We start from the raw sequence: 72,089 nt of genomic DNA, 5'->3' as shown, positions 1-72,089 counted from the left end.
CATGTCACTCCAGAAATTATCTGTGTTATCGTTTTACCTACTCGGGACGAGCAGAACTAAGCTTGGGGATGCTGATACGTCTCCGACGTATCGATAATTTCTTATGTTCCATGCCACATTATTGATGTTATCTACATGTTTTATGCACACTTTATGTCATATTCGTGCATTTTATGGAACTAACCTATTAACAAGATGCCGAAGTGCCAGTTGCTGTTTTCTGCTGTTTTTGGTTTCAGAAATCCTAGTAAGGAAATATTCTCGGAATTGGACGAAATCAAAGCCCAGGGGCCTATTTTTCCACGGAGCTTCCAGAAGACCGAAGAACACACGAAGTGGGGCCACGAGGTGGCGACACCACGTGGCGGCGCGGCCCAGGGGGGCCCGCGCCGCCCTATGGTGTGGCCCCCTCGTCTGGCCCCCGACTCTGCCCTTCCGCCTACAAATAGCCTCCGTGACGAAACCCCCAGTACCGAGAACCACGATACGGAAAACCTTCCAGAGACGCCGCCGCCGCCGATCCCATCTCGGGGGATCCAGGAGATCGCCTCCGGCACCCTGCCGGAGAGGGGAATCATCTCCCGGAGGACTCTACGCCGCCATGGTCGCCTCCGGTGTGATGTGTGAGTAGTCTACCCCTGGACTATGGGTCCATAGCAGTAGCTAGATGGTTGTCTTCTCCCCATTGTGCTATCATTGTCGGATCTTGTGAGCTGCCTAACATGATCAAGATCATCTATCTGTAATTCTATATGTTGCGTTTGTTGGGATCCGATGAATAGAGAATACTTGTTATGTTGATTATCAAAGTTATGCTTATGTGTTGTTTATGATCTTGCATGCTCTCCGTTACTAGTAGATGCTCGGCCAAGTAGATGCTTGTAACTCCAAGAGGAGTACTTATGCTCGATAGTGGGTTCATGCCTGCATTGACACAGGACGATGTGAGAAAGTTCTAAGGTTGTGTTGTCTTTGTTGCCACTAGGGATAAAACATTGATGCTATGTCTAAGGATGTAGTTGTTGATTACATTACGCACCATACTTAATGCAATTGTCTGTTGCTTGCAACTTAATACTGGAGGGGGTTCGGATGATAACCTGAAGGTGGACTTTTTAGGCATAGATGCAGTTGGATGGCGGTCTATGTACTTTGTCGTAATGCCCAATTAAATCTCACTATACTCATCATGATATGTATGTGCATTGTCATGCTCTCTTTATTTGTCAATTGCCCAATCGTAATTTGTTCACCCAACATGCTGTTCGTCTTATGGGAGAGACACCTCTAGTGAACTGTGGACCCCGGTCCAATTCTCTTTACTGAAATACAATCTACTGCAATACTTGTTCTACTGTTTTCTGCAAACAATCATCTTCCACACAATACGGTTAACTCTTTGTTACAGCAAGCCGGTGAGATTGACAACCTCACTGTTTCGTTGGGGCAAAGTACTTTGGTTGTGTTGTGCAGGTTCCACGTTGGCGCCGGAATCCCTGGTGTTGCGCCGCACTACATCTCGCCGCCATCAACCTTCAACGTGCTTCTTGGCTCCTCCTGGTTCGATAAACCTTGGTTTCTTTCTGAGGGAAAACTTGCTGCTGTGCGCATCATACCTTCCTCTTGGGGTTGCCCAACGAACGTGTGAAATACACGCCATCAACCGTGCTACTACTATTTGTGTTAGTGCGCCAAAAACAAAATGTTATTTTCTAAGTGCCAAATTAATCTAGGGCGTTGGTTGTGAACCGGTGAACAAAAAAGAGATAGCCCAAAAGAGGAACACACCAAGGTACAAAAACTAGCATATATGCATGTTTCTATGTACATATATATGACCCTGGGTTTGTAGATAAAAAACATTCATATATGCGCTTACTATTAATATACATAAGTTTATGCTGATTCTCTTGGTTTAGGTATATATATGGTTAGGCATCACTACTAATTCAGAAAAAACAAAAAAGTAACCCTTCAAGTGAAGTCATTTTAAGTGACCTAACAACTAAAATTCATATATAAGATTTGTATAGGAAATATGTAGGATTTAGATCACATGTGAATTTTCCCCACACTAGTTGTTTGATTCATAGGAACATATCCTATAGGAATCTTGCAGTGCAAATCCTATAAGAATAAAACATTAGGTCATACCTCATGGAAAATTTCCTTTGGCACAATCAAACACAACTCATCTTCCTATATGATTCAACTAGCCATTAAATCTCAATCCTATGTTTTTCATATTTCTATGGTTTTCCCATCCTATGAATCAAAGGAGCCTTAGGGCTTATATCTTTTTTTAGAAAGGCAAACTATGTTAAGATTGGCCAAGTTTTACGAAAAACCTTTAACATACAAAATACAAAGTTGAGTCATTTCGTTTGAATCGGAGGGAGTACATTTGACGTTATGGTACTATTTGACAGCTGCTTGGCACTGTATTTTTTCGAACCAAACTTCCCCCTTCATGAAGCTTTTATTTTAGCTTCAGTGACTTGATACATCCATATATCTAGACAAAGTTGAGTCAATTCATTTGAATCAGAGGGAGTACATTTGATTATATGGGTATTGTTTGACAACTGCTTGGCACTGTCTTCTTTTTCGAACCAAACTGCCCCCTTCACGAAGCTTTTATTTTGGGATAGAGCTTCACTGACTTGATACTTCCAAGTCTCACAGTGACTTGGTGCCACCATCCACCATCCATCTCAGATCCAATGTATGCGATCGACTTAGAATTTAAACTAAATAATTATTATAATTGCTCAGAAATATTTCAAGAACTTCCAGTTAATCGTGCATATTTCGATTTATATTTTGGTGAAGTTTCATTCGATTTGAATCAAAGGTTTGTGAGCAAATATATACTCCCTCCGGTTCATATTAATTGACTCTAATATGGATGTACTAGACACATTTTAGTTCTAGATACATCCATATTGAAGTCAATTAATATGAATCAGAGGGAGTATTTAGTTTAAACTAGTGCTCGTATACGTAAAAAGCTCTTTAATCACAAACTAATCATCCGAGTGGGATGAAATATTCACAGATTTTAGAACAAGGCATCTACATTTTACTGGATTTTTTTCATAATTTTTGTTTTTAGGTTCGAAATAAGAGATAGTTTGGAACGTTGGATCTCAAATGGTTGGTAGATGGTGGCACCAAGTCACAATGAGATTTGGAGACTTCAAGTCACTGCAGCTCTGTCCTTTTATTTTGACAAACTGCAGAGCCGCTGGTGCATCTATGGTTGCGTACGGCCGACGCCGTTTCTTAGCAAGGAAGTTCTTCCTATAAGTAGTAGTATCCATACTCCACTCCAAGGCATGTATAAAAAAAAGAACCCATCCCGTTCTCATTTTCCCGATCACTCTTCTCTGAAGATGGAGGAGGCCCTCTTCTTGTGCCCCCTCTGCCTGCTGCCCTTCAAACCCCCCATATCCAAGGTCGCTCCCTTCCGATTTCATTCTTAGGTTCACCTGTGAGAAATGTCAATGACAACTGATGCCACGTACGTTGTTCCGTGCAGTGCAAGGGCGGTCATATGGGCTGTCGGCGCTGCGTCGGCGAGCTTGCGCCGAACCCGTGCAAGAAGTGCGAGCAGCCAGCGAGGTTGCCGCCGTCGAATCGATCTGGGGCAAGATTGCCGCCGTCGAATCGATCTGGGGCAATGGTCAAGTGCGTCGGCTGCCAGAGCTTGGTCGCCTCCACGGAGTCCTACAAACACTATATCGCGTGCCCGCATGGTCCGTGCTGCTGCACAGAGGCCATCAATACCGGCTGCAGCTTCACCGGCCCGCCGCGGGAGCTCCTGGTACACCTCCAAGCATCCCACTCCATCCCAGTGTTTACGTTCCAGTATGGCATACCCGCCTGGTGCATAGTTCGTGTTCCGGTACAACCGCGGGGACACCTGTTCATCGGCAGTGGGGAAGAAGACGGTAGCGTGTTCGCCATCACCGTTGGCGCGCTCGGCCCGACCACCATTGTGTCCTGTGTGTGCATCAGGTCGGCCGCGTGCTTGTTTCCGATGTACAAGGCGCAGCTGCTGGTGATTGGTCCGCCGGCGCCGGCGACGGCTGGGACCAGTGACCTCTCGACGGACACCTTGATGGCGGTAATCGAGCCGACGAGCTCCCCGACGCCTAGCTCGATCATGTTGCAGCAGCTCACTTCTTTCCTGGCGGTGCCGCCCCGTTACGCGGGCGAATGGAGGGCAGCGTGTGTTGCCTATCTGCGTTTGCATCAACAAGAAGGTTATACAATAATCTTCGTTTAGTCATACTGCAATGTAGTTACTCGAAGATCGGAGGGAGTAGTTTAGTTCGAAGTAGGGTTCGTTCGGATGTATTTTGGACTTGTATAGTAGTACTACTACTCCAGAACTATTAGCTAGCTAGTTGGAGTGCTAGAATGCAGCTCGGAGTATTATAGTATTTTGGCAGTACTACTAGTATATGTATGTGACTGCAAATTCAAACTAAAATGGAGTATTTCTTGCTAATGTTGTTCTTTTGGAGTCATCATTTTTTTCTGAACGTGTTAACTATGCTATTGTCTAAGGATTCGTTTAGATTTCTTTGGTTGAATTCATATTTCGTCTCTTCCTAATTTGGCAAAACTGCACTGTCATGGGCATTCTTACAAGGTCGCTGAAGTTTCGAAGTTTCTTAATGTATATTGCGTAGGGTGTACCCCCTTAACATGGATCTGTTTGCATTTTTGGGTTGTATTTTTTTTGGCAATTTTCAGGACCATAAAATAGCACGCCTTCAGTTGAAATTTGAATTAGTGGCCGATACTAGCATGGAGTAGCCACGGAGTCGTAGTTGATGGCGAGAAGGTTGATGCCTTGCTAGGTTGGTGTACGTTGCAAAAAGAACAAGGTTGGTGTGTATTTGTTTTATTTGTTCACCATAATACTGACATGGCCATCGATTTGATTAGACAACACAAGCCTGGGATGTTTCACTTATTTATTGTAGGAAGCACGATTAATGTTCTGTAATGATGGGGCTACTCCTATAGTCCGTCCGCTCCTACTCGGGTGTCGGGTCACGGTCACACTCTCCTCTTTTTTGAACACATTCACACTCTCCTCGAAGCTGCAGAGGCGGGAGTAGCGTCTCGGTTCACCTCCGTCGTCTATCCCCACTCCGCCCAGCTTCCATAGCACGCGCTGCGTCTCCGCCATGGCGCTTTCGCATCCTATCCAGCGATTGCCCGCTTGAGAGCCTCTGTTCTCCAACTCAAACCCCCACCTGCCGCCATTGATCGCCATCTCTCTCCCAAAGTTCGAATCAATAGATCTCCCAAGAAAATACCAACCCCATTGTACCACCTGCCTCATTGCGATGGCGAAATCGAGCAGGGTCTGTGGATCTGGGCTGTTTCACAAGGTGTTTACGGAAGGCCCCCTTGAAGTGCTCATCAGCCAGTGCGACGCCATCACCGCCGCGTCCCTAGTCGGTTCCTCCAAAAGTATTCTTCAGTCAGCCAAATACAGTGCCACTCTGCCTGCTTCTCAGCCGTTTGGCCTTCCGTGTGTTCTCTGTTGTGACCCGACGGATAAACCATGGGTGTTCAAGGAGGATTTGCCGGTGCACAGCAAGTGCAAACTACTGCCGCTGGACAGGTTCTCCTATGATGGCCTAATGCCACACGGTAAGGATGAGGAGCGGGCAGGCGCCAATGGAGATTGGATCGCCATGGTTGGCCCCGAAGGCAAGTGGAACCTCCTCAATGTCTACACTCATCGCAAGATTAAGCTTCCATCTTTGAGGAAGAAGCTGGAAACCACACGCAATCCACTTATATTCGAGTATCAGCGTTCTGCTATTCAACTGCAGAAGATAGCTATTTGCCAAGTTCCTACAGCTGCTAGGGGGTATAAAGATTTCTCCCTTGTCGCAATCTTCGACTTTGCAATTGCCTACCTCCATGGCGAATATCCTCGTACATGGATATTTCTTGAAAACCAGTTTCAGTACGGCGCCATATACTGCGATGCAATTATACATAACGGACTTGTGTTCGCCGTTACTGAGCTTGGAAATGTTTATGCATGGGATCCTAATCAATTTGGTAACATTTCCTCCCTATCTTTTTTATATACGTAACTTATATCACCTCTTATTTGTTGAACTATCTTGGCATCTTTTGGCTTAAAGGAATTCCATAGGTGCACACCATAACCCTCTTGTGGTATGGACATATTTAGAATTTAACATCTATAGGAATTTTAGTATGGTCTAATGTGCATGTTGTTCCGTAGGAAAAAGGCCCCCTAGTAATTAAGTTTCTTTATTATTACTCCCTAGAAAATTTAAGGTAGAGTAGAAATAGAATCAATAAAGCTGCCATGCAATATTGATAAAGACTTTCATTTGTTTATATTCCCCCGGTTCTAGAGAATAAGGAGTACTATATTCAAACCATCTAAAATTTGGACCAATATTTTGGGGAACATGTTTTTAATCCATATGAAGTTTTACCAAGATGTTCGAAATATATTTCAAACCATCTTATGTTCGACCATTATTTTTTAAAGTACTAGTATTGGCATCCCAATATCAAATCAATATCACTAGTAGATAAATCATGAAATATATTTTCATGTGACGTGCTCTTTCCTTTTTCAAGGTCCTATAGTGCTCCCTGCTCCATTCATTCCGCGGACGGCTGGATTTGATGGCTATGATGATTTTGACTCTAATAGTCGTACGTGGTGGCTGGCAAGATCTCAAGATCGTTCTAGACTTCTCCTGGTCTATGCACGTGGCGTAATGGATTTTGACGCTGACGGTGCTCCAATGTATTATTATGATAGTACCCCTTCTGTCCATTGCGGTCGCTACTGTTCACAGCTATTCGGGTATACCTGCATTGTATTCTCGAATGACACTAGTCGGTTACTTCCAGCCAACCCGTGGGAAAGGGTTACTAATCTTGGAGACTATTCTATGTTCCTTGGGTTGAACTATCCGATTTTCATGCCGATGGGTGGTGCAACATTTCCCCAGGATATTTGACAAGAAGAAACTGCATCTACACCACGCCTCAGACCATTGGCTCTCAGTTTGACACATCACATCAAGAAATTTTCCGCTTCAGTCTAAATGGCGAAGACCACCAAAGCATCTCTTTCTCAAGCAGCGGTCCAGGGGCCAACTGGCATACGGGGTTTTGGTTCATCCCAAGCTACACCAACGCGCTGGACTGGAACAAAGACAATCAGAGTTAGGGATATTTATGTAATAGTAGGATCATACTACTAGCTAGCTCAGTTGGTCTTGACTCCTATTTAACTATTTATAGCTAATGGACTTAGGTGATTAACTGATGCTATTTGCATGAACCGAGGTGCTTCTTTTAATTTGATCAAATACTGTCTATGTACATGCATGGTTGTTTGGCTGTTTCAGTGTCCCTAGAGGCATACATATATACTGTTATTTAGCAATCTTTATTATAGTACAAAGGTCTTAACCTCATGGTTCACAGAAAGTATAAACGTAGATCAACCATCTAAACATAGAAGACATTCTAGTGTATGATTCTTACATATACACATCAACATCCTATCAGAAAATCTTAATGTGAATTGTACTGGCTGTACAAACCCGTGCATCATTCTCTAGCCGGTTGCACCCAAAAACCAAATCGTGGTACTTCATAGTTGACTGTATGTAGGACAATATACAGATCCAATGTGAAGCCATGGGTATCACTCGCATGATGTAACCATATTTCACATGGTTGGAGGTACTCCATATGGCATTTAAAATCATTCCTTGTCCTTCATATGGCCCTAAAAATAGTACAGTTGGATTTGTGGGTTTTAATTTTTTATTAACACACTCAATTGATTGCCCAAACATTGATTAATAATATTATTAAGGGGTGTGATGTTGAAAGCCATAAGAACAATGTGCCAAACAATCTTTGCTAGCGGACGGTAAATGTATACCCATCAGAAATAATCAGCAGACGTGCATGTTTCTTTGGTCAGAATAACTGCTGCACCATCTTAAAAGTAAATGGCATGACCATTTATTTGATTTGATAGCGTGCAGCTAGATGGCGTACATTACTATCTCTACTTCCTTGGATCGCCCAAATCTGGAGTACTAAAAGCAAATCCTGGTGATTCATTTGACAAGATAACACAGATGCGTCCAAATTTCTCCGCCCATATTATTATAGTAATATACGAAATCTGGAGTGCGTTGCCTCGTTGCCTTCCAAGAGAAGCTGCATTCCTTGCCAAAAAAGAGAGAGAGGCTGTATTTATAACTACCTCACCGGCCGCCACTAGTACAAACCATCACTCCCTCTCCACCTCCACCTCTATCTCTTCCCTAGTAGCTCCACCTCCATATCGACGACGGACCACAATCGCGCGGCTTCGACTTCCTCTTCGACGGCGGCGGCGACAGAGGCGTGAGGCACCTTCTCCGTGGCGCATCACTCATCCTCGTCCCGCGGCAACAATGGCTGTATGTGAAATCACCATACCCTTGTGTATGGTAGAGATGATGATGTGCGGATAAAATTTTATTGGAGGTTGCTCATCCTTGTTTGAATATTTGGTGTAGATTCACATCTAGGGCAGGGTGTCAAGCGGGGTGGGTAGCGGGCTAGCTAGTTTCAGTGCGAGTGCTTTAAATCTACTCTAATCTCAACCACTATTTACTCTAATTTTCTGCTTTGCGGGACGATTCGCGGACGCCGCTTGCAACCCTAATCTAGGGTATTGATCCTAGTTTAGTAGACTACTAGGATTTACATGCCAATTTGTTTTTAGACTAGATCCGGATATTTGTCAATACTACTACGTACTTCTTCCGTTCGTATTTAATTGACTCTAGTTGAAAGCATCGACAGTTCATTTTCTTCTCTCCCTCGCGTCGACTAATTAAAACCGAACAGAGGGAGTATTAGGAATCCATGTGCATCCGTACTACCAGTAAGGTATTGCGTTGTTGCAGAGGCTCAGTGTAATCAATATCTTTCGATATTAATATACTCACTTTATCAGAAAATAAATTAGTAATCCATGTTCAAACTTGCTAGTTTGATCGACGTTTGATGATGATTTGTGAGGCCATGTATGGGCCTAGTTTGTTTTGCCTGGTGGTCAGTAGGCTGATGATTTATTTTTTTGCTTGGTCGATCTGTGGTCGTTCCATGGCCACTGCTGATTAAGCATTACTAGAATCAACAATTTTTTGCTTGTCTGGTGATTGGAAGTGTATGCGCTAGCACCATCGCACGATGATTAGTCTTAATGGAGATGCAGATGTCGATCAAGAGGGAGAAACATATCTTGATCATGCATTTCTCACGAGATTACTTGGTGATTGGAAGTAGAATCCACAATTTGTTGTGCAAACTTCTCAACATATGCATATATTCAATGAATTGGCTTTATGTGATCAATAGTACTTCTTATTGCAGATGGATGGAGGGGAAAGAGCGAAAAAACCGATACTTAGTGAGATGACTTCTCATTCTGTGACTTCTGATATCCCAGATAACAAGGTAAATATATAGAACGACGATTCGTAGGTGATAAAAGCAGAATCCACAATTTGCCGTGCAAACTTCTCAACATATGCATATATTTGATTAATTAGTTTTATGTGATCAATAGTATTACTTATTCCAGATGGACGTAGGGGAAGGAACGAAAAAGCGGATGCTATGTGAAATGACTTCTAAATCTGTGTGTTCTGATATCCCATATGACAAGGTAAACATATGGACCGACGCTTGTCTTGCCGCTGCCCCGGTTAGATGGCTAGATGCTCTGGTCTAATTTCTGTTCATGTGCTTATTATTGCAGAAACATAGAGTTGAAGAAAACTCTATATTGTCTGATGACAAAGGTGAAATGGCATGCCAGTCTTTTAAACCTCCGACGCCACCTTGTTTACTGTCTATGGAGACTGATGCAGCTGGACCTGGTACTGATGAGCCTATACCTGGCATCATCGTGCCACATGAAGAAGGTTGTGGATTGGGTTTACCCCCTGCTGTAGAAACTGGTGGTGCAGCTGGAGCTGCTAGTGTAGAGCCTCTAGTGAACGGTGTCGTGCCACGGGAATTCTCTGAACTGGAGCAAAACGGTTTACCTATTGTCAAGACCGATTTAACTGGTGCTGATGCCGGAGTTGCTACCGATGATCCCGCACCCGAAGGAGGTTTTGTATTGGTAGAACCCGTCATGACTATGCCCACAGATCGATCGGTGGTGGACCTGGAGCTGGTAGGGTAGAGCCTCTAGCGAAAGGTGTCGTGCCACGAGAATCCTCTGAAGTGGATATTGGTGGTTTACCCTCTGTAGAGACTAGTGGTCTACCTGGAGCTGGTATTGTAGAGATTTCAGCAAACGGTGCTGTCCCACCCGACTCCTATGAACTGGAGCATGTACCTGATGTGCCTTCTGTAGAACCTGACGCACTTTGGTAAGTAGTGGTGATGATTCCGCTGAATCTGATCAAGAAGGATCTGCATCTCTAGGACAAGATGTCAGCTGTCATTCACCTGAACCTGAGCTGAAGTCAGCAACGGTAGCTTATATAGCACGGACTGTCCTTCAAGCTCTAAAGATCCAGTTGGGTGGTTCACAGGACCAGCTACTCCAAGCCATTGTCACTACAAAAGACCAGCCAGCATGCTTCGTCATCTCCTGCATACTGTTTGACAAGCTGAAGCACTGCAACTGGCGCATTGTTCAATCCCATCAGCATGGAGAGAGGAGCTATGTTTATGTCAAGATGATTCATGCTGATTTGGTAAGGTTCCATGATAAGATGTATGGGTGGGGTGAGGCAAGAGCCACATTTTGCAGCATTCACACAGTCTTCGCTCTTGAGCCAGACCCCATGGATGCTTACCCAGTGGTGCAGCTGTCCTGACTTGATATATGTTTTATGATCAGTATGCTGCTGTCGTGGAACTGTGATGTGGAGCTACCTTTCTTATGGTTTCTAGGCTTTTGGTTTCAACATGTATTATGGAGCTTACCTTAGGACTTTCGCATGCGTTTGGCTGTTGACCTGTAATGTTTGTGGTTGGTTGTCTAATCTACTTGGCACAATCACATTGCAAAGGCAAATGTTCCTTTTCTCTTTAATTGTTATTATGACTTATGTGTTATAACCAGGCAAGAATATGCAATCTTGGTTCTCTGACCGATATATATGTACACACAACTTTTGTTCACATAATAACACTTACACGGGAAAAGAGTAGCTTTCTCTGTTGGACAAACACCAAACCACAAAAGGGTAACAACACAATATCCAAACTAGGTACGGCACCTGTTGAGCATACATGACTTTTGGCGTAAAATCACGTTAACCAACACTAGCATCATCTTGTTCTTTGCAAGGTGCTATGCTTATCAGTCTAATCCCAATACACCACCTACTTCAGGTGGCACGATGATGTCAAGTGCAGGCTCACCAGTACCAACTCTCTTGCATCAGTCTCCATTGAATGTACGCCACTGCTGCAGTAGACACCATTAGCAATGCAAGCTGAAGGTGTTCTTATCCTCATATCAGGATCACATAATACAGGTGTCAAGCTTCATGCACTAGCCAACACAATAAAAAGTCCGAACTAGGATAGCTAGGAAAAAAACATGAAAATCTTTTTTTCGAATCCCACGCTGAACATCTTTTTTTTAACTAATTAGGTAAGCTCCTGCTGACAAACATATTACAAGAACTCCAAAGAAGTGGCTCTATATTTTGGCGCTGTGGGCTGAATGGCTGATGCTGCGCATGGAGCCGGCAATAGCTTCACCGGAAGCTGCAAACTGTGGCGGCCAAATGCAGGGCTGAAACAGCGTATTTTCAGAGGCGCTATAAATGCAGCGCCAAAAACAGAATATAATGAAAAATAGAGTGCAGTAAAACAGAAGATCAAACAAAGACTAGAAATAGACATAAAATAGGATAAAATTAGCTTGATAGATACTCCGTAGTTCATATTTTTACAAAGTAGTGCGATAAAACTAAACTAAAACTCGACATCTGACGAGTCCGGTGTCGTGCCCGACACCGGATCCGACGAGAAGAGGTCAATCCAACGGGGGTCATCCTCGCCAATGGTGGTCGGCCCGGCGAGCTGCGCTTCGATGAAGGCCCGCTTCGTCGCCTTCTCCGCCCTCCGTCGTGCGCGGTCCTCCTTCTTCGCTGCCCGCCTCGTCGCCTTCTCCGCCCTCCGTCTGCGGAAGTGCTCGTTCTCGGCGGCAACGTCCTCGGGGAAGCGGGCCGCCCACTCGCGCGCCGCGCTCGTCCCACTCGGCGATGCGCAAACGGCGCTCCGTCTCGCGGCGGCGGTGCTGTTCCTCCTGTCTAACGATGTACGGCGGCGGCGCGAGATCCTCGGCCTGCTGGCGCGTCCACACGTCATGGAAATTCATCGACGATCGCGGGCGCCCGAGCCGCCACGCCATGGCGTCGTACGCGTGCGCGGCCTCGTGCGCGGTCTCGTAGGTTCCGAGGTCGATGCGCTCACCGCCGTCACGTATCTCCGCGTAATACATACCTTTGGGGCGCGCGCGGACGCCGCGGTACCCCGTGCCCGAGACGCGGCAGTACCGCGAGCTCGACGCGAGACGAGGCATGGCGGCGGCGGCGGAAGCGGAGCCGCGGCGGCGATATTAGGCGCAGATGGGCAAATTTCAGCAACCCGTGTCCATCTTTTTTTTTGGCAGGATTACGCCATGTACCACCTTCCAATTAGAAAATAGTACTGTTCAGCCTTCCCCTGTTGGGCCCAATATTTCACTTTGGGTTGCCAACGGCCATCTACATGGTAATTGCTCTCGGCCTACTTGCTCCGGCTGTCGAAGCCCAATAACTACAAATGGGCCTTTCTGTTCATGCAATTTCGGCCCTTTTCTAATGAAACACAGATCCTATGAATGGCAAAAGAAAAAAAACGCGGAGATTCTACATAAAAGTTGTTTTTATTTATTTTGAATTATTGGGTTCCAATTTTTGAAACTGCTCATGCCCAATATGAAAATCCTTGTTCGCTCCATACCCACATGGATAACGGTATTTTTAATAATTCATAAAGTGGATTTGAAATTTAAAACATATCCTAATAATTCCATGATTTAATCTATCAACTTGCAAGATCTTGGAGAGAAAAAGCTTGTATTAGTCTGCAGAATCCACACCGTTTCAAAGGCGGCAGTTGATCAAAAGAAAAAAAGGAAGTAGCCAGAAATTAGGGGTCAAAAATAACTCCAAGAAATGAAACTTTTATTGTTCGTAGAGGATGACATGCGGGACCCATGAGCCAGCAGCTTACTCAACGTTTGAAAGGCGGCATGAGATCGGAAGAAAAAGGCAAGTGACCAAATATCAGGAGCCAAAAATAATCCAAGAAATGAAACTTATTGTACATAGATGATGACATGCGGGTCCCATTTTGCAGCAGCGGTTTCAGCATTTCAAATGCGGTTTGAGATCAAAAGAAAAAGAAAGTAGCCAGAAATTAGGGGGTAAAAAAACTCCAAAAAAAGAAAGTTGATTGTACATAGAGGATGACATGCGGGTCCCATGAGTCAGCAGCTTACTCAACGTTTCCAAGGCGGCAGGGGATCAAAAGAAAAAGGAAATAGCCAAAAATCAGAGGTGAAAAAAAACCAAGAAAAGAAATTTTATAGTACATAGAGGATGACATGCGGGTCCCATGAGCCAGCAGGTTCCTCAACGTTTTCAAAGGCCGGTGGGGATCAAAAGAAAAAGGCAAATAGCCAGAAATTAGGGGTAAACAATAAATCCAACAAAGGAAAGGTTTATTGTTCATAGATGCTGACATGTGGGACCCATGAGCCAGCAGCGTCAAGGCAAGTGACCAAAAATCAGGGGTAAAAAAAATCCAAGAAAAGGAACTTTATTGTACATAGAGGATGACATGTGGGTCCCATGAGCCAGCACCTTACTCAACGTTTCAGAGGCGGCTTGAGATCGAAAGAAAAAGGAAAGTGACCGAATATCAGGAGCTAAAAATAATCCAAGAAAGGAAACTTTTATTGTACATAGAGGTTGACATATGGGTCCCACTAATACAAGCTCTTTCGCTCGAAGATCTTGCAAGTTGATTGTACATAGAGGATGACATGCGGGCCCCATGTGTCAGCAGCTTACTCAATGTTTCCAAGGCGGCAAGGATCAAAAGAAAAAGGAAATAGCCAAAATCGTAGGGTGAAAAATAAATCCAACAAAGGAGAGGTTTATTGTCCATGGAGGCTGACATCTGGGACCCACGAGCCGCCAGCCGTCCTCTACGTTTAGAAGGCGACTGGGGATCGAAAGAAAAAAGGCAAATAGCCAGAAATTAGGGGTACAAAATAACTCCAAGAAAGGAAGTGTTTATTGTTCATAGAGGCTGACATGTGGGACCCATGAGCCAGCAAAGTCTTCAACGTTTCAAAGGAGTCTGGTTATCAATAGAAAAAGCCAAATAGCCAGAAATTAGTGTAACAAAATAACTCCAAGAAATGAACTGTTTATTGTTCATAGAGGATGACATGCGGGATCCATTTAGCAAGAAATGGGTCTCAACGTTTCCAAGGCGGCAGTTGATCAAAACAAAAAGGAAATAGCCATAAACTCGGGGTCAAAAATAACTCCAAGAAAGGACAGGATTATTGTACATAGAGGATGACATGCGGGACCCATGAGCCAGCAGCTTACTCAACGTTTCAAAGGCGGCATGAGATCGAAAGAAAAAGGCAAGTGACAAAATATCAGGAGACAAAGATAATCCAAGAAAAGAAAACTTTATTGTACATAGAGGATGACATGCGGGTCCCATTTAGCAGCGGTGTCAACGTTTCAAATGCGGCTTGAGATCAAAAGAAAAAGAAAGTAGCCAGATATTAGGGGGTAAAAATACTCCAAGAAAGGAAAGTTTTATCGATGAGCCAGCAGAGTCCTCAACGTTTCAAAGGCGGCAGGGGATCAAAAGAAAAAGGAAATAGCCGAAAATCAGAGGGTGAAAAAAAAAACCAAGAAAATGAACTTTTATAGTACATAGAGGATGACATGCGGGTCCCATGAGCCAGCAGGTTTTTCAACGTTTCAAACGTGGCATGAGATCGAAAGAAAAAGGCAAGTGACCAAAAATCAGGATACAAAAATAATACAAGAAAAGAAACTTGATTGTACATAGAGTATGACATGCGGGTCCCATTTAGCAAATGGTATCACCGTTTGAGAGGCGGCAGGGGATCGAAAGAAAAAGGCAAGTGACCAAATATGAGGTGCCAAAAAAATCGAAGAAAAGAAAGTTTTATTGTACATAGAGGATGACATGCGGGTCCCATGAGCCAGCAGGTTTTTCAATGTTTCAAACGTGGCATGAGATCGAAAGAAAAAGGCAAGTGACCAAATATCAGGAGCCAAAAATAATTCAAGAAAAGAAACTTGATTGTACATAGAGTATGACATGCGGGTCCCATTTAGCGACAGCGGTATCTCCGTTTGAGAGGCTGCACGGGATCGAAAGAAAAAGGCAAGTGACCAAATATCAGAGCCAAAAATAATCTAAGAAATGAACTTTTATAGTACATAGAGGATGACATGCGGGTCCCATTTTGCAGCAGCGGTCTCAACGTTTCCAAGGCGGCACAGGACCAAAAGAAAAATGAAGTAGCCAGAAATCAGGGGGTGAAAAAATTCCAAAAAAAGAACGATTTCAATTGGGCTGCATGTGGACATCTGGGCATTCGAACTATCCTGCTGGGCCTTTTGACTCGTACAATTTCAGCCCACTCCAAAACAGGATAGTTCGGATTTTTCTAAAAAAAACAGGAAAGTCCTATGCTTCGCAAAAACAAAAACAAGGAGATTCAGCATATAAATTTGTTTTTGTAAAAATAAATATTTAATTTATCCGTTGAAATAGCTCAGAGCGCAATACACTGTTTATTGTCTGCAAAATAATCAAGATATCACATGTTTCTTGTACGGGGAGGCTGACATCGGGGACCCATGAGCCAGCAGCGTCGTTTTAAAGGCGGCAGGGGATGGAAAGAAAAAATAAACCAAAAATTTGTTGGTAAAAAATCCAAGAAAAGAAACATTTTCGTTCTGAGAGGATGACATGCGGGACCCATTAGGCGACAACATCCTCGGCGTTTATTGTTCATAGAGGCCGACATGTGGGACCAGTGAGCCAGCAGCGTCCTCAACGTTTTAAAGGCGGCAGGATATCGAAAGAAAAAATAAGCCAAAAATCATTTGGTAAACAATATCGAAGAAAAGAAACATTTACCGTTCTGAGAGGATGACATGCGGGACCCATGAGGCAGCAGCATCCTCAACGATTCCAAGGCGGCAGGGGATCAAAGAAAAAAAAAAGGAAATATCCAGAAATTAATTAAGGGTTCAAAAAAAATCCATCAAAGGAAACTTTTATTGTTCATAGAGGATGACTTGTGGGACCGACCTGCCAACAGCGTCCTCATCGTTTCAAAGGGGCAGGAGATCAAAAGAAAAAGGAAAATAGCCAGAAATTAGGGGTCAAAAATAACTCCAAGAAAGGAAACTTTTATTGTTCGTAGAGGATGACATGCGGGACCCATGAGCCAGCAGCTTACTCAACGTTTCAAAGGCGGCATGAGATCGAAAGAAAAAGGCAAGTGACAAAATATCAGGAGCAAAAGATAATCCAAGAAAAGAAACTTTATTGTACATAGAGGATGACATGTGGGTCCCATTTAGCAGCAGCGGTATCACCGTTTGAGAGGCGGCAGGGGTTCAAAAGAAAAAAGAAATTGGCAAAAATCGGAGGGTGAAAAAAACCAAGAAAACGAACTTTTATAGTACATAGAGGATGACATGCGGGTCCCATGAGCCTGCAGGTTCCTCAATGTTTCAAACGTGGCATGAGATCGAAAGAAAAAGGCAAGTGCCCAAATATGAGGTGCCAAAAAAAACTCCAAGAAAAGAAAGTTGATTGCTCATAGAGGATGACATGCGGGTCCCATTTAGCAGCAGCCGACTCACCGTTTGACAGGCGGCAGGGGATAGAAAGAAAAAGGCAAGTGAACGAATATGAGGTGCCAAAAATAATCCAAGAAAAGAAACTTTTATAGTACATAGAGGATGACATGCGGGTCCCATTTAGCAAGAAAGCGGTATCACCGTTTGAGAGGCGGCAGGGATCAAAAGAAAAAAGAAATTGCCAAAAATCGTAGGGTGAAAAAAAACCAAGAAAAAGAACTTTTATAGTACATAGAGGATGACATGCGGGTCCCATGAGCCTGCAGGTTCCTCAACGTTTCAAACGTGGCATGAGATCGAAAGAAAAGGCAAGTGAAAAAATATCAGGAGCCAAAAATAATTCAAGAAAAGAAAGTTTTATAGTACATAGAGGATGACATGCGGGTCCCATTTAGCAGCAGCGGTATCACCGTTTGAGAGGCGGCAGGGGATCGAAAGAAAAAAGAAATTGCCAAAAATCAGAGGGTGAAAAAAAACCAAGAAAATGAACTTTTATAGTACATAGAGGATGACATGCGGGTCCCATGAGCCTGCAGGTTCCTCAACGTTTCAAACGTGGCATGAGATCGAAAGAAAAGGCAAGTGAAAAAATATCAGGAGCCAAAAATAATTCAAGAAAAGAAATTTTTATAGTACATAGAGGATGACATGCGGGTCCCATTTAGCAGCAGCGGTATCACCGTTTGAGAGGCGGCAGGGGATCGAAAGAAAAAGGCAAGTGAAAAAATATGAGGAGCCAAAAATAATTCAAGAAAAGAAAGTTTTATAGTACATAGAGGATGACATGCAGGTCCCATTTAGCAGCAGCGGTATCACCGTTTGAGAGGCGGTAGGGGATCGAAAGAAAAAGGTAAGTGACCAAATATGAGGTGCTAAAAATAATTCAAGAAAAGAAAGTTTTATAGTACATAGAGGATGACATGCGGGTCCCAGTTAGCAGCAGCGGTATCACCGTTTGAGAGGCGGCAGGGGATCGAAAGAAAAAGGTAAGTGACCAAATATGAGGTGCCAAAAATAATTCAAGAAAAGAAAGTTTTATAGTACATAGAGGATGACATGCGGGTCCCAGTTAGCAGCAGCGGTATCACCGTTTGAGAGGCGGCAGGGGATCGAAAGAAAAAGGTAAGTGACCAAATATGAGGTGCCAAAAATAATTCAAGAAAAAAAAGTTTTATAGTACATAGAGGATGACATGCGGGTCCCAGTTAGCAGCAGCGGTATCACCGTTTGAGAGGCGGCAGGGGATCGAAAGAAAAAGGCAAGTGACCAAATTTGAGGTGCCAAAAAAAACTCCAAGAAAAGAAAGTTGATTGCACATAGAGGATGACATGCGGGTCCCATTTAGCAGCAGCGGTCTCAATGTTTCCAAGGCGGCAAGGGATCAAAAGAAAAAGGAAGTAGCCAGAAATCAGGGGGTCAAAAAAAATCCAAGAATAGAAAGAATTTTGGTTCATAGAGGATGACATGCGGGACCCATGATCCTGCATCGTAACCGGCTCGATCGGAGAACGTTGAACGAGATGGCGCGATCTAGGAAAAAAACAATGCCAGAGAGGCTGCCATCTGGGCCCTACATCCCTCGGCGGTGCGGATTTGCGTTGACTCGGCCGGCGAACCCGAGATTTCGAGATGCACCACGTCCCGGGCCACCATACGCAACGTTTTGGCCGCTTTCGTCGGGCTAGGTGGCCTCAAAAACGAGAAAAAAAAGTTTTGACATGCACCACGGAGGGACCAAAAATCGTCGGCCATGGTACACCAGCAACCACGGCGCGACTTCAACTTCGTCGGCCATGGCAACTTTTCTTGTAGTGGATATAACCTTGTTATTAATAACATCCAATGTTCATGATTATGAAACTAATCATCCATTCATCAACAAGCTAGTTAAGAGGCATACTAGGGACTCTTTGTTGTTTACATATCACACATGTATCAATGTTTCAGTTAATACAATTATAGCATGGTATATAAACATTTATCATAAACATAGAGATATATAATAACCACTTTTATTATTGCCTCTTGGGCATATCTCCAACAGTAGATTCCGAACAATTGATTAATTACCAACTGGGAATCGCCATAAACAGTGAGTGAATCTAACCCCATGTTTAGAGCCAGTTCAAACCCAATTATCAAAGCTTCATACTCAGCTGAATTATTTGAGACCACTGAGGTTAAGGTGAACGAATATGGAATTATGTCTTTGCTTGGTGTAACAAAGACGACTCCCGCACCTGCCCCTGATTGTCGACATGCGTCGTCAAAATACATTTTCCATGTTGAGTTGACAACCGATGTGGTGAATACCTCTTGATCGGGTAAATCATCGTCAATCGGGAAATCATCGGGGATGGGGTGTGCAACTAAAAATTAGCCAAGGCCTGTCCCTTTACGGCTTTTTGTGGAACATATTTAATATCAAATTGTGACAACAACATTGCCCATTTTGCTAATCTTCCTGAAAGGACCATCTTATTAAGAATGTACCGAAGAGGGTCTGCTCTTGATACAAGGTGTACTGTATGTTCTAACATATAGTGGCGTAATTTTTGTGCCGCAAATACTAATGCTAAGCATATTTTTTCCATGTCCGGATAATTGCACTCGGCCCCTACGAGGGTGCGACTAAGATAGTACAAGGACATTTCTTTTCCGGTATCGTTATTTTGTGCTAGGAGTGCGCCTAGTGAAGTAGGCATGGCCGCGGTATAAAGAATCAACGGCCGGTCTTTAACTGGTGCACCTAAAACAGGAGGATTTATCAAATATTTTTTAATTTCCAAGAATGCATTTTGGCATGCTTGATCCCATTCAAAAGGGACGCCTTTCTTCATAAGGCGTGAGAACGGTTTGCATCTCCCTGATAAATTAGAGATGAACCTCCTAATATATGCTAAGTGGCCATGGAAGCTTTTTAATTTGTGTAGGTTTATAGGCGGTGGCATTTTAAGGATCGCTTGTATTTTATTTGGATCGACCTCAATGCCATGCTTTGTAACCACGAAGCCAAGAAATTTTCCGGAGGAAACTCCGAATGCACATTTCATCGGATTCATTTTCAATTTATGTTGCCTAAGACGCTCAAATACCGCTTCAAGATGTATTAAGTGGTCTTGTTCGCGCTTTGATTTTACAACTATGTCATCTATATAACATTCAACGATATCGTATAGCAGTCCGTCTAAGATAATTGCCATGGCTCGCTGATATGTCACCCCGGCGTTTTTTAATCCAAAAGGCATAAATTTATAACAAAATATACCTTTAGGTGTGCGGAATGCTGTTAGCTCTTCATCTTCCCGCGCCATTTTTATTTGGTTGTAACCGGAGTAACCGTCCATGAAAGAAAATATTTCATGCCCCATGGTGGCATCGACTAGTATTTCAGAAATAGGTATTGGGAAGTCATCTTTGGGACATGCTTTATTCAAATCCCTGAAGTCTACACATACACGTGTTTGACCATTTTTCTTTTTGACGGGTACAATACTAGAGATCCACTTGGGATATTTGACTTCTCTAATGAACCCTGCAGCAATGAGTTTATCTACCTCAGCTTCTATTTTCGGAAGTACTTCTGGACGATACTTTCTTTGTCCCTGTTTCACCGGTGCAACGCCTTCTTGTACAGCGAGGTGGTGTACAGCTACTTCCGGGTCTAGCCCTGGCATTTCTTCATATGTCCAAGCAAATACGTCTCTGTTTGCAGAAATAAATTTAGTATATTTTTCTTTATTTTGTTTAGACAAATGTTTACTGATAAAAATTGGACGAGGATTATTGGTCGTACCAATATTTATTTCTTCCAAGTCGTCGACTGTGGGCTGGTTGCCATCTTCCATTTGCGGAGATGCTTCAGCCATATCAATATATACAGTCGACGCCATACATACTTCATATCCTAACCCATATCTCTTTTCTTTTAAGATTTGATCTTCATGTAGAGCTTCAAGCTGTTCTTGAGACAACGCCTTTTCAAATGGCGCAAGTTGCCCCCGGCCATCGCATAAAGACGGGCCTGTGAAGATATCATATCCCATTTTCTGCATCATATACAGAACTCTATTATCATATAAAGAAATAGGCAATGACTTGTTATCTTTATTTAACAAGGTAATTAGCGCCACATGACTGCTTTTATTTTTATTATGCTGACGTGATACCTTAGCTTGTTCAATTTTGTGTTGAACCAAAGGAGGTAGAGGTGTAGGAAATTTTGTACCTCTTTTAGCAGACGACTTATTCACGATGCGGAATATTGGGTCGCCGCTCTTTCTTTGACTACTTGGTATATATTGATAGACTTTTTGGTTTGCTGAAGATTCTGCAACATCTTCCTCTGGCATATTTGATTCTGGTACCGTAATCGCTTTTGGTTTGTATACTTTCTCAACAGGCTCAAAGTAAAACTTTGCATCAGCGTAGAAGGATTCAGCTACTGTAAATGGTCTTTTATCAGCGAATATTCTTACTGTTTCTCCCGACTGCTCCATATATTTGATACACTGATGGAGTGTGGATGGTACGACTTGTTTATCATGCAGCCATGGTCGTCCTAGCAAAGCATTGTATGAAGTAGCTGCATCAATCACATGGAACGTCACGTCCGTAATGGTACCCATAGCTTCTTGACCTGATTGGTTAAATCCATGGATGACTACATTCGACCGACTCAAGTCTTTGCTGGAATATCCTACTCTTTTCAGAGTACGCAGAGGCAGTAGGTTTATTGCAGATCCACCATCGATCATAATGCGATTTATTGGTGTATCATCAATTTCACCAAACATAAGAAGAGGTCTGTTGTGCTTTTTTGAGCCTAGCAACCTGTCTTCATCTGTGAATGTAATATTCAGTACATCAGATTCTTCTACCTCTGTTTGAGACACTTCTACTCTGTAATTTTCAGGAAATGTAAGTGCAGTGATGAGAGCTTTCCGCATATCAGATGAAAGACACAAAGCGTCATACACAGACAACATAGCTGGTATTTTCTTCAAATGTGCGATTACATCATACTTGACTGGCACCCTACAGGCAGGGTCAGTCGAATCATTTGGAACAACATCTTTGGTTTTTGGTTCCTTCCTAGGTGGAGGATGAGGGTCTGCTAGTTGACGACCTGATCTAAGATGAACCTGATGAACTTCTAATGGTTCTTCTTCAGGGAAACATAGAGACTCATCGTCATCCTCAAACACACCGATAGTGAGAACGTTGAATTCTTCACTAGGGACCTTCATGCGCTTCGTGGTGTGTTGATATATCTCTGGTGCGAAGCGCAAAGGAGGAGCTTTTTCCTTCACTGGGGGTGGTACACGGCGCTTTGACCGCCGTTGCCCCCAGACTTGGGATCCTCGAGAAGCGGAGAAGCTGGGCCATGCATCGTAGTTGCAGGGAATGTGAGCCTCTCCTTTATGCTGACCTTGCATTTTGGCGCGGCCTGGAATGATCATGGGATAAAATCCACATTCTTGTATTAGTATTGTATCATTGTGAGTTGCTTTCATATTTGAAGATGAACAACTCACCGAATCATCTTGAAGGGTAGCCACGTTTGCTGCAGCAACCTTCTTTCCTTTCTTTAAACTCTTAAGAAGGTCTGTATCAATTGTACCTTCATCTATCATTTTCTGAATTATATTCTTGACCACAAAGCAATCCTTGAGTGTATGACCCAAGATGCGATGGTAGTGGCAAAAATTTGGATCATTGGTTCTGTTAGCTTCTTCTGGTCTCTTTGAATTTGGAAGTTCAATCAGTTTTAATTGAAGCAAGCCAACAAACAAATCACCAATCTCATCTACAGGGAAAGAGTACTCCCTGTTTTGACGCTCACTGAGGGTTGGCCTCCTATGAGCTGGTGCACCTGTACGCTCCATGTTTCTGGCAGAAGGTGCCCCAGACTGAAATTGTGGTTTCATTGTTGTTGTCTCCATAACTTGAGCTGGCCTCGGCTTGGCGGGTATCTTGTCGCGTTGAAGACTCTTCTCCACTGGCTTGAATACCGCCTTTGTACGGCGTGCTATAAGCTGATTATAATTCTCAATATCTGTGGCTTTTGAGGCCAACTCTTCAAAAGTGACAGGCCTTACACCCTGTAGATATACAGCCATGTCAGGTCGCAGATTGTTCATGCACATACGCACTGCTTCAGTTTCCGTGATTGGTTGCGGGCAGTGGAGACTTAAGTTTCTCCATCTGTTGATGAAATCCGCAGCCTTTTCATTCATTCCTTGCTCTGTTTGAGTGAGCTCGGTGATGCCCACGGTTCTTTGAGTGCTGTAGAAGCGCTCAAGAAAAGCATCTTGCATCTGCTCCCAAGTCTTGACTGAACTCGGCGGCAATTTGCTATACCAAGTAAATGCAGGACCTGATAGTGTTTGCACAAATTGGCGGAGGAGAAGTGCTCCATTTTGGGTCGTGTCTTGGCATGCTGCAAGGAAATGAGCTATATGCTCATGTGGAGATCCACCTCCGCTGAACTTGCTGAACTGAGGTTGACGGTAATTTGCCAGGAATGGAACGAGGTCGACATCCGGTGGGTACGGCTTAACATACCCTGGCCTCATGGAGTAATGAGTCTGCATATATTGAGCTTTGACTCCCTCAGCTATCATCTTTTGGATGGCTTCAAGATTAATTCCCGTAACTCCTTGATCATTGCCATGGCTACTGGAAGCATTTCTCTCAACTTCAGCATTTGTATTATTTTCTGTACGACTGCGTAATGCAACCAATTCATCTTCTTTCTGTTGGAGAGCAGCTGTAAGTTGTGCTATCTGTTCTTCAACTGACCGACTTGCATTCGCCGTGAGGACTTGTTCCACACTGGCTATATTACCATCAGGTTGTTCCTCATGAGATTTTAGCTCATCCTCGGAATTATGTACAGAGTTATCACACAGAGGTTTATGAGACTCTGCATGATTTGACTCATTCTCATCGTTACTCGAATCCATTTGACTGCGAGTTATAGGACGATGACCTGGTACAATATTCTTTCTGGCCTTCTTTCTCTTGAAGTGTACAGAAGTTGATGATGTTTCACTATTGCTGTCAGTTAGCTCTATGACATCAATGGGCATTGAGTTGAACACTTGAAATGAATTTCTTGAAAATCTCTTCCGAGCTGGCCATGGAGTGAGTATTGTGGCTCCTTTCCTTGGCGTATCTTCCGATTTCTTGCTCACTTTTCCTTTACTGACTTGACTTGAAGACGGAGAACTTTTGCCTACTACTCTACTGTGTCCGTAGTCTGCACGTAGTGCCATCTCCCTTCTCTTCAAGGCTGCACGTCTTGCACTTGCACGGCCAGCTTGAGTGACATACTCTCTTCTCTTAGGTACTTCTTTTACAAACTCATCATACTCCGGCCATTTGGCGAGAGCATCTGCGCGCCGCATGATTGCGCCACCAATATCATCTGCTGACATGGAATGGCCTGGCAGCATATCTTTCAATGTTTGACATATGCTTTGTGTTATGACTCTATGGAAATCAGTGTGACGCCTTCCGCGGATTCTTGCGTTGGCATTCCCATCTCTGTTCCGAATGGGTTGGGCAACTTGTTGTCGCTGACGTGTTGCTGTGTTGGAGTCAATTGCCGTCGGAAGATCGACCCATGCCTGATGCGCCCTCTGCCGCCGGCGACGGTGACGAGCCGGGTCAAAGGAAGCCTCACATGATGGACGTGGCATTGCTACTGCTGATGATAAGGGGTCCGAAATTGCGGCGGTCGGGTCCACATGACCCGTCCGAATATCTTCCGGAGTAAGGTATACGCCACGCCACATGAGCGAACGTTTGGTGTCCGGCTCTGTGTATGTGGGGATGAACTCCGGTGCATCGACGCGAAGCTGACCGCGTGGTCGAGGAATTTCAGCCTCTTCCACCATCACGGCCTTTCCTTTCTCCGCCGCGGAAGGCTTATGAGCCGCCCCCGAGGCCTTTGGCGCATGCTTGTATGAGCTTGCCCCTGATGCTTCATGTACATCATTGTTTGCCGATGTGCCCACCTTCAATTTAGAAGGAGTGAGCGGCACCGCAACCTTGGTCGATGTAGATGATGGAAACGACCCTTTTCTTGCTGAAACAGATTGTATCGGTGAACCTATCTTCAATGGAGCAGCTCTCTTTGCAAGAATGGGCCACTCCTGAAGTGATGTACCACTAATCTTGAGTGGAGGCTGCTGATTTGCTGGCTTGACACATGGTGCCTTTGCAAAGCCAGGAGGAACTGAACTGGAGGATGCAGTTTTGTGCACACTCACGTGATGATCATATTCAGCAGCTTTTGAAGCTTTTGCTGTGGCTCTCATCCTCCTCTTAGCTGACTTGGAAATCACAGGAACAAACCCATCTGTGGGCACTGAACTGACTTCTTCTTCTTCCTTCTCAGGTCCACTTGGTGACGCAGCTGTACTCTTCCAACTCTCGCTGACAGCAGTCACAAGCGGGCCGATCGGCACATCCAGCCAGAGATCCCCAAAACGGAGGGTCACAAACTGCTGAACCTGTCTCTCCATACCTTCATATAAATCAAGAAAACCATATATTAGTTTTCTTATATTTTTTTTGTGATATATTTATTTCACTTTGTATATGATATATTTATTTCATAGAGTCATATGATCCTATGTTGGAATTTCAAAGATGAGGGGAGAAATATGTCCCACCGGGCGTGCCAGAATCTGATGACAGGAAAATGGCGGCGACAAAAGTAACTAATGTACGCGTCCACGTCATAGAGACAGATAGTATGTAAATTTAAAGTTGCGCGTGGTACCGCCAAGTCCATGCATGCACGTCATTAGGTGCCGCACGTGGTTTCTCTGGTTCATATATATGCATATGACATCTGAGCTAGTTACTTGTTTAAACAAAACCTTAAGCCTTAGCAACGATGCTCCTTATGTGTGTATTTCGCAAAATTCCCTTTTTGGTGAAGTACTTTGCACACATGATTCACTATTTATTTAATTCAACGCAACTATATTTTATAGCGTTGTCATGACAAAACGGATTTTTTATCACTCGTACGGTCGGACAGCTTAGAAATTCAGCGTCGCTCCCGGAGTTTGAATTTGGTTTAGAAATTCAGCATCGCTCGCGGAATTTTGAATTTAGGTTAATATTAAAATACCACCATCAATGGCAACATCACTTATATTGTGTTTTTTTATATATAGGAAAAAACATTTTGTTTAGAATTAATTTATTTAATTATTTAGTATGTCATATTTCATAACCATCGGCTACCTGTTATTACGTAAGACAAAATCGGTGTCAACAGATGCAAAGTACATTAAAATGGTGTTTTACTCAAATCTCGAGTAACGTACAGTAACATTGTGTTAGCAAAAAGCTTTAATTTGTTCCTGAGGCCATCCACAGGTAGGATATGCCGGCCCTCCTTTGAATTTTTAACTTCACCGCTAAGGATTAGAAACTACAAATGTGGCAGTGAGCTAAACAACAAAAACAGAGAGACAAAACAAGAGAAGAAACGGACAACAAAAACAGCTACCAACAAATGCAAGAGATAGAGCTTAGCCCAAGAGGCCAAGACAGCGACTATGACGCAAAGGCTCGCTTCAGCATCCGTCGAGGCATTTTATTACTTCAATGGTTGAGAAGCCACACACGATCCCAAACTACGCACTTGTAGTTAATAGAGGTTGATGATAACCGGACCTAATAATGCGGGATCAGAGTTCTCGTGAGGTAAGCATGAATGATTGTTCAGCTTGGATTCAGTTAAAAGAATAAACTAGTTTCAGTTCACATGGAAAATTTGATCCTGTGCGGACGTGTTCGTGCCTATTTGGCCTTACGACTGACGAGGTGGAAGGTTTGTTAGTGAGATCAGTGATCAGAAACAGCTTAGGTGGAGCAGCAGTTGGGCAGTTTCAGAGTCCAGGGTTAGTTTCAGTGCGAGAGATGCATGAGAGGCCAATCTTACAGCCCTAGTTCTCTTTGGCTGACTTGCGCAATATCATGCACCTTCAGAATGTAATTATAAAGTTTCTATTTTGTAGTTCTTCTCTATGTCTGCACATTACAATCAGCAGATGCGTATACCACTAACCCGTTCTCCAGAAAATAACAAGACAAAACAACATCTACCGAAAATGGATGATACTACAAGGCACTCGGTGAATCACTGTCGAAGGTAGGCCGATGAGTGCAGCAACCACCCACCGGAGCCGGTCGCTAACGGTGTTCACCGGTGAGCTACAGCGCGCAGGGCAGGCCAGCTAGAAATGTACAAGCAGGGATGCCTGACAAGGGATCAGCAGATGACGCAGGAGTTGGGGTCCTCCTCGGCGCTGCGGATGACGAACTGAGGGTAGGGCTGGGGCGGCGGCCCGTAGCCGTATGGCGGCGGGTACCACGGCGGGTACACCAGCTGCTTGTTCGCGTCCTCCTTCTTGTCGCCGTCTTTCTTCTTGTCGCCGTCTTTCTTGTCGCCGTCCTTCTTGTCCCCGCCTTCCTTCTTGTCACCCTCCTTCTTCTCCTCCTTGGCCGGGCCGACGGAGACGATGAGCGCCGCGGGGAAGAGCTTGCGCAGCTTGCCCACCACGGCGACGGGGTCGGCGGCGCCGATGATCGTCATCTTCTGCGCCTTCATGTCCACGGACATCTCGTCGATGCCTGATGACGGCGAGTTCTTTTGTCAGATCAAATTCAGAACAGATATGTGGAAATTGTGGCAATTCCCTAGATGACTACGCCGCCGATGGTTACGAAGCAGAGCAAGAACATGGGCAGGGCAAGGCAAGGCAAGAGACAACATAACTGGAGAAGAAAGAAGGGATTAGATTACCATGGAGAGTGGAGACGGCCTTGAGCGCCTTCTGCTTCTGCCTGTCATCGTGCAGGTCCAGCTTCAGCACGACCTTCTGCATCCATCAGACAACATAGCAAAAATCAGCAACCGGAACCAGCGATCACAAGCCGCAAATTCAGAAGAAGGAAAATCCCAATTCAATCGACTGCAAGCAATCACCTTCATGACGGCAACACACCCAAAAGGGATCGACCGATCCTTCGTCGCCGGTGCCGAAGTGCGGCGGCGGGCGTGAGCTCAGCCAAGCTACTGGACAAAACGGGTGGGTGGGAGCGGAAGAACGGTATCTGTCTGCGGCGATGACTCCTATGCGAAACGAACAGAGCTTAATGTGTGTGATCTGGGGAGTGACCGGGCGGGCAGCTGGGTTTTATAGACAGCCAGGTGCCGTGGCACGGCGGGGGCGGACCGGCCCGCCCGTCGACGTCGTCGCACGTCAACCTCGCGGCATCCCACCGCCCAAAAGCTCAGCGGGTTTTGTTTTTCAAAGAGCCATGGTAGCGACGTCGGGAGCCAAGGACGAAAGCCGCGACGAACCGGCCGGATGGATCGCGTGACGCACCGGCGCGCAGCCGGAAACCGGTGGATAACCGCACGGCGGTAATTCGTAATCAGGAGCAAATCCGAGGCTTTCTTGTTGGCGCGGCGTGGTCGCTTTCGTTCCCGCGCTGGCTGCTGGAAGAGCTTGGATCGACGAATGGCTCCGGTGGGTGTGGGCGGCCAGGCGGAGGCGGCTGCGACAGATGACAGGCCGGGTTCTGGTCACGCGCAGGCCACGCGGAACATAGGTAGGGCTGCTGGCTGGCCATCGCGTTCGAGTGAGAGTGCTGTCGCTAGCTACATTGATTGGAAGTGGTCTCGATCCCGGCCTTATCGCCATTACTACTACTGCACTGATTGGAAATGACTTGTCCAGCAATCCCATCCGCAACCATGGCCGAAAGGAAAAGCTTACTGTACAAGAGTTCAGGGCATGACTGCGACTCACAGTAGATTTGCTTTGTTTTGTTTGTGTTCTTGACCATGTGTTGAATTTGTACTGCAAATTTGTGACATGGTATGTACACGTTGTTGTACTAGTAGTGTCGTTGCTTTTTCTGGAGAACTTTCAAGAACTAAGCCTCAAGACGTTAGGCCAACTCTGGTTCTTTTTTTTTTTTCCAAAGAGAGCAGTAGCAAATCTTTACCTCATTGTTATTGTTGGTGTAGCTTTATGACTTAACAAATTGTAGATGCAGATTCTTCCCTGAAGGCCCGAAGACGAAATTCTCTCTTCCAGCCCCGAGACTTCAAAATTGAGCTACCAATCTCTTCAAAAGAAACTGAACGGAGCTTATAACGGAAGGCTTCAGGCCGATCATTTGTCACATGCATTTTTATTGGGACTGTCTAATGCTCATCTAGATGAAAATACAATTGGGTTCAAGTCAGCTTTCCCCCCTACCCATTTAGTCCCACTTTCAGTTAGTCAGTTTTTCCCGTCAGTCCTTCCCGTCATTTGCAAACGATCAGTCCCACCACCAAAAAAGACCAGTCCGGTTTTTTCCTGGCTTTTATTCCTAGGCCTCTAGGCTTTTATTCCTGGGCCTCTAGGCTTTTAGACAAGCACGTGCTGGAACCAGGCCTTCCAGGCCTGATCTAACCACTACATCCACGTCACCACATCTTCTTCTTCCTCCTCACGCAAACCCCCTGGCACACCAGCGACGGCAAGAAAGAACGAGTACACAGTTCAGAAAAAAAGAAGAGGGGGAAGATCTAGAATATAGATCCACAAAACCGATGGAGGGTAATGAGAAAACTTACAGCAATGTCGATGCAGCTGGGCAAGGATTTGCCCCTCCTTCCTCGTCAGCACAGGCATGTGAGCCCTCTCCTCATCCTGCTACTTTTTTTAGTTCTCCACTATCTCTCATAACCAGCCTCTCACTAGATCTCAGTTTCTTGACCACACATCATGTACCTCTCCAACACATTGTCTTGATCTGCATAATTCTTAATGATCTTAACACGGTGACATGCATAATGTTGAAGGAGTAGAATAGCATGTCTGATCTAAAAAACAGTAGAATAACTCATGGATATAAATGTGACATGACAGACATGCATATCAATTTAACTAAATTACTAGACTATGTAACTGAGAATTTCATAGACTATGTAACTGAGAATTTCTCCGTTCCAGTAGACTCATGGATTTCATAGACTATGTTGAAAAAGAGATTTACTAGAAAAACTCACACGCTGAGGAACATGCATCCATGGTCTCTGAATATTGCCGTTGCTGCTGCTGTATGATCCTCAGGCCAATGCTGCAAAAAAGATAAAACAATAATAGCTGAGAAAAACCTGTGGATCATACATGGATCATGCAAGCTCCTACTCCACTCTACCCTCAAATGCAGAAACTGAGAAGAAAAACTGAGAGACTAAGATAGATAGATACGGAAAACTGAAGAATCCTCTCCCCTTAACTGAAGAAAGAGGTAATGATGTGGCAGAGAATAACTGAATAAATGAGACTGGGCAAGGCAAGTGCGCGCCACGCCAAAAACAGATCATAGAAATACAGAGACTGAGAGAGTAGGAGAAGGAGCTACCTTCATGAGGACCGCAACAGAACCTGTTAGCGCCCGATTCGTGCAACCTGCAACCTGTTCCGCTTCTCCAACTTCTCCGCCACTGCTTCCGGCTTTTCGTCACTGCAGTTCAAAAGGATCGGTGAGCTTCAGGCTTTACTCAATGTTGATATGTGATAACTGAGCAAACAAAACTGAGAACAAATGTGGTGACCCGGCATACCACTGCATGGTGTAGTATGCAAGTCTGATATAACACCAATGAAACACCGTTCCACTAGTATTATATCGCTCAGAGTGGTACAACAGAAACATATGCGGGTCCAAGGCATGTCTATAGATTTACATACAGACTCTGTTATAGAAGATCAGCACAGCCTCCTACTTTACAATGAGGTAAAACTGCAAATAAACTCCAGGAGAACAACTCGTAGTCTAATCCTAACACGAACTCTATTTGTAGAGTATTTAACTAGCTACAGAGGCTATGAATAGATTCTAGCTAAATAGGAGCTAAGTTTAGGAAGCTAGTTCCTTTCTATTGCTAATCTAGGTTTCTCCTTGTTGGATGTGGAATCTGACTCCTCTGGTAGGTCCTGTTTCTTGAAGTACTTGTTGACTCCTCGGCCTTCGAGTTGCACTGTAGATCCTCCATCGTGGCCTCTATATCTAAGCAGGGGATTTAAGAGTGGGATGAGTACGAGCGTACTCAACAAGTTCATTATAGGAAAGAGGTGTTTAATGCACTAGCTACGGCATTAGACCAGAAAGTCTAATACCAATGCAGGTTTTCATAATCATTTCTTCAAAAGGTTGCTTTTATTCAGAAGAACTATGTCCGTCAGCCTTCACCGGTTTACTAAAACTTCATGGAGCTCCTTTCCGGCCGCGTTCGTAGTTCCATATCCCGGAACAGGGAGTGACAGGTCACGGTTCTTTACACTCTGCAGAGGTGTGTTGCTTTACCCATAAGAGATCTTAACCTTGGTGCCAACCGAGTCATGTTCTCGTCCACACTTCCTATGGTGTGAGGCCCGGTATAAGGTCTAGCCAATCATGTTCCTCCGCTACCTCGAACACCCACCCTTTGTTGCATGCCCCGACCCTGGGTCCTCGCCGGTCCCATTATTCCCACTCAGGGGTGGACCCGAACCACGACGACAGTTTGGGATCGAACCAAACTCCTTCGCCGGTAGCTGCAACCCATCATAGACCGCAATACCGTGGGGACTTAAGGCTTCCCCAGCCTACCGCTTGCACTTCGAGCGACAAGTGTCTACGGACTATGCCGTGGGGACTTAAGGCTTCCCCAGCCTACCGCTTGCCCTGACAGATACAAGTGTCTACGGTAAAGCGCATCCGTTGATGAACGAGAGGTGGAAACACTTTTGACTACTCCGTCCCACTCCGGATCTTATGGTTAACACGGGTATTACGGCACAAGAATCACTGGCGACATTTGTTGTTTAATCCTAGATGGATATAAACCCGTGCAATGGAACCTCCACCATATCAACACAATCCATGGTTCCATTGCCCACCACATAGTCATATTCATAGTTATGAAAGTAGTGGTTTTGATTTTTGTGCAATAGTGATAACCATAATACTTTGCAAGTAATTTGATAAAAAATACTTCAAATGACATGAGCAAGTGATGAACTTGCCTTTCTTGACTGCAAGATTATGCAGGCAAGGTCTTCGATACGCAATAACTCCAAATTCTGAAATAGCATCATCGTCCGGTAAGGACGATGTTTAAAAGATTGGCAAGGATGCAATAATGCATAAGTATGAGATGCAATCGCTCTAAGCGTGACCTAACATCGATGATTTAGGATTAGTGAGTTGAAATGATTTGTTTAGGGTGTGTTGCACTTTTAGAGTGATTCTCATACAAGGTTCTTATTCAAGTGTGGTTACATGGTATCATAAACAAGTGCTACAATGTATTATAATAATAACACTAATAGCATACAACAATAACATTGAGTATAATCCTAACATGTAATAAATGGTGGTTGGTTTTAGCACTATATGGCATGGTTAATGATTAATTATCATATACTTCAAAATAATAACTTTTGAAGAACATGTTCTTTAACAAAGAACAGGTATGATAATTAGGTTGGTGGGGTTCTATGGTTTAATATGGTTTCAACTAGTTCTGGAGTAAGTATTAGATGGATCACAACATATTTGGATTCATCAGCAACTAGGCTTGATTGTTGAATGAAGCCTAAACATTTTATTTACCAATAGTTGCTATCAAGGTGGTATACCTTGTTGGTGATAGCTGGCTAGGGTTTATAGGTCCTTATAAGCAGGGTTGATGATGGTTCCTTATTTTCTTCAAAAGATTAACTTTTGAAGAACATACTTCTTAAATATTAAGAAGTATTGCAATTAGGGTTGAGGTGGTCTAGGTTTTACTGTTGGTTCTATTAGTAAGGAATAATTGGCTTCTTAAATAGGATGGTTGATTGTATCCATCAGTAGTAGGGTTTAGTGGAATATGGTTAGGCAATGCTCAAGAATTGGCATAGTTCCTCCTGAGGTTCATCACATTGGTGTGATGCTAAATAGGAATGAATAAGGATGATAGTTTTGGTAATAGGATCTAGGGTTTACACTTGGTTAACCCTACTGGATTATCTAGGTCTGATAAAGATGAACACATGGGTGGCTAATTAGTACTGATAGGGTTCCCATATTTTATGTGGGTTTGAACTAGTATTTAGTTGCTAGCTATGAATCTATGATAACTGATGAAGTAACATGATCACATGTTACTTGGGTTTTAGGTTTGGAAACAATTTAGGGTTCACACATAAATAGTGGAGCTAGGGTTTCTAGTGAATTAGGGTTTTGGGTTTACACATGAAATGATGAGTTCCTAGTTTTCTACCATATGGAACTAGGGTTTCTTAATCACCATATAGTTCTATGATTAATAACTTCAATTTAAAGTTGAAGTTATTAATAACTTAGAAATAAAAATAATATTGAATTTGGCTTTTTATTATTTTTAAACATTTAATAATTGAAGTAATTATTAATTAGGGTTTAAATTTCCACTAATAAAGATTTAACAAAATAACAAATAAAGAAAAATAGCTTTAATGTTTTCTTTATTTTTCTTACTGGTTTTTATTTATTTTAAAAGGTTTTACTATTTATTGAATTTTAATTCAATTTAGAATTAAAGAAAAGGCTTATTTAATAAGTATTAAATAATGAATTTCTATTTAAAAATATAAATTTCATTTTATATTTTTATTGGATAGATTTTTCTTTTATAATAATTTTGATATCTTATTTGTATTTTTCTGAGCTTTTATGAATTTTCTACATTATTTCAAAGTTTCAGGCATTTTCTGTAATTTGAAATTAAACTGAAATACTAAACGTACCCGGCTACACCTACCCCTGCACACTGACTAATGGGCCCGTGGCCACGTCACACGCCACGGTGGCGTCGACATGGCTTGGTTCACGGTGGCCGGCGGGGCAGTCGCCCATGGTCACCGGCGTTCCCGGGTTCCCGCGGGGACGTGCGTAGGCGCGTTGTAACGAGGACGCCGAGGCGAACCTCATGATGGTGGCGCCGCTCCGGTTTGGTCACCGGAGCGTGCCCGGCGACGAGGTGTTGCGGCGGTGCCCACGGACTAGCGATGCGGCGGCGCTACGGTGTGTAATCGAGCAGGGCGAGCTTGCCACGAGGTAGAGTGGCTCACCGCGAGTATGACGCGCTTGACGGCGAGGTCATTGGTGGTCTGGTTCGCCGGATTTAATGGCGCCGGCCGTCGGAGAGGCGATCTCGTCGGCGAGGCTACAGCTTGCCCCGGTCTGATTCCTTTTGCACAGAGAGCATGTCGAGGACGGCGGAGACGATGGCGTGCTCAGCTGGGCTCAGGGGTGCTCCAATCGCCGGCAGGAATGGTACTCGGCGCAGCTAGGGTTTCGGGTGTGGGGAATTTTTCGAGCAGGGAGGAAGAAGAGGGCGACTAGGTTCGTCCAAGGCTTTATACGGCGCCTAGGCGCGTGCCTCGTCACGGTCTCGGACGAGGAGAGGATGCCAGCGCGAGGGAAGGACGAGCACGCCGTCGTGCTGTCCTCCAGGCACGATGGAGAGGATGAGGATGACTTCGTTTTATTTTTTTCTGTCGAAAGGGTACGTGGGATGGTGTTGGGCTGTGCTGGCCTGGTGATGGTGGGCTGCTTCTGGACCTCTCTTGCTGGGCTGCTGCGGTAGGTAAGTCCAGGTAAGCCTTCTTCCTTTATTTCTTTTATTCATTTTCTGTTTTATTACTTGTTTTGAATTTTTGGTTTTATTAATTCTATTTTGAATTCCTATTTGAATTCAATTATGCTTTCAGATATTTATACCTATTTTTAATTAAAGCTTAGCCCTAATGATCATTGCATGATTCCTTTGTCCAAACTAATGTGTAATGCATGATTTTATTTGAATCCTTGTGAGTTTTAGTTAAATTTCAATTTAGCCATGAGTTGGTATATTCTTTGAAATTCCTTTTCTTCCCTCCAATACAACTCTCTTTTGAATTATTTAAAGTGGAGAATTGCTCCCAAGGCATTTTAAAGATTATTAGGAGGTCTTGGTTTCTTATTTTAGGGTTGGTTTCACTTGCATATAATTTTATGTGATCACCTATTTATTATAGTTTTGTGAACTCTCTTATAATTCTCTTTCAAGGTTAACACTCTTATTATCTTTGAAAATGTCTAAAGTAGATATTTTCCCCATAATGGCTTGGTCTTGGTTACAAGGATAAATAGTTGATCACTACATATATGGTTTAAACCATATAATGTAGCACATGGTTTTTCCTATGTTCAAGAATTGAAGCATACGAATTGATTAATGTGCAATACTAGGGTTCTAATGTTATTTACCAAATGGCATATGGTTTGGAACTTAGTTGTGGCTTAGGTTTTAGTTATGATCACCCAAGTGATACTCAAACTAGGGTTGAGATTTAATTCTAGGTTATAGAGATGGGATAACACCATATTGCATGTGCTAGGGTTTAATCTCCCCTAACCATGATAAGGGGTTACTTGCTTAATATTTTATGTTCTCCTCTAGTTACTAAGGTGTTGAGAATTGGTTTTATATTTTACCAACAACTTCGATTATTATCCTTAATTTGTTATTAAGGTAACTAAAGTAGTTATATTACTTTTTATAGTTAACTTTGGTTATAATGATGGATGGTTTCTCACTTTGGTTCTTATGGGCTTATATCTTCTACTTCTAGTTCTTAGGGTTTATGATCACTACACAATTTATAATGATCAAAGTTGGGCTTCCTAAGGGATCTCTCCTTGAATGGTTTTCTCACTCCCAAGATCAAGTGTTGTCTTGATCAATTAAATATTTACTTTATTTTATAGTTTCTTGAGTGGGCATGGTTATGGTTGTCTCAATTATCTTGAGTATAACACCATAGGTTGAGCTTTCTCATTTAGGAATGGTTAATCTTGGGTTTATGGTGTACTCCTAATATCTCCTTAGGTATCTAGGCTAAGGTTCCATTTGTCTAGCTTAATTGGGTTGGTCTCTTACTTACCTTATCAACTCATGGATATGGTATTATACCATGTGATAATGGGTTATCTCATCACTCCAAGGGAAATGGTTTACAACCTAATACTTTAGTTCAAAGGTTGTCCTTTATTCTAAAATAGGTAAAGATTGGATTAGTATGAATGGTCTCTGTCTCATTTGAGAAGAACTACAATGCTAACTTAAGTTTATTCTCCAAAGATATTGAGGTGGTCACCAATATCTATGGTTAACATAAATGGGTTCTCTCTCTAGGAAATGTCTTCAATAATATCCTAGGGTTTCTCTGAGATGATGATTTGAATACATGGATGTATATTCAAGGTTTAGTTCAAGGTTTATCATTGATCCTCTAATAAGTAACATAGAACTCTCACTTATCTAGGTTTGATGTATATTAATATGTAGTAGAGAGGATTATATATTTCTAGAGTTTATCTCCTTGTCTTGCTTCCAAGAATGAAGTAAAATAAATACCATGAGATTCATGGTAGGATCATGGATTAGTTTAAGACATGGAGAAGATAAGTGGAGAATAGTTTCTTCAATTATTGTTACTTGATTTCCAATTACATGGATGTTCACATGTTATCGCTAGGAATATCATGTTGTGATATTTAATAAGATCAGGTAGTTGATCATTGAGTAAAGTGTTGTTGTGTTGATTATTAGTTCCATTTGATCTAACCCCTTAGATCAAATTATCTCTACCCAAAACAAAGTTTTAACAAAGTCACATTGAGGTTTATAGCGCTTGACTTGATGAGCTACTTCAATTCCACCAAGGTCAAGTGAAACTTCGATTCTTTGTGACTGTTTTACTTTAAAGCGCGAAAATTCCCCAGATTTTCTATGCATGAATGCAATGCACACATCTGTTTCCTCTAATTTTGTAACCCCATTACCTGGGATATTACAGTCTCTACCCCTTAAACTAAACTTCGTCCTCGAAGTTTGATATCTCTCACGTTTCGGAGTGTGGATCTGTCTTGTGCAGACTACATCTTTTCTCAAACTCCTTGGTGATCTTACTGGATATAATTGAATATATCCCTTGTCCAGATTCTTCCTGGAATCCATTAGGGTTTGTTTCTGAACATTAGTTTCTTACTCCAGTTCTATGATTTTCTTCCTGGAATCTAATAATACTTGTCTCTGAACCATGGCTCTTACTTTGATTCGTTGATTTCTTCCAACTATTATAATCTTGTTTCCTATCTCATTGAAGATTCAATGATTAGGACTTCTTCTTGTTCTGACAGTCTTATTTGAGGATTAATTGGATAAAATTCTCCTATTTGATCAAATAGGTCTTTGTTTTTCCCTTACTACCAAAACTGCAATAATGGTACTTGGTAAGGTACTTACTATGGAATTGATCATGGTGGTTTATTCCTCTAAGAATGGATTAGACTCATTTAGTCCATCCAGTAATGGTTTATAGTTGATACCTATAACTATTTTTGGTTATTTAGGTTCCATGAAAGGAATCATTCTGTTAGTTTGTGGTTCTGGTATGGTTAATTTCCTTCGGTCTTTGGCCTTCTTGAGCTATATTTGATATATGGTATTTTCTTCGTCCAACTTCATTATCATTAGCTGCCTTAAGCTTTAGTACTTGTGAGTAATTATTACTCACTTGCTCAAGTTAAAGTTCACTTCTTACTTCCTCGAGGTATAAACCTCGGCTTCTGGTCTGACATCCTTCCGAAAGTAGTGTTTAATAATCTTAGGAAGATAAGATCGAACTACCTCTCAGTTTAGACCTGCTTCATCTATTTAGCTCAAAATATTGAGTTATTGTACATCCAACTCAATCTTTACTCTACCCCTTAGAGTTTTCTTATGGTCTTCAACTCCTTTTCCTCCAACCATTGGACTTATGGTTAGAATATTGGTCTAGGTCTAACTTATGATGTGTACTTCTTCTAAGGTCTCACGAAGAATGTTTGTGGTATATCCACTCAATTAGTGGACATCCGACGTGAATCCTTCGACTAAATGTTTATAGGTCATTGTTATTTGGCTGACAAACTTTTATTCGTTCACAACTTCTTGGTACAAATAATCCAATGGTGGACTACTTGATACCAATTGTGGCTATTTGTTATCTAACAATGGATTCTATTCTAGGTTCTGATCAACTGGACGAGACATCCTCTACTTTATCTCGCAGTATTGATCCTATACCAATTGTGGTCTTCTGATATCAACTACGGTCTTCTTATATCTGTTATGGTTTCATAGGTCATCTTCCTTTCTTCAGGGTTTATTTTGCAAGAAAACCACTATGAATATAATATCCAAAGTGATTTCCCACATATTCCCTCTTCTGTATTGATTATGGATCTGCTTGAGCTTCACCATAATCACCAGATTTCTCACCTTCATGCTTCTTATGTACTAAAGTACTCCTCTGTTGAGGCTAAGCATGAGTTTTGATTGATACTTCGTTGCTTCCCACAATTTTGCTTCCTTCTTTTGATAAACCTAGGTCCTGTCTTTAAAGTCTTCAGAATTCGTCACTTCCTCACACGAATACCATTACCCTCTAGATCTATAGCATCAAGTAAGAGCTTGATATTGCAACATGCATTTGCATATCAAAGTCAAACTTCATGTATGGATCTAGTCAAACAATGAAAATCCAATAAAATCCAAGAAGATTCAGCTTTGTGTTTATAATACACATCATCATAGGCCTGAATATAATAGTTGAGTAAAACATCTCTAAACATCAGGCTCTGATGTGTAGTATAGGACACCACATAATATAGGTTTATATCGTGATACTTAGCACGAATATAGGGAATTCTACTATTTGTCTCAACCTTTACCTTAATTGCACATTTGCAATGAGATAAACTTGAAACAAAGTGGTCTAGGATAGTTGTGGTTAACCTAATTTTCTTTGGAAGTACTAACCTAGCTTCCATTTTGTTGAGGACTACTTTATATGCCATGTCTGGTTCTAACATTGCTATTCTAAACACATAACTATTGGAATATAGCTCGTATACTTTCAAGTGTTTGTATTATAAGACTATGGTCATGATGTGCTTGGTGTACTTCCCATAGTTTTGGAACATAGCTCTTGTACTACTATTTAGCACTTGGCTTCTTATTGTACTTATCCTAAATATTTATGAGGTTCTAGTTCATCACATAATGATTCTCAGGTGAATCATATATGATTGCTATCTATACCATATAAGTAGACATATTTGTATTCCTATCACTCTTCCTTATTTCCCATGATTGACTCATCATGGTCTATACTACCTCATATCACTTGTTTTAATCACTTACTATCAGTTGTTTTACAAGTTTGGATAATTTACTTACTCATTACTTAACTTGGTCTATATTTTCTATTAGGATATCTTAATTATCTTTATCACTTGATATTACTTCTATAACAGGTCTGAATAATTCTTACTTAACCATAACATGTGTTGGTACACATCTTCCAATAGGATAGCTTCCTTATGGTTGTATCCTCTCTTTGGACTACCATGTATTGTATACCAACTGTGATCTACTCATCTATTGTGTTAAGGACTTATTGATGTTCTACATACTTGGAATTGGCTATCTAACTTTACTTAGGAAAGATAGGTAAAAAGGTTGACTCAAGTGTGTCAGGATTATTCTCAAGTGAATATCCATCTCAAGTCATAAGAAGTATTTGGTTTACCTAGGACAACTTCCTATAGACACTACCAATCCTATAGGTCTCCTTTAAAGGGTTTTAATCCTAGGGTCAAAGCATTTGCTCTGATACCAACTGTGGTGACCCGGCATACCACTGCATGGTGTAGTATGCAAGTCTGATATAACACCAATGAAACACCGTTCCACTAGTATTATATCGCTCAGAGTGGTACAACAAAAACATATGCGGGTCCAAGGCATGTCTATAGATTTACATACAGACTCTGTTACAGAAGATCAGCACAGCCTCCTACTTTACAATGAGGTAAAACTGCAAATAAACTCCAGGAGAACAACTCGTAGTCTAATCCTAACACGAACTCTATTTGTAGAGTATTTAACTAGCTACAGAGGCTATGAATAGATTCTAGCTAAATAGGAGCTAAGTTTAGGAAGCTAGTTCCTTTCTATTGCTAATCTAGGTTTCTCCTTGTTGGATGTGGAATCTGACTCCTCTGGTAGGTCCTGTTTCTTGAAGTACTTGTTGACTCCTCGGCCTTCGAGTTGCACTGTAGATCCTCCATCGTGGCCTCTATATCTAAGCAGGGGATTTAAGAGTGGGATGAGTACGAGCGTACTCAACAAGTTCATTATAGGAAAGAGGTGTTTAATGCACTAGCTACGGCATTAGACCAGAAAGTCTAATACCAATGCAGGTTTTCATAATCATTTCTTCAAAAGGTTGCTTTTATTCAGAAGAACTATGTCCGTCAGCCTTCACCGGTTTACTAGAACTTCATGGAGCTCCTTTCCGGCCGCGTTCGTAGTTCCATATCCCGGAACAGGGAGTGACAGGTCATGGTTCTTTACACTCTGCAGAGGTGTGTTGCTTTACCCATAAGAGATCTTAACCTTGGTGCCAACCGAGTCATGTTCTCGTCCACACTTCCTATGGTGTGAGGCCCGGTATAAGGTCTAGCCAATCATGTTCCTCCGCTACCTCGAACACCCACCCTTTGTTGCATGCCCCGACCCTGGGTCCTCGCCGGTCCCATTATTCCCACTCAGGGGTGGACCCCGACCACGACGACAGTTTGGGATCGAACCAAACTCCTTCGCCGGTAGCTGCAACCCATCATAGACCGCAATACCGTGGGGACTTAAGGCTTCCCCAGCCTACCGCTTGCACTTCGAGCGACAAGTGTCTACGGACTATGCCGTGGGGACTTAAGGCTTCCCCAGCCTACCGCTTGCCCTGACAGATACAAGTGTCTACGGTAAAGCGCATCCGTTGATGAACGAGAGGTGGAAACACTTTTGACTACTCCGTCCCACTCCGGATCTTATGGTTAACACGGGTATTACGGCACAAGAATCACTGGCGACATTTGTTGTTTAATCCTAGATGGATATAAACCCGTGCAATGGAACCTCCACCATATCAACACAATCCATGGTTCCATTGCCCACCACATAGTCATATTCATAGTTATGAAAGTAGTGGTTTTGATTTTTGTGCAATAGTGATAACCATAATACTTTGCAAGTAATTTGATAAAAATACTTCAAATGACATGAGCAAGTGATGAACTTGCCTTTCTTGACTGCAAGATTATGCAGGCAAGGTCTTCGATACGCAATAACTCCAAATTCTGAAATAGCATCATCGTCCGGTAAGGACGATGTTTAAAAGATTGGCAAGGATGCAATAATGCATAAGTATGAGATGCAATCGCTCTAAGCGTGACCTAACATCGATGATTTAGGATTAGTGAGTTGAAATGATTTGTTTAGGGTGTGTTGCACTTTTAGAGTGATTCTCATACAAGGTTCTTATTCAAGTGTGGTTACATGGTATCATAAACAAGTGCTACAATGTATTATAATAATAACACTAATAGCATACAACAATAACATTGAGTATAATCCTAACATGTAATAAATGGTGGTTGGTTTTAGCACTATATGGCATGGTTAATGATTAATTATCATATACTTCAAAATAATAACTTTTGAAGAACATGTTCTTTAACAAAGAACAGGTATGATAATTAGGTTGGTGGGGTTCTATGGTTTAATATGGTTTCAACTAGTTCTGGAGTAAGTATTAGATGGATCACAACATATTTGGATTCATCAGCAACTAGGCTTGATTGTTGAATTAAGCCTAAACATTTTATTTACCAATAGTTGCTATCAAGGTGGTATACCTTGTTGGTGATAGCTGGCTAGGGTTTATAGGTCCTTATAAGCAGGGTTGATGATGGTTCCTTATTTTCTTCAAAAGATTAACTTTTGAAGAACATACTTCTTAAATATTAAGAAGTATTGCAATTAGGGTTGAGGTGGTCTAGGTTTTACTGTTGGTTCTATTAGTAAGGAATAATTGGCTTCTTAAATAGGATGGTTGATTGTATCCATCAGTAGTAGGGTTTAGTGGAATATGGTTAGGCAATGCTCAAGAATTGGCATAGTTCCTCCTGAGGTTCATCACATTGGTGTGATGCTAAATAGGAATGAATAAGGATGATAGTTTTGGTAATAGGATCTAGGGTTTACACTTGGTTAACCCCTCTTTGGATTATCTAGGTCTGATAAAGATGAACACATGGGTGGCTAATTAGTACTGATAGGGTTCCCATATTTTATGTGGGTTTGAACTAGTATTTAGTTGCTAGCTATGAATCTATGATAACTGATGAAGTAACATGATCACATGTTACTTGGGTTTTAGGTTTGGAAACAATTTAGGGTTCACACATAAATAGTGGAGCTAGGGTTTCTAGTGAATTAGGGTTTTGGGTTTACACATGAAATGATGAGTTCCTAGTTTTCTACCATATGGAACTAGGGTTTCTTAATCACCATATAGTTCTATGATTAATAACTTCAATTTAAAGTTGAAGTTATTAATAACTTAGAAATAAAAATAATATTGAATTTGGCTTTTTATTATTTTTAAACATTTAATAATTGAAGTAATTATTAATTAGGGTTTAAATTTCCACTAATAAAGATTTAACAAAATAACAAATAAAGAAAAATAGCTTTAATGTTTTCTTTATTTTCCTTACTGGTTTTTATTTATTTTAAAAGGTTTTACTATTTATTGAATTTTAATTCAATTTAGAATTAAAGAAAAGGCTTATTTAATAAGTATTAAATAATGAATTTCTATTTAAAAATATAAATTTCATTTTATATTTTTATTGGATAGATTTTTCTTTTATAATAATTTTGATATCTTATTTGTATTTTTCTGAGCTTTTATGAATTTTCTACATTATTTCAAAGTTTCAGGCATTTTCTGTAATTTGAAATTAAACTGAAATACTAAACGTACCCGGCTACACCTACCCCTGCACACTGACTAATGGGCCCGTGGCCACGTCACACGCCACGGTGGCGTCGACATGGCTTGGTTCACGGTGGCCGGCGGGGCAGTCGCCCATGGTCACCGGCGTTCCCGGGTTCCCGCGGGGACGTGCGTAGGCGCGTTGTAACGAGGACGCCGAGGCGAACCTCATGATGGTGGCGCCGCTCCGGTTTGGTCACCGGAGCGTGCCCGGCGACGAGGTGTTGCGGCGGTGCCCACGGACTAGCGATGCGGCGGCGCTACGGTGTGTAATCGAGCAGGGCGAGCTTGCCACGAGGTAGAGTGGCTCACCGCGAGTATGACGCGCTTGACGGCGAGGTCATTGGTGGTCTGGTTCGCCGGATTTAATGGCGCCGGCCGTCGGAGAGGCGATCTCGTCGGCGAGGCTACAGCTTGCCCCGGTCCGATTCCTTTTGCACAGAGAGCATGTCGAGGACGGTGGAGACGATGGCGTGCTCAGCTGGGCTCAGGGGTGCTCCAATCGCCGGCAGGAATGGTACTCGGCGCAGCTAGGGTTTCGGGTGTGGGGAATTTTTCGAGCAGGGAGGAAGAAGAGGGCGACTAGGTTCGTCCAAGGCTTTATACGGCGCCTAGGCGCGTGCCTCGTCATGGTCTCGGACGAGGAGAGGATGCCAGCGCGAGGGAAGGACGAGCACGCCGTCGTGCTGTCCTCCAGGCACGATGGAGAGGATGAGGATGACTTCGTTTTATTTTTTTCTGTCGAAAGGGTACGTGGGATGGTGTTGGGCTGTGCTGGCCTGGTGATGGTGGGCTGCTTCTGGACCTCTCTTGCTGGGCTGCTGCGGTAGGTAAGTCCAGGTAAGCCTTCTTCCTTTATTTCTTTTATTCATTTTCTGTTTTATTACTTGTTTTGAATTTCTGGTTTTATTAATTCTATTTTGAATTCCTATTTGAATTCAATTATGCTTTCAGATATTTATACCTATTTTTAATTAAAGCTTAGCCCTAATGATCATTGCATGATTCCTTTGTCCAAACTAATGTGTAATGCATGATTTTATTTGAATCCTTGTGAGTTTTAGTTAAATTTCAATTTAGCCATGAGTTGGTATATTCTTTGAAATTCCTTTTCTTCCCTGCAATACAACTCTCTTTTGAATTATTTAAAGTGGAGAATTGCTCCCAAGGCATTTTAAAGATTATTAGGAGGTCTTGGTTTCTTATTTTAGGGTTGGTTTCACTTGCATATAATTTTATGTGATCACCTATTTATTATAGTTTTGTGAACTCTCTTATAATTCTCTTTCAAGGTTAACACTCTTATTATCTTTGAAAATGTCTAAAGTAGATATTTTCCCCATAATGGCTTGGTCTTGGTTACAAGGATAAATAGTTGATCACTACATATATGGTTTAAACCATATAATGTAGCACATGGTTTTTCCTATGTTCAAGAATTGAAGCATACGAATTGATTAATGTGCAATACTAGGGTTCTAATGTTATTTACCAAATGGCATATGGTTTGGAACTTAGTTGTGGCTTAGGTTTTAGTTATGATCACCCAAGTGATACTCAAACTAGGGTTGAGATTTAATTCTAGGTTATAGAGATGGGATAACACCATATTGCATGTGCTAGGGTTTAATCTCCCCTAACCATGATAAGGGGTTACTTGCTTAATATTTTATGTTCTCCTCTAGTTACTAAGGTGTTGAGAATTGGTTTTATATTTTACCAACAACTTCGATTATTATCCTTAATTTGTTATTAAGGTAACTAAAGTAGTTATATTACTTTTTATAGTTAACTTTGGTTATAATGATGGATGGTTTCTCACTTTGGTTCTTATGGGCTTATATCTTCTACTTCTAGTTCTTAGGGTTTATGATCACTACACAATTTATAATGATCAAAGTTGGGCTTCCTAAGGGATCTCTCCTTGAATGGTTTTCTCACTCCCAAGATCAAGTGTTGTCTTGATCAATTAAATATTTACTTTATTTTATAGTTTCTTGAGTGGGCATGGTTATGGTTGTCTCAATTATCTTGAGTATAACACCATAGGTTGAGCTTTCTCATTTAGGAATGGTTAATCTTGGGTTTATGGTGTACTCCTAATATCTCCTTAGGTATCTAGGCTAAGGTTCCATTTGTCTAGCTTAATTGGGTTGGTCTCTTACTTACCTTATCAACTCATGGATATGGTATTATACCATGTGATAATGGGTTATCTCACCACTCCAAGGGAAATGGTTTACAACCTAATACTTTAGTTCAAAGGTTGTCCTTTATTCTAAAATAGGTAAAGATTGGATTAGTATGAATGGTCTCTGTCTCATTTGAGAAGAACTACAATGCTAACTTAAGTTTATTCTCCAAAGATATTGAGGTGGTCACCAATATCTATGGTTAACATAAATGGGTTCTCTCTCTAGGAAATGTCTTCAATAATATCCTAGGGTTTCTCTGAGATGATGATTTGAATACATGGATGTATATTCAAGGTTTAGTTCAAGGTTTATCATTGATCCTCTAATAAGTAACATAGAACTCTCACTTATCTAGGTTTGATGTATATTAATATGTAGTAGAGAGGATTATATATTTCTAGAGTTTATCTCCTTGTCTTGCTTCCAAGAATGAAGTAAAATAAATACCATGAGATTCATGGTAGGATCATGGATTAGTTTAAGACATGGAGAAGATAAGTGGAGAATAGTTTCTTCAATTATTGTTACTTGATTTCCAATTACATGGATGTTCACATGTTATCGCTAGGAATATCATGTTGTGATATTTAATAAGATCAGGTAGTTGATCATTGAGTAAAGTGTTGTTGTGTTGATTATTAGTTCCATTTGATCTAACCCCTTAGATCAAATTATCTCTACCCAAAACAAAGTTTTAACAAAGTCACATTGAGGTTTATAGCGCTTGACTTGATGAGCTACTTCAATTCCACCAAGGTCAAGTGAAACTTCAGTTACTGTGACTGTTTTACTTTAAAGCGCGAAAATTCCCCAGATTTTCTATGCATGAATGCAATGCACACATCTGTTTCCTCTAATTTTGTAACCCCATTACCTGGGATATTACAACAAATGACTGAAATACGTAATGAGCAAATTTAAGTGAGAGACTGAAGAAGCAATGACAAATAACTAAAACTGAAGAATGAGCTAACAATGACAAATAACTAAAAACTGAAGAATAACTAAGATGACTAAGACTGAGAGAAGAAATACTGAGCAAATAAGCTTATAAGACTGAGAAACTGAGACACTGAGATAAAACTGAGAAACTGAGATAATACTGAGAAAATGAGAATTCAGAGGTAGACTGAGAGAAGAAATACTGAGCAAATAAGCTAATAAGACTGAGAAACTGAAGAAATAACTGAGAAAAACAGTAGAGAAATAACTGAGAAATAACTGAGAAACTGAGCAGGTAGTGTCCCAGGCAATGATCCGTTTGCCGCTCCTTCTTCCTTTATCTGCATTTTAACTGAGAAAAAACTGAGAAACTGAAGATATAACTTAGGAAGAAACTGACAAGCATTTTAACTGCATTACATCTAATTAAGAAACTGAAGAAAGAGAAAATTAAAAAATAAAGACTGATGAAATAATTGAGGGAAAATGAAGAAAGAGTGAAATAACTGAGAAACTGAAGATATAACTTAGGAAGAAACTGATGACTGAGAAAAAAAGATGACTGAGCCAAGTGTGACAAAACATAACTGAGGGACGGAGAAAGAGCGAAAAAATGAAGAATAATGACTAAAGCTTGAAAAACAGAGACAATACAAAACTGAAGAAATTAAAACTGAAGAACTGAGACACTAACATGCCTTGTAAACTAGATGAAATCTTGGTCGCGCTCTAAACATTTCCTATTTCACGTTTTTTTGGGTGACCCAATATTGATGCTTAACACGTCCGTTAGAGCCGTAATGCTCACGTATGGAAAATGGCAGGCTGGCCCAGATACCAGTATTGGGCCGCCTACGCCAGTATTCCCTCACACGCTAGTAGGTATGACAATACAAAACTGAGGACAGAGATAACTGAATAAATGAGGAAGCCCACGGTAACTAAGCAGGAAATGACAGGGCAAAGCTGTGGTGCCGATATAGAGAGTCAATAGTTATAAATTTCCGTTCAGATACAACTGATATTATCATGTTATGTTCTGACAATTTAACATGTTGTATTATGCAGGCGGGAACATTCTTATACTCAGGTACCTTGCAAGCACCAAATGATATTGAAGATGAATTCTTCACACATGTATGCGTCATTCGTAAAAAAATTAAAATTGACAAAAAATAATTAGATTAATTACAGCTATATTTAATTTGTATTTAATTTGTTGCAGGAAGGGTTCTCATACACAGACTTGCTACTTGGAGGTATAACAAACAAAGAATCAACGCCTACATTCTTTGGGCAGGATGATAATCCATGTGATGTAAGTGTGTTTGACAACATGAATCTACAAAAGGTAATGAATAAATATTATCGCCTTGTGCAATAAAAATTATGCATTCCACTATATTAATATTAACATGCTCATACAAAATGTACGCAGGTTCATGCTCATGGGAATAACAATGAGTTCCAGCAAATGAATGAAACACCAGATGAAGGCAAAGAAAAAATGAGCACATCTGAGCCAACCCAGGAGGGCGAACAAATCAACTCAAACATTGATAGTGCAAGTACAGCGCAAACAACACAAGATCAACAGAAAGAAATAACTGAAGATGATATAGAAAACTTTCTGTCAAATGAAAAGCTAGCTGAACAGGGGGTACAGATGGAAGAAGATGTAAGCAAAGATAATGATAGCCAGCTCAAACCTGACATTGGAATGGAATTTCAAACAAGAGAAGAAGCTCAGAAGTTCTTCAACTTGTATGCATACACAGTTGGGTTCTCCATAAGTTGTGTTTCATCTTACCGTACTGCAAGCAAAAGAAGGAACAATGAGGTCATAAGGTTCACAATGAAATGTAACAAGTACGGAAAAAATAGTGAAGCAGAGACTGAGCAGGTAGTGTCACAGAGGCAAAGCACAGTGATAGCAAAAACAGATTGCAAGGTGGAAATGGTAGTCAGTGAAAGAAATGGGATGTGGAGAATTACAGGACTACAACTTATACACAACCATCAACTATGCCCACAGAGCAGATTCTTCAGGTCGCACATATACATGTCCGACGGTGAGAAGGAGATGATACGAACTATGAAACACTGCAATATGCCTACTCGTGACATGGTAGCTGTTTTGGCATATATAAGAGGAGGAATGGCTCAACTGCCATACAACAAAAGAAAAGTGAGCAACTACAGCAATAGCATAAACAGAGAACTGACAAACAATGATATGATGCAAGTCTTGGAATGGTTTACTCAAAAAAGGAATGAAAATCCAGGTTTCTATCATTCAATGGATTTAGATAAAAACAACAAAGTTCGTAGTGTCTTCTGGGCAGACGCAAGAGCAAGATTGTACTATAATATTTGTGGAGACTGCATCAGCTTTGACACGACATTCCTAACAAACAAGTACAATTTGCCGTTCGCACCATTTGTTGGTGTGTCGCCCCATGGAAACACATACATATTTGCATGTGCATTCATAGTGGATGAAAAAGAGGAGACATTTGTGTGGCTGTTCAACCAATTTGTACATGCAATGGGTGGTAAGCACCCCAAGACAATAATTACTGACCAGGATAGAGCCATGGGGAATGCAATAAAAGAACTTTACAAACAATCTATACACAGGGGTTGCTTGTTCCATATAAAGAAGAAAATTGATGACAAAGGTGGTCCACTATTTCAGGCAAATGAAGGCCTATATGAAGAACTACAGGACATTATTGACAAATCTTTGACAGTTAATGAGTTTGAAACGTTGTGGCAGGCAATGATAAATGAGTACAATGTGGGACATGTAGAAATACTGCAAAACATGTGGAAATCAAGGCAGAAATGGGCTCCAGTTTACTTCAAGAAATCCTTTTTCCCATTTATTCAGACAACAGCTAGAAGCGAAGGGACAAATGCACTGTTTAAGAGAAGCGTAGGGGCTCAATTCAGCATCACAAGCTTCCTAAGAGAGTACCAGCGAATAATGGATGATATACATGCAAGAGAGGACGAGTGTGATCACAATGTAATTACCAAAAAAGTTCCTGACAAGAAATTCCTCACTAAGTACTACATTGAAAGGCAAGCACATGATCTATACAATATTTCAATCTTCAGAAAATTTCAGAACATACTGAATGATGTTACAAGGTTACAAATAACGGAAGAAGAGAAAGGCAAGAAGTACTGGTTGGTTCAGGCACCTAATTACCCAATCAAAGAACACAGAACACGAAATTACCTTGTTCTGGTGAATGAAGAGAACCATGATTACTCATGCATCTGCTGCAAGTTTGACAAAGATGGCCTCCTTTGCTCACACATCTTGAAAGTTATGCTGCATTTACAGATAGACAAGATACCGGATAAATACATCATAGAAAGGTGGAGGAAGAAGGAAAAAAAGGTGTTAGACCATGTTCTTGCCCCGACACCAAATGAGGATAGCATTGTTTTAAGATTCAATGTTCTATCAAGGTTATTGGGACACACAACATCAAATGGTTCAAAAAACAAAAGAAAATATCAGTATTTGCTACAAGAGATACCAAGGCTAGAAGCAGAGATGGCGAGGATGGACAATGAAACTGAACAAGACTCAGCTATAGGACAGAACAGTACAGCAAGAACTGTCGTCAACTTGGACCCTACATCTGAAAGTACATCAAACATACGCATACTTGATCCAGATGTTGCTGGTACAAAAGGTCGTCCTAGGTTGATGACTATAAAGGAAAGAATCAAAAAGAAAATGTTCTACACCTGCAGCCATTGTGGTTCAACCGAATACACGAAGAAAAAGTGTCAACAGCTGCATTTGGTGTTCAATCTACCAAAAAAGACTAGGAACAGAAAGAAAAAGGACATAGGTATAGAAGCTGATCTATATTGTTATTATGCAGATATTAAATACAATATATAATGCTAAAATTATATTAACATTTCTTACTGCCAGGTACAACAACGGAACCCCAGAAATCAAGAAAAAACAAGACGAAGGCCAGTGGATGCAATGATAACATAAATCAAATGTTCCAGCCAAGTGTATCTTCAGTGACAAGCACGAGGGAAGACTGAAGGACTGAGATCAAATGATGACCAGCAAGTGTTGATCAAATTATTATCAAACACTATGTAGCATTGAATTCTGTACGAGTTGCATACGTGGACTATTTAAGATTTAAATTATTGTGTTATGATACTAGCAAAATACCCTGTTTGATGTTGGCTTTGTGGAATTATTGTGTTTTAAAAAAGAAAGTGCATGAGAGACGAGAAAAAATGAGCATAGTACATGCATTACAGATAACAGAAACAGAAGTCCTGAAAAGAAGAAAACATACCAACAATAGCATGACGCTTCATATGCACTTCTTTAACACAAAAAGCTATGTTCACTGAAAAGTGTGAATGATACTGTCATCTGCTTGTAGATGAGGCAGCTCCTGACAAAAAAAGCATGCAAAAAAACAGAGATCAAAAATGGCATTTGAAGCCATGGAAAACTGAAAATTGATACTTGCATCAGTGAGCTCGCCAAATGATACTTACATCAGTGATCTTGCAGAAGAGACAGCTCATGAAAGAACATGCATCTCCTATTTTCAGACACCGAAATGTGAAAAAATATGATCAGAGTATAATTAACCAGAGTCTAGGATTGCAAACGAAAAAAATATACAGAGATACGGATGAGCAGTTACCCGTGTCGGAGGCCGTCGTTCTAAGCCAGCAGGGACTCAACTAGCTGCTGTACAAAACCAATTCCTGACACCACAGATAATTTAGAATCAGCACCAGTAACTAAGGAAAACTAAAGATGTGAACAGCAGTGACGCAATTGCTAAAAGGGAACTCCAGAGGACCATGTACATCACTTGTTCAAACACCACCATTTGAGGAGCCAAAACTAGAAGAGACACCATCCTTGTGAACCCAACTCATGAAGATGGACCAACCATAACTGAGTAGCTTGTGATAGAATCAGCAGAAGAGAGCAGAAGTGGAGCCACTGAAGGTCAAAAGATGACTCAAAAGCAAAGTTGCTAGGTTGGAAGACCACGAAGCAGAAGAAAAAACGATAGGAACTGAGCCATATATCCTGTAACAAGAACCTGCTAATGAAATGAGATACAGTGAAGCCACTGTACCTCAAAGTATCTCACAACAAAAAGCATTGTTTCAAAAAAACTGAAGATTCTGTCCAAGAAGAAGATGTGACAGCAAGAGGAGCAGTTTCTGATACCAAAAAAGAAGTACAAATCTGGAGAAAATATCCAACCAAAAGCAGTGGAAATATTATTGGAGAGGAAGCTCAAGAGAATTTAGAACCAGCGATAGTGACCGAGGGAACTAGAGATGTGAAAAGCATTGATGCAAATTGCCGAGGAAACTCCAAAGACCGAAAATACTGAGCCTGTCGAGCTGCATGACAAATGACCTGCCAGCAGAAGAGGTGAATGATACTCAAGACACAGAGATTGCAGAAAAATCCAGATTGAGTGTGCTGATCTCACTGAAGACATCAAAAAGCAAATGTTCCACCTTGCAGACCAGGCAGCTCCTGGCAAGCATGCAAAAGCAATAGAAAAGCAAACTGCTGATATAACACAGGTGCAAGTGCCAGAAAATAGAGGATATCAAGAATAGTGAAAAAAAAATAGACTGAGATGTCTGAATGTATTTGAAGAAGCTATTTGAAAGACGAAAGATGAAAAAGTGTGGCCCCTCCTCCTTAACCCGGGCTTGGAACCGGCTATCCAACTTAAGCATAGCTTAAGAAAAATAAATTGAATAGGCGGAGTTACCCACCCCTCTACTGACTAACCAAAATTAAAGTAAAACCTACTCATTACCCAGAATTTAAAATCATTACAGATAAACAAAAAGTACAATCATTATGGAATTACAAAAAAAGAATTAGTAAAAGATGCATAGAAAGGATATACAGTTGCAACTAAAACAATTATTTGTTTAATATTCATAAGTTTTGAGATGCTATAGAAAGCATATCAAACAATAGATGTTTTGCTGGGGCATGTACAGGGGATGAACAAAAATGAGTTCTGGAATGTATAAAATCACTTCCGCCCAAAACAGAGTGACGCATACAAACACAAATGAACAGACTCAAACAGTTCTCGCCAAAGGGAAAACACATTTGCCTCATTCAAGAAACGACAAAGATGTCGTAGGTTTCCCAAGAAGAAGCATAGGATGATCATAAATCAGCTTGGATGGAGCTGGCGCATGAAATCCTCCTTTACAAAGTGAATAACAAAACAAAAAATGTCAGTATATAATGACCATTTACATTATATTCATAACAGATAGGAGACATAAAAAATGTTTAGATGGACAAACAGATTGTACCTTATCAAAGAAACTTGTAACTACATTGTGATCAACTTTATTGCCTCTGTGGAAGAAAAGGCTATTTGCATACTGAATACGAATATGGCATACATCATTATCAGAGAACAGTTTGCGGAGATCCTTAGTGGGATCAAAAAGCTCCATAGCTTTCATAGTCATGACACCACAATTATGGCTGCATTACAGAACACCCAAGAAAATCAGCATAACTGAAAAACATACCACCATTAGAGGAACAAGTATACATGGTTGAAAAAATAACTTACGCATTTCCCTGTCGTGGCATGTTAGGAAACATCACTTGAAATTTCTTAAAGTCAGGTTCATCAGTTTCAAAAATCTTCTTCCATAGAATTGCAAAATTCTTCATCTGTACATATACATGAATGGTTACTAAGTTTGAAATCAAAAGAGCAAGTAGAACTTAAAACAAAAATTGGGATCGAAAAAACGTACTAAAGGTTCTTGTACTGCTAGCTGATATTCAGATTTTGGGCCATAGAATGAATCAAGAAAAGCAAAAAGCTTCCACTTGAAATCAACCACAAATGTAAACCAGTGTTCCAAGTGACATATAGGGAAAAAAAGCTGCATAGTAAGAGCATAAATTCATTATGATTAAATGGAAAAGAACAAATAGAGCAATAAGAAAAATAGACATTTATATAGTAAAGTAATGCAACATACTCTATCAGACAAATCTAGCCTCTTTCCTTTACTTGCTGAAGCAGCTCCTAAGAATGAAGTGCGAACAATGTTCTCATGCAATGAACTGGAAAAATCAAGTATACTTTCCTGTTGAAAAAATAGACTATTAATCATAACAACATACCCCAACATAAGAGAAGAAATTATGACATTCAAGGGGTTCAAGATTAAAAATACCCCGACATAAGAGAAGAAATAATGCCTCCCAGATTTGGTAGGATGCTTATCCTCAAAAAGCTTTCGGCAAAAGCAAGGAATAAGAAAGTTATCAATATGACCATCAGGCATCAGTGTTTGACCCAGTGACACAAAACTGCAGTGAACCCCATGGTATACAAGAGCATAGTTCCTGTTTCAAAGAAAAAAAGGAATAAAGCTAGAATGTAAACAAGTACATTTACCAAAAACACATTGCAAAGAATAAGGAGATAAATAAATGAGAAAAATGAAGAGAATATTTACTTCTGAATTCGATTAGTATATGCCAAATCCACAATTGCACAATAATGCATGATGTCTTCATCTGATACTGGAAAGCGTGAATTCTCAGGTAATGGAAAGATCAGACTGTTCTTAGGCTGCAGACATATAAACTTATCGTTGGCTGATCGTCTGCCAGTGTTATGAGCATTCATATCCAAGTTATGGTCACCGTCTACTAATGAATCAAAAACATCTGGAGCTTCACAGTTGCGCGCTGCATTCTGCCTTGAATAACTGGCATGCTTCATAGAACGATGCATGTTGTTGTTGTAAACCTCCTCAACATTCTGCGAAAGAAGATTTTGACGATCTTTGAAGTTTGACACACCAGTGATCTTAACCTCATGTGCTTTCCCAACCTATGAAGAAAAAAACGAACATAAAAATGACATATGTCAGTCAAAAAAGGATAGAAAGTGAGAATGATAATACATAAAGGTCACCAAAAATGATTGAGACAAAAAATAAAAACAGAGTGTGGCAGTACCGATTCTAGTTTCGGTGTTGTGTCACCAATGTGGATAGTAGTTTGCTCATTTCCATTTAATATATTTGAAGATAATTTCTTTGTTGCAGGTTTCTGCACAACCTGACCAGCTTCCTGATGTCTACGTTCCCCCTCCTTTCCTGTAGACAGTGTTGGGCCTCCAAGAGCAGAGGTTTGTAGAACAGCAGCAAGTTTTCCCTTAAGTGGATCACCCAAGGTTTATCGAACTCAGGGAGGAAGAGGTCAAAGATATCCCTCTCATGCAACCCTGCAACCACAAAGCAAGAAGTCTCTTGTGTCCCCAACACACCTAATAGGTGCACTAGTTCGGCGAAGAGATAGTGAAATACAGGTGGTATGAATATATATGAGCAGTAGCAACGGTGCCAGAAAATAGCTTGCTGGCGTGTAGTTGATGGTGGTAGTATTGCAGCAGTAGTAACACAGTGAAACAGTAAACAAGCAGTAGTAACTCAGCAGTATTTAGGAACAAGGCCTAGGGATTACACTTTCACTAGTGGACACTCTCAACATTGATCACATAACAGAATAGATAAATGCATACTCTACACTTTTGTTGGATGATGAACGCATTGCGTAGGATTACACGAACCCTCAATGCCGGAGTTAACAAGCTCCACAATTTGTTCATATTTAAGTAACCTTATAGTGTAAGATAGATCAATAGACTAAACCAAGTACTAACATAGCATGCACACTGTCACCTTCATGCATATGTAGGAGGAATAGATCACATCAATATTATCATAGCAATAGTTAACTTCGCAATCTACAAGAGATCATGATCATAGCATAAACCAAGTACTAACACGGTGCACACACTGTCACCTTTACACACGTGCAGGAGGAATAGAACTACTTTAATAACTTTGCTAGAGTAGCACATAGATAAATTGTGATACAAACTCATATGAATCTCAATCATGTAAAGCAGCTCATGAGATTATTGTATTGAGGTACATAGGAGAGATGAACCACATAGCTACCGGTACAGCCCCGAGCCTCGATGGAGAACTACTCCCTCCTCATGGGAGCAGCAGCGGTGATGAAGATGGCGGTGGAGATGGCAGCGGTGTCGATGGAGAAGCCTTCCGGGGGCACTTCCCCGCTCCGGCAGCGTGCCGGAACAGAGACTCCTGTCCCCCAGATCTTGGCCTCGCGATGGCGGCGGCTCTGGAAGGTTTCTGTGGTTTTCGTCGAACGTGTCGAGGTTTTTAGGTCAGGGACGATTAAATAGGCGAAGAGGCGGCGCAGGAGGGTCGAAGGGGCGACGACACCATAGGGCGGCGCGGCCAGGGCCTGGGCCGCGCCGGCCTATGGTCTGGGGGCCCAGTGCCCCCCCTCTGGTCCTTCTCGTGTGTTCTGGATGCTTCCGGTGAAAATAGGAACCTGGGCGTTGATTTCGTCCGATTCCGAGAATATTTCGTTACTAGGATTTCTGAAACCAAAAACAGCAGAAAACAGGAACTGGCACTTCGGCATCTTGTTAATAGGTTAGTTCCAGAAAATGCACGAATATGACATAAAGTGTGCATAAAACATGTAGATAACATCAATAATGTGGCATGGAACACAAGAAATTATCGATACGTCGGAGACGTATCACTTCCTGATAGCATAAAATGAAAATGGAAGAACATTTACTAAAACCTAATTGACGAGTTTAAAAAAGAAAAACAGAAATGGAAAACACAAACCAGAAATGCTTTGGGTGTTGTGTCACCAACAGGTATAGGAGTTTCTTTACTACCCAAAGATTTTTTTTGACATAAGTTCGCCATTTCAAACTTCCCTGCTACCTTACTAGTTTCCTGCAAAGGAAGGTATCAAAAAATTAGACACAAAAAATCATATATAATGACAAAAATCACTCCACATAAACTTAAAAACAACAGAAGGGGCAATCCAGCTAACCTTAGCAACATAACACGGTGATAAATTCATACGCCCAATGGGAGATACTAGATCATCTTGGCTTAAGACAGGAATGCAATCCTTAGGCAAATTTATTGTCAATCTCGACTTGACCTTAGCTACAGGATTGTGTCCTGGAGCTGACATTCAATAAGATCGTCAAAATCAATGAGGGGTTTATAAAAAAAAGAAATCAGGATTTACTGAAGTGGAAATTCATGTAAATCCCACTTGCAAGTTGAGATTGGTTTGTGGTCAAGTCGAGAAAATGAAACTGAAGAAGTAACATGGAGTTAGGAAAATCAGAAAAAGTTTAGCAAAGGTTGAAGTTAAACTCAAGTGCGGAGTTTTGGCAACAGAAAGATATATGAGCAAACTGAAGTGGAAAATAGAGAATATAATCATGAGATAAAGCATTAATAACCTGAAACAGTGGAATTCTTATCAACGGGCTTCTTAGCAACACCACCTGGAGTATCTAAAAATAGAGAAAAAAAAAGAAATAAATCTAAAAAAAGAAACAAGTATCTATCCACTACATGGAACACAAGGTGCTAAAGAAAAATTGCAGTACCTAAAATACCCATGTCGAACTTCATCACACCACTACTCTTGTACCATGGATGAGTGTTTGCTAAGAAATGAAGAATGTCATGAACAAGTATCTCTCTCTTGTTACTCGTGTCTAGACAAAAAGGATCCTGACTTTGAACAATATCCAGTATACCATCTATTGTCTGCAGATAAAAAAGAAATGTGTGTTCATTCTATGACAAAAGGGGAGAATGAAGGAAAGGAAAGATACTGACAATATACATAATAAAACAGTAGAAAAATCTGGATCAAGGTAAGAACAAAATGCATACCTGTCCTGACAAAGTCATGCCAAATTTATCATGAATGGATGCCTTCTGCCTTTTAGACATAAACTCACAATTGGTTGCATTAAATCCTTGGTTCATAACATTGACTGCCTGCAAAATGATAATGAAAATCATATTAAAAACAGAAAGCTAAAAAAAGACAAGTGCATAGAAAATGTAGAAAACGGATAAAATTGATTACCCCCAAGTAACATTCTGCAAGATTTTTCTTCATCCACCTCTTTCCAAAACATCTTCTGCTTTTGCGATCTAAACCAGAGTACACTTTGATCATGTCTCCACGCCATGAAGCTGCCCTAGGAAAACCAGTGCCAGCAATATGGATGCCAAAATCAAGACAATCCAGATAATAAACCTATAACACATGTGAAGATAAAAAAATTAAAAAAAGAACAATGATAATAATGATGAGGATAAACAATATATTGACACAGTAAGAATACTCACTGCAAGTGCATACGAATAGAACTCAAACACCTTAGGATTCCTTCCTTTCAATTGAGCAAACTTAGACATTTTAGCAATTCCAAGCATGAGATGCTTGTAAACAAGCTGACAAACATCAAAACTTCTGGATCTTTCAGGATTACCAAGCTGATCTATAAACCTTGTGTCCAAATGATCACTAGCAGAAGGGCACAAAAAGCAACATATAGCAACTTGCATGAAACAAACAAACACCTCTTGATCGCTTAGAGTCTGCTTCGAGTTTAATTTGTTGCCAAAAAAGGTGATATGAGGGACTTCTGATAAGTGAAATAATGATTTGATGAATTCCATTCCAGCATCACTATTTTCGACCAGCTCATCACCAGCATTTGGCAAACCAAGAACAAGATGAAAAGAATCTTTTGAAAGATATATTATCTTGTCATCAACAATGATTTGAGAACAATCAACATCAACGGACCAAGCAAGCCAACGTATAAATGATGAAGGGATATAAGTCTTGGAAAGACAGAGGAGACAACCAAAACCAAATTTCTCAATGATAGCAGTCTGCTCCACAGTTAGCCGATTCAGAACTTCGAAGAAGTACTTGAAAGAGTAAACAGAGAAACATTTCTTATCAACTCCAGAAAACTTCGGCCTTTTATTCTGGAACGAAGTAGATTCGTTATCAATTAGAAAAAATAAAAAATACAAAGAATACTTATAAACCAATACTAATTGCAAAAAAAAAGAGATGTGGAAAATAACAACACCTCTGCCCACATATCAGAATCCCTGCAAAAATTAGAGAAGTCCCTCTTCAAGCTTTTAATAGCCTACAAACAACAACAACAAAAAAGAAGTCATTCATCTGCCCAAAGCAAAACAAGACCTGAACTCTATTTAAAATAAAAAATTGAGTAAGAAGAATTTAACTTATAACTTGATTTAAACAAGACAATGTGTGGGTGGAGGGAAATTGTGAAACACGACTGACAAATCAAACAAAGGCACAAAAACCCAGTACCTGTTTGCTAAAAAATTCAAACAAAGCATCATCCAAGTGACTCTTCCTCCTCACAACACCAGTACCCTAAAATCAAAAAATAAAAAATAAAGCATCAGACCCCATTCAAAAAATCATGACAAAAGACACATTTGTGTTATACAAAAAAAATCGACTCAAAAAAGTTGCATATATAACTCTTACATCTTCACTGGAAGAGCTTTCTTCATCATGAACACAATCGGATGAACTACAGTTTGGCATAACAGCCAAAGGATGGTAAGCATGCCCCCCCCTGTTACGAAAAGCAAAACAGAAACAGACAACGTTACTCAGTGAGAAATAGAGCCATATAAGATACAAAAAAATAGAACTCTAACTCAACACTACATACATCACAAGTTATTATTTTGTACTAAAAAACTCGCAATGAAACCAGGAGTAGGTCATGATAGATCAAATTACTAGGTTCATGTGATCAAAAAACTTCTCTACCTCTACCAGCTCAACCAGACAGAGAACTATTTACCGGCAACTCAAGACAAGCAAGAACAATTATAAATTGGCATGAACTATTTACCAGCATCTCGAGATATACAAACTTCAAATTGTAAAGGTGCAAAAGGAGATGACCCAAGCAACTTCACAAATTGAGGCAGAGAAAATATTGGAATTGAACAGTAGTGTTTGTTCACATGATTTCAAACTATATTATGATAAAATGATTTAAAGTCACAAATCCCATATTAGAAACTAACACTTGCTGTAGCTTCCGAAAAAATTACACCACGCAGACAACATCTAAATTAAATGAAACCAAATAACAACCAACAGGTTCCACAAAAACTAAGCAATCAAAAGAACAAAAGTCTAAAGTTTAAATGGCCGCATCGTTCATGAAAAGACCCCACATGGGGGAGAAACTATATACAAGGATTAGTTATCCATAGCTACATACAGTACATAGCAGATCACTCCAGCACAGTTCCATCAGCCATCTCCACCTGAGTGGTGCAGATCGACAAATTTGTCTTCTTCAAAAGGAGACAGACCGGGAGATGAGGCGAGCTAGTTATAGATGAAAAGACAAAATGTCCTACCTAAACCCTCATATGATCTCTACACATAATAATAAAACCATTATAGTAGTTCACTGACTTATGATACTGAGCATAAGTAGTTCGCTGAATTATGATTCAGACAAAAAATGAGTAGTTCACTGAATTATGATACTGAGAGTAAGTAGTGGTACTCTATGAGTAGTGGTACTACATATAATTCGATTCATACATGGCAACAAGAAAAAAAATCCTAAGGCCCCCCAATAACACCAACCAAAGCACTACACAAAGATGTTTGTAACAGTCCCAATTCATAACACGAGATCTACATACCACATGACTGCTTGCAGAATTAGATACTGAGAGAAAACGAGGAAGAGGAAGGGGAAGTACCCATAACGCTGGCGACGCAGGCCCCCACCGCCCATGGAACGAGGAAGAAATCGAGCGCCCTCGTCCTTGCAGGCACGGGCATGGCGGAATCCACTGAATCCCCTCCCCTTGCGCAAGCCCATACCACGAGCCACAGCTTCACCTCCTCCAGATCCTCGACGCCGGCAGACTCCACCGCAGAAACAACCCTAGACCACGCCGCCGAGAACCCCCACCACTAAACTGGATCGAGCTCACTCCCGCAAGCAAATACAACGAGCCACAGCTTCACCACCTCCGGATCCTCAACGCCTCAACGCCGGTATACTTCACCACCTCCGAATCCTCTACGCCGGCAGACGAACCCTAGTGAATCGCCGCCGAGATCGCCGCCGAGCTCTCCCGATAGGCAGAGACAGAGGAAATGAGAAAGACAGCGAGAAAAAAAGAAAAGAGAAATGAAAAGAATGGCTACGGACAAGAAGGGCACGACCCCCAAAATTCAAAATGACAAAACCGACCAGAAAAAACCAGGAAAAAACCGACCAGACTAAAAACCGAATCTGTGCGATTGAGAACAGCGGACGGAGCAGGACGTTTGTCAAGATTCGTGTAAGGATAGGAATGGACGGTTAAGGATCTGACCTGAACTGAATTGCATTTTCAGCTAGCTGAAAAATAGAAAGTGTGTTTTTATTTACAAATTGGCTTGTAACTAATATATTTTTTAGTTGTAAGTTGGGCTGTAACCGAGATTTTTATTCAAGCTGCAAGTTGGGTTGCAGCTAGGCTTTAATAGTTCCAAGATTTTTCAGTTGCAACTGCGGTTGCAACTGATATTTTCCACAGTTGTATCTAGAAGTGCAACTGAGTTTTTTTCTCGGTTCCAAGTGCGCTTGCAGCTGATATTTTTTCAGTTGCAACTGCGGTTGCAACTGATATTTTTCACAATTGCAACTAGGATTTGCAACCGAGTTTTTTCTCAGATGCAAATGCGGTTGTAATGGTATTGTTCCAATTCAGATTTTTCGGTTGCAAACAAGGTTACAAATGATATTTTTCTCAAATCGCAACTAAATTTTTCTCTAGTTGCAAGTGAGATTATAACTATTTTTTTATCAAGTTGCAGAAAGTTACAACTTAGATTTTTCTTTTCAGTTATAATTGAGGTTGAAATTCAAATATTATTATTTTCTCCACGTGCAAGCGGTATTAGAACCATAAATATCGGCTAGTTTTCTTTTCATATTAACATTAGACGCCATGGCCACGAGTCAGGGTCAACTAGCTAGTTCAGCTTCGCTTCTCATTTCCTATACTACCGGCATACTGGCACACGTTGTTCGGTTTGGTCATACCAATTCCCCTTTGTTTAAAATAATTGCGCAAAATAGATGTATTGTATTAACAGTGTACATTAGGGAAGATCTTGTATCATATCCTTGTTGGAGATATGCCCAAGAGGCAATAATAAATTAGTTATTGTTATATCTTAGTGTTCATGATAAATATTTACATCCCATGCTATAATTGTATTAACCGAAACACTGATACATGTGTGTTATGTAAATAACAAGGAGTCCCTAGTAAGCCTCTTGTATAACTAGCTTGTTGATTAATAGATGATCATGGTTTCGTGATCATGAACATTGGATGTTGTTAATAACAAGGTTATGTCATTGGGTGAATGATATAATGGACATACACCCAAATAAGCGTAGCATGAGATCAAGTCATTAAGTTTAACTTGCTATACGCTTTCAATACATAGTTACCTAGTCCTTCGACCATGAGATCATGTAAATCACTTACACCGGAAGGATGCTTTGATTACATCAAACGTCATTGTGTAAATGGGTGGTTATAAAGATGAGATTAAGTAATCGGAAAGTGCGAGTTGATGCATATGGATCAAGAGTGGGATTTGTCCATCCCGATGACGGATAGATATACTCTGAGCCCTCTCGGTGGAATGTCGTCTAATTAGCTTGCAAGCATGTGACTAGTTCACAAGAGATGACATACCACGGTACGAGTAAAGAGTACTTGTCGGTAACGAGGTTGAACTAGGTATGGAGATACCGATGATCGAACCTCGGACAAGTAAAGTATCGCGTGACAATTAAAGGGAATCGGTATCGTATGTAAATGGTTCAATCGATCACTAAGTTATCGCTGAATGTGTGGGAGCCATTATGGATCTCCAGATCCCGCTATTGGTTATTGGTCGGAGAGGAGTCTCGACCATGTCTGCATAGTTCACGAACCGTAGGGTGACGCGCTTAAGGTTCGATGTCGCATAAGTAGATTCAGAATATGAGATGGAGACCGAAGTTTGTTCGGAGTCTCGGATGGGATCCAGGACATCACGAGGAGGTCTGGAATGGTCCGGAGAATAAGATTCATACAAGGGAAGTTATTTTCCGGGGTTCGGGAAAAGTTTCGGTGTTTGATCGGAGCTTCTAGAAGGTTCTAGAGGGACACCGGTGGGCCCACCACCCCGGGAGAGACCACATGGGCCAAGGGAGTGCAGCCTGGCCTAATGGGCCAAGGGCGCCAAGCCCTCAAGGCCCAGCCGACCAGCCCCCCTAGGGATAAGATCAAATCCCGGAGGATAAGATCAAATCACTAAAATCGAGGGAGCAACTTTGGAAGGGGAAGCAAACTTGGAAGGGGATGATTTCTGATCCCCCCTTTCCTTCTGTGTGTTGGTGGGGCCCAAGGGGCTGCCTTGGCCGCCCCTCCCTCTATAAATAGAGGAGAGGGGCAGCCGACCACTTCCCCTGACACACCTAAGTCTGCCGCTCCCTGACACACCAAAGTCTGCCACCCCCCTCTCCTCCACCGCAAGTCTGCTCCGGCTTGGCGAAGCCCTGCAGGTTTTCTCCTCCACCACCACCACCACGCCGTCGTGCTGCTGGGATTCCGAGGGGATTTACCACACCTCCGCTGCCCGCTGGAACGGGGAGAGGACGGGCTTCGTCGACACCGTACGCACGACCGTGTACGGAAGTGCTGCCGGATTGCAGCACGGGATGATCGACTACATCAACAACGAGATCTAATCTCGTAGGTTTTGGAATCTTCGAGGGTTAGTCCCACATATATCTCGTTGCTTCGATCTTGGTAGATTAGATCTTACTTATTCCTAGATTAGATGTTGGTTTTTGTTCATGTTCACGGTAGAATTTTTTTGTTTTCCATGCAACGAACCCATCAATCCTTGGTTCACGAAGTACTAAACAATACAACAAATTAGAACATTGTATCACTGATAGGCATGCACCATAATGGTAATGTTTTGATTCACTTACAATACGAGAACATGACATCGTGTTAGTACTTGATTTGGCATTAACTATTATGTTTGAAAAAAGGATTAGATATATCAATCCGGTGAAAAAATTGATATTAGAGGAGAGAATATTACATTAGCAAGGAAAGAGTTCTGCGGAATCTAAGCTACGTACATATGGCCAAACTACTGAACTTTGGACGTGCATGCACGATTACCAGCAAATTATCTAATTTATCAAAGAGGGATGTCAACATTTGTAATTTTATTGTCTGACATTGCTGTGAAACTGAAAGGATCGTATGCCGCACCTAGAGGGGGGGGGGGGGGGGTGAATAGGTGCTAACCAATTTTTAGTTCTTTTTCAATTTAGGATTGACACAAAGGTAAATTCTCTAGATATGCAACTAAGTGAATTTACCTATATGACAAGATTATCAACTAAGCAAGATATAGCTACGCAATATATAGGAGATAGAATGGGATAGAGGTAACCGAGAGTGGAGCACGCGATGACATGGAGATGATTTCCGTAGTTCCCTTCCTTTGCAAGAAGGTACGTCTACGTTTGGAGGAGTGTGGTTGCTACGCAAGCCAAACCAACAGCCACGAAGGCTTCACTCAGATCTCATGTGAGCAACGCCACGAAGGCCTAGCCCACTTCCACTAAGGGATTTCCTCGAGGCGGAAACCGGGCCTTTACAAGGTTCTTGGGGCACACATCCACAACTGAATTGGAGGCTCCCAAATCTGTAACAATACAACAATCAACAACAACACATCAACAACAAATCAACTAGGGAACCAAATAGGAACACTAGCATGAGATCCCTCAAACAAATGAGGGGGAAATGAAAATCGCTTCGGTGAGGATGTAGATCGGTGGCTTCTCCTTCGAATCTCCAAAGATCAAGAGATTTGGTTGGGGGAGGAAGGAGATCTTGCAAATCTTGTGTTTCTTGAGGTGGCTCTAATAGAGGTGAAGCTTGGCAGATTTCTTGTGTAATGATTGAGCAAAGGGGGAAGGAAGAAGAAGAGGGGTATAAATACCCCTCCCCAAAATCCAGCCGTTGTGCCTTCCGGGGGGGGGGGGGGGGCGGATAAAACGGCCAAAGTTAGGGCCGGATAATCCGCCCCCCCCGGATAATCCGGCCTCCTGGTACAAAACCAGGACAATGTCCGGGCAAATGTCCGGCCCCTATACTGAGCTGCTTTTCCTGAATTCCTTAGCCGTTTTCGAGGGGGCCAGATATTCTTGAAATGTCCGGCCCGGATTATCCGGCCCTGGGACAAAACCGGGACAAAATCCGGGCAAATGTCCGGCCCCTATACTGAGCCTCATTTCCCCAAGTCCTTAGCCGAAATTCTGGGGGCCGGATATTTTGGAAATATCCGGCCCAGATTATCCGGCCTGATGAACATTTCTGCAAAAGCTTTTTGACAGCACTGACCACATCCAACACACATACAAATGTATCTATGTAATCCCTGTACCACTTAAACAACCATTAGTGTATCACATACATTGACATCAAACACTCAAAACATAATATGAGAGATGTTCTTTCAATCTCCCCCTTTTTGGTGTTTGATGACAATATACGGATTTGCAAGAGAATAACTATAGAGGCAAACATGATGGCAAAAACATAGAGGCACTCCCCCTACATGTGTGCATATAAGTAATTTGCATTTGAATACAAATACACAACACATAGGATTGAGGTGCCTCAACACAAGAGGTATCCATCATGAGTTCTAACAAGAGACATATACAAATATGAAGTTGAGATAGGATGCAAGAAATCATACCCATGTGTAGATATAAGATACGGAGATATAGCATCACACATAATATAGTATCCTTGATCTCAACATATAGAAATCCGAAAACCATAACAATGTCTCACACCACATAGCACATAGTTTTAAACGGGACACAACCAAAGCAAATAGTTCAAATAAGAGGGAACACAAGCAATAAAGGAATGATAAACGCATATGCTTGTGCCCAAACCATGCAAATCCCCGAGAGAGTTCCTAATAGAACGCTTCTCCCCCTTTGGCATCGAGACGCCAAAAAGGGGACAAGCGCGATGCTACTCGCCCCATGGGGATCACTCGGAGGCATCATCATCATCGGACTCTTGCGCCACTTCTTCTTCTTCTTCTTCTTCTTCTGCTTCTTCATCAGTGTCAGGTGCATCCGGAGAACGGCGAGTGAGACTGGACCTCTGAATGCAACTGTCAAGATCACTCCACGGAACCTGTGCAGAATGCCACCTACTGTAACCTGGGTGAGCTGGAGGCTGAGGAGGGGGTCCTTGCTCACCACTGAGCTTGTGCAGAATAACCGCCTGAGTATGCTTAATCTCAGAACGCTCCCGGCTGGCCGCTTAGTTCTCCTTATGGATCTCAATGTTCATGCAAAGGATGTAACGCTGAAACCAACTGGGCCTGTTCACTTGTTTCTTCATAGCAGGGAGGTCAGGATGGCGAGCAGGAGCAACTCCACTAGAACGAGCATCACCCATGAATGAGTCAGGTGGAAGTACAGCAGACGAGACAGGCTTAAGCTTGTAGGCCTTCTTGACAGAGTGATTCATCATAGGGTACCCGCTCAAGTCTTCACCACTCACGCCCGCAGTGTTGTTGATGAGGAGCTGGATGTAGGGCGCATAAGGTATAGTGGTGCGGGAGACCATGGCATCATGAATCTCATGGAAGATGTAGTCCATGATATCAATAGTGTAGTTACGTTCCTCATTCTCATCACGAGCACACCGAAAGCTGAGGTACATGAGATCCACAAGAGTTCCCCAGAGAGCATCATTGTTACCACCACTAGGAGCGATGGTGGACCGAAAGAACCTGAGTAACTGACTATAAATGCTAAGCAGCCCCTTGGTCTCTCCCACTTTTCCAGCAGATGTATAGAGGTCAAATAGTGCATTCTTATCTGCCTTCTGAGGTCCATGGAGACGACGGCCTCCTTCTGCAGGAACTCCAAGAATAGCAGCAAAACGGCGCAAGGTGGCAGTGCAGTGAGTGGAGCCAGACATCCATTCCATAGTACGGTCATCATCTTTCTGGATGGCCAATGTAGCAAAGAACTGCTTCACCAACTCTGGACTATAGTCACATCGAATCTTCATCAAATCCTTCAAGCCCATCCTACCAGCCACCCAGATGGCATCTGCAAAGTGATCGTTGACTGCCAGAATGTCCACATCGATAGCTTGCATGTGACGTACTTTCTTCATGGGCTCATAGATATCCTTATAGATGAACTCCTGTTCCATGCACCAGTATTTCCTACCCTCTGTCTCTTCATCCCTTGGGAGGTCTTCATACCAGTTCTTCATGCGGATAGCATAATAAGAAATAGGGTCCATGGTCTTGTAGTTTTCCCTTGATGCCTTGTTCTTGTGCCTAGATGAGGTTGCTTGCGAGGAGCGTTGGACACGAACTCATCACTTGACCGATCAGCCCTTGGGCTTCTCCGAGAAGTACCCCGAGAAGTACGACCTATGAATAGCAAAGATGGATAGCAAAGAGAAGATAATGCTCATAACTCATGTATGATACAGTAATGCACTCTAGAAACATACTATAAGCTGGTACAAGTCTAAAACAAGATAGATTGTAGCAGAACTGCAGTGGCGATGAAGCTCCAGGCCGGATAATCCGGTGCCCCAAGGGGGCGGATAATCCGGCCAGACCGGATAATCCGGTCCTCGCGGGGGCCGGATAATCCGGCCCTGCGAATCTAGCAGATTTTGCAAACAACAACTTGTCTTGGGACAGATCGGCCTTATAGCATGCAAGAGGAGTACACTACAAGCAATTTGGAACAACTAGACACCAAATCCACCAAGAAAATAGCACATACAAATCACAACACCTAGGGTTAGGGATTGTGAGTCATACCCGCATCCATTGCGAAAGCCGCTTGGAGGAGAAGGTAGCTAGGAGGGAGGGGCACCCGATCCACCCAAAAACTCCGGGAGGGAGTGGACGGGGCGACTCCGGCGAGGAGGAGAAGCTCCGGCGAACTTGAGAGGAGAGAGAGGCGCGTGGGGGGTGGAAAGAACCGTTTCCCCCCCGCGGCCTCGTCCTCAGCCCTTTCAAGATCAGCCCAGGCCGGATAATCCGGCCCTAGTTTAGGGCGGATAATCCGGCCGGGCCGGATTTTTCGGGTCGCCTAGGGGGCGGATTATCCGGTATTCTGGAAATTCCGGAACACCGTTAATCCCGCCTATCTTTAGTCGGTTATTTGCGTGCCCATATGTGGTGCAATAAACTATCACCTCACATACAAGATGCATATTTACCAATAAGATGGGGCAACCTAGATCATCCGACCGAGAAACCTCAAACTCCAAGTTTTTACCAAACATGACAAATGAGCAAGATGGAAATGGCTTATAGATGAGTGTAGGCTTAGGTTTAGAAAACTCAAACTGTTAATGGTACATGATCACTCAAGTTTGCAAGATATGAGCAAATGTGATTTCCCATAAGAACATGGAGATGTCAAATAAGAGGCGATAAGGTCCAATTAACTCCAACTCTTCACAAGGAAGAGTGTGGTGGCCTAGGCCACCATATATGAGTGTTGTGATATGACACCACGAAGATATATCTTGGGTCCAAGCCACTACTCATCATTGAAGCTCACATATCAACATGTGATATTAAGAGAATGATTTCTTAATGTTGGCATTATGGGGGGAGGGATAGCTCAATAATTTAAACCGCACTCCCCCTATTTCCATGCCCACATCTAAACCAAATAAAGTTTTGAGACAAAGGTGTGTTTGCAAGATGGTCAAGCTATACTCCTTGAATCAATGATATTTAGCTCATTCCTCAAATAAGTGAACCTTGCTTCATCAAGAGGCTTCGTGAATATATCGGCAAGTTGATCTTTGGTTGGAACATAGATAAGCTCAATATCACCACGGGCAACATGATCCCTAATGAAATGATTCCGGATCTCAATATGCTTCGTTCTTGAATGTTGCACCGGATTATAGGCAATCTTGATGGCACTTTCATTGTCACATAATAGAGGCACTTTGTCACAAATGACACCGTATTCCTTTAAAGTTTGACTCATCCATAACAATTGAGTGCATCCACTTGCGGCGGCAACATATTCGGCTTCGGCGGTGGAGAGAGATATACAATTTTGCTTCTTAGAAGACCAACACACCAAGGTCCTACCAAGGAATTGGCAAGCCCCGGAAGTTGATTTCCTATCATCCTTGTCACCCGCCCAATCCGCATCGGTATATCCATTGAGAATAAAACTTGAGCCTTTGGGGTACCAAATACCATATCTTGGGGTATCAACCAAATATCGAAAGATTCTTTTGAGAGCCATCATGTGGCTCTCCTTAGGAGAAGCTTGATACCTTGCACACACACCAACACTCAACACTATGTCCGGTCTAGATGCACAAAGGTAAAGCAAGGATCCAATCATGGAGCGATATACCTTTTGATCCACCTCTTTACCATTGGGATCAAGAGCAAGATGACATTTGGTAACCATAGGAGTGGCCACACCTTTCATCTCGGTCATCTTGAACCTCTTGAGCATGTCTTGGAGATATTTTGCTTGATTGATGAAGGTTCCTTCCCTCAATTGCTTGATCTCAAAACCGAGGAAGAACTTCATCTCTCCCATCATAGACATCTCAAACCTATCGGTCATAAGCTTTGAGAATTCATCATTGAAAGCTTTGTTAGTAGAGCCAAATATAATATCATCAACATATAATTGGCAAACGAAAAGCTCCCCATTGACCCTCTTAGTAAAAAGAGTGGGGTCGATTAGCCCAACATCAAACCCACGGTCTACCAACAATTTCTTAAGGTGCTCGTACCAAGCTCTAGGAGCTTGTTTGAGACCATAAAGTGCTTTATCAAGCTTGTAGACATGGTTAGGAAAGTTGAGATCCTCGAACCCCGGGGGTTGCTTAACATACACCTCTTCATGCAAAGGACCATTAAGAAAAGCACTTTTCACATCCATTTGTTGTAACTTAAAGTTATGATGCGATGCATAAGCAAGAAGGATACGGATGGACTCAAGGCGAGCCACGGGAGCATAGGTCTCTCCAAAGTCAATTCCTTCAACTTGAGAGAAACCTTGAGCCACCAATCTTGCCTTGTTCCTCACAATATTTCCAAACTCATCTTGCTTGTTCTTGAATATCCATTTAGTGCCTATAACATTGCGGCACTCCTTTGGCTTCTTTACTAAGGTCCACACTTTGTTGCGCTTGAAGTTGTTGAGTTCCTCGTGCATAGCTTCCACCCAATCCGAATCTTCAAGGGCTTCAAACACTTTCTTGGGTTCCACTACGGAGATATAAGCATGATGATTGCTAAAGTTAGCCAATTGCCTTCTTGTGGAGACTTTTGCTCGAACATCACCAAGGACCTTGTCATGAGTGTGTCCACGAATTTCAAGGGTCCTATCTCTTCTTGCTAAACGACAGGCCTCGATCTCCTCCTTGGTTCTTCTTGGCCTTGGAGGTGTCACTTGATCAACTTGATCATTTGGGTCCCCGTCTTGACCTTCAACTTGAGCTTCCTCAATTTCTTGAGGTTGCTCATCCTCATGTGCTTGATCTTGGACAATATTTGGTGAAGCGCAAATATCATCATAAATTCTTGGTTGATCTTGTCCTTGATCTTGTTCATGAGAGGGAGGGTTTTCTTCTTGTTCTTGGGTTGGTGCATCATTAGCTTCAAGAGAAGGGGTTTGTTGATGTTGAGAGGATGAGGGCTCCACCGTGGTAGAGCATAGTTCTTCCCGAGATGCCACACCGTGTCCCTCAATGGGGCGGAAAAATCCCACACCCATTCTTACTATGGCATCTTGAGGTATTTCATCACCTGCACATACATCAACTTGCCCCACTTGGGAGCCATCATTTTCTTCGAACTTCACACTACAAGATTCAATGATAATCCCGGAGGATACATCAAAGACTCTATAAGTGTGAGATTCGGCACCGTAACCAACAAATATACCCTCCAAAGCTTTAGGAGCAAATTTAGACAAACGAACTCCTTTGATTTTGGAGAAACACTTACAACCGAACACCTTGAAGTATGAGATATTGGGCTTGTTGCCGGTGAGTATTTCATATGGAGTCTTGTTCAATCCCTTGCGGAGATAGAGCCGGTTAGAAGAGTGGCAAGCGGTGGAGATGGCTTCGGCCCAAAAGTTATAGCGGGATTTATACTCCGCCATCATAGATCTTGCAATATCCATAAGAGTCCGGTTCTTCCTCTCCGCAACACCATTTTGTTGAGGGGTGTAAGCAGCGGAATATTGATGACGTATCCCCTCATCACTAAGAAAATCTTGAGTGTATAGTTCTTGAACTCGGAGCCGTTGTCACTTCTTATTGCCATAATGAGGAGGTTGTGTTGGCGTTGCACCTCGGTAGCAAAGTCAATGAATATTTGTTGAGTCTCATCTTTCGTCTTGAGAAAGTAGACCCAAGTATATCTTGAGTAATCATCAACAATCACCAAGCAATGTTTCTTCGCACCAAGACTTGCATGAGTAACGGGACCAAAGAGATCCACATGAAGGAGCTCCAAGATCCTCTTGGAAGAGATGATAGTCTTGCTTGGATGCGGAGAGTCATGCATTTTGCCTTCAACACAAGCCCTACAAACACATCTTTGGCAAAAGAAACATTTTCCATTAGTCCCACAATATGGTTCCCCTTGTGAAGACTTTGCAAAGTTCTCATGTTGACATGGGCTAAGCGGCGGTGCCACAACCAACCCACGTCCGCCTTTCCGAATAGGCACATCGCACTTGAAGTGGTGGTCCCCGAAAAGTCCACCACATACAAGTTATGTTCGCGATACCCAACGAAAGCGACTTTTAGAGTCTTGCTCCACAAGAGGACCACAATATCATTATCAATAAAGACGGCGAAACCCATCTTGCCAAGGGCGGAAACGGAAAGCAAATTGTAACCAAGGGTTTTGACAAACATGACATCCACAAGAGTAATGTTGTGTGCAACCACAACCTTGCCAAAACCCATTACCTCAGATGTAGAATTATCGCCAAAGGAGACGGTGATATTATTTATATTGGGCCTCAACTCCTTGACGAGGTTCTTGCCGCCGGTCATATGACTTGTACATCCACTATCAAGTACCCATTTTGACCCTCCGGCGGCATAGTCCTACATGAGATCAATTCTTGGATTTAGGTACCCATTTCACAATGGGTCCTCTTTTGTTAGCAACAAGGGTCTTTGGGACCCAAATAAACCAAGCAACATAACCATCATATGGGCCAACATATTTAGCATAAACATCACCATAATAATCTTTAAATAAAACATAGTGAGGGTTAGCATTTCCCGCATCATCATCATTAATGGTTTTGCCCTTAGGGGCTTCACCATTAGTGATATCTCCTTCTCTTGTGCGGGCTTGGCCTTTTGCTTGTTTGCCTTCTTTGCCTTGGCCCCATAACCAAGGCCCTCCTTCCCATTGTTAGATCTTTGCTTACTCAAAAGATCATCCAACGAAAGTTTACTTTGGGGTGAGGAGGCCTTAGCAAGTTCATCCTTCAACCTAGCATTTTCCTCAATAACATTTGCATGATCACATGAAGGAGTAGAGGAACTAGGCACATCATATGAAGCAAGCCTAATTTGAAGTTGCTCATAAGACTTGGATAGGAGAGTGTATTCACTCTTCAAAGCTTTGTGAGCTTTGTCTAGTTCATCTAGATCTTTCACAAGTTTCTCATGATCAACCTCAA

General features: G+C 41.9%; 2 protein-coding genes across 3 annotated transcripts; both read right to left on the bottom strand.

Moving 5' to 3' along the window:
- Positions 1 to 22,362: 22,362 nt before the first annotated feature.
- On the bottom strand, positions 22,363 to 25,588 carry LOC127330750 (uncharacterized). The gene is made up of 2 exons (XM_051356861.2): positions 22,592 to 25,588; positions 22,363 to 22,503 (listed from the first exon to the last, which is right to left on the bottom strand). Exons 1-2 carry the CDS (start codon positions 25,586 to 25,588, stop codon positions 22,363 to 22,365), a joined length of 3,138 nt encoding a protein of 1,045 aa, XP_051212821.2.
- A 1,494-nt stretch (positions 25,589 to 27,082) lies between these two features.
- LOC127336671 (heavy metal-associated isoprenylated plant protein 39) lies at positions 27,083 to 28,266 on the bottom strand. 2 transcript variants are annotated; one of them, XM_051363512.2, is made up of 3 exons: positions 28,072 to 28,266; positions 27,889 to 27,964; positions 27,083 to 27,716 (listed from the first exon to the last, which is right to left on the bottom strand). In XM_051363512.2, the coding sequence occupies exons 1-3, from the start codon at positions 28,075 to 28,077 to the stop codon at positions 27,355 to 27,357; spliced, it is 444 nt and encodes a 147-aa protein (XP_051219472.1). In that variant the 5' UTR covers positions 28,078 to 28,266; the 3' UTR covers positions 27,083 to 27,354. The 2 variants fall into 2 exon arrangements, with proteins under 2 accessions (XP_051219472.1, XP_051219473.1); XM_051363513.1 differs by lacking the exon at positions 28,072 to 28,266 and having other exon boundaries at positions 27,889 to 27,970.
- Positions 28,267 to 72,089: the final 43,823 nt, after the last annotated feature.

This window comes from Lolium perenne, chromosome 2 (assembly GCF_019359855.2).
Source record: "Lolium perenne isolate Kyuss_39 chromosome 2, Kyuss_2.0, whole genome shotgun sequence".
Classification (NCBI taxonomy): domain Eukaryota; kingdom Viridiplantae; phylum Streptophyta; class Magnoliopsida; order Poales; family Poaceae; genus Lolium; species Lolium perenne.
The sequence above is the reverse complement of the archived record's forward strand: the minus strand, read 5'-3'. Positions and strand labels throughout refer to the sequence as shown.

What these genes read in the sequence shown, in the direction of transcription:
- LOC127330750 (XM_051356861.2), bottom strand. Translation starts at nt 25,588, where the DNA reads ATGGAGAGACAGGTTCAGCAGTTTGTGACCCTCCGTTTTGGGGATCTC. An exon ending in CTACCCTTCAAGATGATTCG is followed by an intron (nt 22,504 to 22,591) that starts GTGAGTTGTTCA and finishes TGATCATTCCAG; the next exon opens with GCCGCGCCAAAATGCAAGGT.
- LOC127336671 (XM_051363512.2), bottom strand. An exon ending in GGCCGTCTCCACTCTCCATG is followed by an intron (nt 27,717 to 27,888) that starts GTAATCTAATCC and finishes CGCCGTCATCAG; the next exon opens with GCATCGACGAGATGTCCGTG.